Here is a 72,089-nt window from a genome sequence, read left to right as displayed (position 1 = left end):
CTTTTTTTAAATAGTAAGGTAAATTCTAAATATATTACGGATATTTTTATCAAGAAAATTTCTAATTTTTAAAAATTAAAATTTAAGAAATAATTATGACGGTTTGCCCTAGATATTAAGGTATAAATATAGAGCTTCGGCCACACCATTAAAACTCATATTCTTTAACCTAAACATATAGTTTTGATAATATATATATTTTGTATTGTTTTGGTTCTAATGAATCGAATTTACTATGGAATGATTATGATTGTTTTCTTCATGTTGAGATGACACTGATTTCATGATTTAATTTTTTATAGATTCTGATTTCTTCAAATTGAAATATTAATTATTTTTACGTTTGTTTGCAGGTTGGATGTGTGGAAAGAACACATCGATGTTGAAAACGTTGGAATGCAAGCTAACACAGCCAAGATATTGGTCATGCAAAGATCTCTTATGATTCTGTGACTAAGAATTTAATTGTGACTTGGGCTTATGAGCTAATTAACAACCTCTGATCCTAAGGAGAGTTCAAGCCTTTCTTACATCATCGACCTCGCAAACCATCAGAAGTAATGTTCGGGTTTATAGCTGCTGCTGGAAGAAACACAGAGGAACATAGACTTTTATCATGGGAGCTCAGTTCAACTTTGGATATCGAGAAAGCCGATAGCAAGATAGGATTGGTAGTTGGCATTTCGGTTTCCGGGTTTTTTTTACTGATAGTTTTGGTCCACACGATCGTGGTGGTTTGGTCACGGAAGCAAAGAAAAAAGAAAGACAGAGATATAGCAAACATGATATCGATAAACGAAGATCTTGAAAGGGAAGCAGGACCAAGAAAGTTTTCTTATAAAGATCTTGTGTGAGCAACCAACAGATTCTCAAGCCATAGAGAGCTAGGTGAAGGAGGATTTGGAGCGGTTTATGAAGGAAATTTGAAAGAAATCAATACAATGGTTGCGGTGAAGAAATTATCCGGTGATTCAAGGCAGCGAAAGAAAGAGTTTTAAATGAAGTTAAGATCATCAGCAAACTGAGACATCGAAACATGGTGCAACTCATTGGTTGGTGTAATGAAAAAAACGAGTTCTTGCTGATATATGAGTTAGTGCTAAATGGTAGCTTGAACTCCCACCTCTTTGGCAAAAGACCCCATTTACTTTCTTGGGACATAAGGTACAAGATAGCTCTTGGTTTAGCCTCTGCTCTGCTTTATCTTCATGAAGAATGGGATCAATGTGTACTGCACAGAGAAATCAAAGCAAGCAATATAATGCTTGACAGTGATTTCAATGTAAAGTTAGGTGATTTCGGTTTGGCTCGGGTTATGAACCATGAACATGGTTCCCATACAACAGGATTGGCTGGAACTTTTGGGTACATGGCACATGAATATGTAACGAAAGGAAGTGCGAGTAAAGAGTCTGATATATATAGCTTTGGAATTGTTTTACTAGAGATTGTCACAGGGAGAAAATCGCTGGAACGAACGCAAGAAGATAACAGTGATTCAGAGAGTAATGAGAAGAGTCTTGTGGAGAAAGTTTGGAAACTTTATGGAAAACAAGAAGTGATGACTTCGTCTGTTGATGAGAAATAGGGTAATGAATTCGATAATAAAGAAGCTGAGTGTCTTCTGGTTTTAGGGTTGTGGTGTGCTCATCCTGATAAAAAAGCTCGAGACCTTCGATAAAACAAGCGATACAAGTCTTGAATTTTGAGTTACCATTACCTGATCTTCCATTGAAGAGGGATGTTGCTATGTATTACATCTCAATAACTACGACTTCTTCTTCTTCTCCCTAGGTTAACTCAAATGGAGTTTCGGTATGTATTACATCTCAACTCTGCTCTGTTTTTTTCTTCATCTTAAAGTATTATTGGTCATGCTCTTGGAAAATGATTATTCTTTGCATAATCATACTTAATATCATTTGTACATTGTTATTAATACTACTTTGTATGTATTAGAGATGAGAATATTTTAAACATTCCAGTGTTTTCCTTCTTTTAAGTTTTATATATATATATATAGATAGGTAATACTCGATCTTTTATGAACCGGTGGATAGGTAATATTCGATCTTTTATATATAATTTGTTTTCATTATGGATTTATAATTTAGATTAAGGTTCCAATGTTTCCACGTTTTAGAGTTTGTAAACGTGGTATTTCTCTTTTTTTAGTCAAGCATAAATTCTCCAAAAATATTAGGGTTTGTTTGATCATTTTTCTCTATGAGCGGCTATCCAAGACGAGTTCAAAGTTGAGATTGTAGAGGTATCATTGTTTTTTATTAGTGGTTGTGTTTTCATATTGGTGTATTTCTACTTTTACATTGATTTCTCTGGTTGTGAATGATCAGTTGATTAAGTTGTTTGATATTTGAGATTTTGGTTCTTTTTTTTTTGTTTAAATAATTTGTGATTTCGTATATTTAAAATAATATTTTCATTTTGTCTTTCATATTTATGATTCTGTTACATCCAGGGATGGGTTCATACGAAAAATATAGATATTTTATTTAGGATATTTGCTTTCTTGAAACAAAAAGTTGAGTGAATTGTTTTTAGGTTACGCAATTTTTATTAGGTTTAAAATATTTTGAGATTGCTTTTGATCGTGCAATATACGGATTCGTTAGTGCCAGATTAATTTATTGAAAAGTTGTTCCTCCTTCTTTTTCTTTATTTTAAAAATACCCTAAGAGATCTAATATCGTATGCATCAATTAAGTATCTTCTTTTACATTATCGGTGGATCCATTATTTTTTTATATTTATGGATAGTAAGAGATCTCACCGAACTTGATGCAGCTGCAACTACGTTACAACGGTGTACAAGAGTTACATGACCAGAAGGAATTTTGCAGATTGTGCCATCGTTGTTGAGGAGCTCTGGTGAGTTACTTGATCCATCTTCTTCTTTTTAATTTCTTTTAAAGATGATTAGACTAACCCTAATTGGTATTGCTTGAAATGTTGTAGGTGGAAGACTCTAGAGGGTGATGCTCTGGATTTGAGCTATGTTCTTTTTTTATATAAGAAGAGAAACATGAGGCGATGTTTCGAAATGGGCGCGAGCTAGAAAACGAGGTGCTAACGTCTGACATCATTTTATCTCTGTTTACTTATAACTCAAGGTGTTGTTAGTATATCTATATCTCTCTTTATTATGAAAAACCAACGTGAATCTCACTCTTTAGGTTGGGAAAGGCTTATCTAAAGATGAAAAGACTCAAAAATTAGCTCTTTAGCATTGGCTTGAAGTTGTAAGTCCCCATATCTTTTTGTAACTTTTTATCAAAGACAAGCTAAGTACATGTGAAGAAACAAATCTATGTGTTTAGTAGCAAAACACAAGATCAAGAGTTATTAGTTCCTTTTGGTTTCGTTGATCTATTATAATCTAATGACCATCTAATATAATGACCCCTCTCTTGAAATTACAGATTGACCCACATCATCGTTATGGCCACAACTTGCACTTCTATTATGATGTCTGGTCAGCGAGCAAGAGCTCACATCCATTCTTTTACCGGTACGGACTTAGATCCAATATCCATCTTTAGATCATCCTATCTTGAATGTGTTCTAAACTCTGTTTTCAATGATTTGAAACTAAATGTTGGATATAGGAGACGGCAAAGATGTAAATCTTGAGAAACACCCGAGCAAGAGCTCACATCCATTCTTTTTATCTGATTTGACTCGACCATAATGATTAGCTATAACTCTTGAATACTCAATAACCTCTGTGTTTCTTTGAAACACGCAGATGGAGAGAGAAGCATATAAAATAATTGTGGAAGATGGGAGACTAATTTATAAATAGGGCGTGACTCTGATTAACTCAACAGAGGAAGCCAAGTCGATTTTTGTACTTAGTAAAATAAACAATTTGAATAAAAGACGACGGCAGAAGCTCGAGACGAGTCGTTTCAGCCGTCACCAGAGACTAATGAAAGTCATGCTGAAGTGAAAGAAACACACTACATAAGATATATATATATTTCAAATTATTTAATTTTTAAAAGAATAATTAAAGCTGCCATTTATCTCTATCGTGATTGAAAATATTTAAAACTTTAACAAATCTTTATGAAAAGAAAATAATATAAGTTGACTTTCCGAAACTTTGATATGTCAAAAAGGTAATCTTATTACTTTGTGTTCAAGGCAACAATATATATAAGTATTAATTTTTTGGATTTTCCGGTTTACTTGAGAGTCACGTTTCTGATATCACTTTTGCTTTGTCTTTGTGTTATCATCAACCGGAATCAGCCATGGTGAATTATATAGTGAAGCAATACAATGTTGCAATGGAAGGAGATACGACATTGGTCGCAGTGGAGAGCATTGGTATACGGAATAGAAAATGAGTCAAGATCATTAGTGATTCAAAATTGGTCAATTAAATTCCGATATATAATGGTTGGTCCATCATGTATATTTTATTTTAAAATTAATATTAAAATTATTTGATAACTGTTGACAAAAAAACTACAATATAGTTAAGTTACTTTAGAAAAAAACCTTCATCCTGCAGAAGATACAAAATTTTATTATTAATTTCTAACTGAAATTGAAAACCTGGTCCAACCGGTTTAACTTGATCAACATGATAACAAAACAAGAGGAGCAAAGTTGATGGTTTTCTGAAGTCTGATGAAAGAGATCTTGATAAACGTAGAAATCATTTGCTGATTGATGAGTTTGGCTATAACCATGATAACAAAAAAATGGAGCAAAAGTGACGGTTTTCTACAGTGTAATGAAAGAGCTCTTAAAAAACGTAAAAATTATTTTCTCATTTATGAGTTTAGCCATAACAATGATAACAGTATAACATAGACAAAATTGACGGCTTTCTGTAGTCCGATGAAAGAGATCTTGATTAACATATAAATTATTTGAGGATTGATGAGTTTGGCTATAACAATGTTAACGAAAAGAATGAGCAAGATTGATGGTTTTGATGCAGGCTCACAAAAAAGCTCTTGATAAACGTAGAAATCTTTTGTTGATGATGAGTTTGGCTATAACCATAATAACAAAAAAGAAAGAGCAACATTGACAGCTTTTGGTAGTCTTATGAAACAGATTTTTGATAAACGTAGAAATTATTTGCCGATGGAAGAGTTTTTCTATAAATATTATAACCGAAAAATGGGTAAAATTGTAGGTTTTCTTCAACTTCATGAAAAAACTATCGATAAACGTAGAAATCATTTGCTAATGATAAATTTGGCTATTACCATGATAACAAAAAAAGAGAGCAAAGTTGACTGTTTTCTGCAGTCTTATGAAAGAGCTCTCGATAAACGTAAAACTCATTCGCTAATTGAAGAGTTTTACAATAACCATTATAACGAAAAATGAACAAAATTGAAGGTTTTATGCAGCCTGATGAAAGACCTCTTGATTAACTTAGAAATTATTTGCTTATTGATGAGTTTGGCTATAGTCATGATAACAAAAAAATAGGAGCAAAATTGACATTTTTCTACTGTCTAATGAAAGAGCTCTTGATAAACGTAGAAATCAATTGTTGATTCATGAGTTTGGTTATAACAATGATAACAGTAAAAGAGAGCAAAATAGACAGTTTTCTACAGCCTGATGAAAGAGGTCATGATAAATGTAGAAATCATATACCAATTGATGAGTTGGCTATAACCTTAATTACAAAAAAAGAGAGCAAAATTGATGGTTTTCTGCAGGCTCGTGAAAAAGCTCTTGATAAACATATAATCATTTGCTGATGATGAGTTTGGCTATAACTAGGATAGAAACAAAAGAGCAAAAATTGATGGTTTTCTACTGTTTAGTGAAAAAGCTCTTGCTAAACATAAAAATTATTTGCTGATTGTTGAGTTATAACAATGATAACGAAAAAAAAGAAAAATAGACAGTTTTTCTACAGCCTAATGAAAGAGCTCTTGATAAATGTAGAAATCATTTGCTGATTAATTTGTTTGGATATAACAATAATAACAAAAAAATGAGCAAAATTGACGGTTTTGGTAGCCTGATGAAGATGTTTCCTGATAAACGTAGAAATCATTTGTTGATTGATGAGTTTGGCTATAACCATGATAATTATAAAAAGAGGAGCAAAATCGACGGTTTTCTGCAACCTAATAAATCGCTCTTGGTAAATGTAAAAATTATTTATTGATTTATTAGTTTGGATATAACAAAACTAAAGAGCAAAAATTGATGGTTTTCTGCATTCTGATGAAAGAGAACTTGATAAACATAGAAAGCATTTGATGATTGATGAGTTTGGGATATAACAATGATAACGAAAAAAAAAGAAGCAAAATTGACGATTTTCTACAGACTCATGAAAAAACTCTTGATAATCGTAAAAATCATTAGATGATGATGAGTTTGGCTATAACCATGATAACAAAAAAAGAAGAACAAAATTGACGTTTTTCTTCAGGCTCATGAAAAATCACATGATAAACCTAGAAATTATTTGCTGATGATGAGTTAGGCTATAACCATGATAACAAATAAAAAAAAAAAGAGGAAATTGACTGTTTTTTGCCGTATGAAGAACGAGCTCTCGATAAACGTAGAAATCATTTGCTTATTGATAATTTTGGGTATATAACCATTATAACAAAAAATGAGCAAAACTGAAAGTTTTCTACAGGCTGATAAAAGAGCTGTTAATTAACATAGAAATCATTTGCTGATTGATGAGTTTGGCTGTCGCCACGATAACAAAAAAAGTTGAGTAAAATTGACGGTTTTCTACTGTTTAGTGAAAAAGCTCTTGATAAACATAAAAATTATTTGCTGATTGTTGAGTTATAACAATGATAACGAAAAAAAAGAAAAATAGACAGTTTTTCTGCAGCCTAATGAAAGAGCTCTTGATAAATTTAGAAATCATTTGCTGATTAATTTGTTTGGATATAACAATAATAACAAAAAAATGAGCAAAATTGACGGTTTTGGTAGCCTGATGAAGGTGTTTCCTGATAAACGTAGAAATCGTTTGTTGATTGATGAGTTTGGCTATAAACATGATAATTAAAAAAAGAGGGACAAAATCGACGGTTTTCTGCAACTTAATAAAGAGCTCTTGGTAAATGTAAAAATTATTTATTAATTTATTAGTTTGGATATAACAAAACTAAAGAGCAAAAATTGACGGTTTTCTGCATTCTGGTGAAAGAGAACTTGATAAACTTAGAAATCATTTGCTTATTGATGAGTTTGGGATATAACAATGATAACGAAAAAAAAAGAAGCAAAATTGACGATTTTCTACAGTCTCATGAAAAAACTCTTGATAAACGTAAAAATCATTAGATGATGATGAGTTTGGCAATAACCATGATAACAAAAAAAAGAAGAACAAAATTGACGTTTTTCTCCAGGCTTATGAAAAATCACATGATAAACCTATAAATTATTTGCTGATGATGAGTTAGGCTATAACCATGATAACAAAAAAAAAAGAGGAAATTGACTGTTTTTTGCCGTATGAAGAACGACCTCTCGATAAACGTAGAAATCATTTGCTTATTGGTAATTTTGGGTATATAACCATTATAACGAAAAAATGAGCAAAGCTAAAAGTTTTCTACGGCTGATAAAAGAGCTGTTAATTAACATAGAAATCATTTGCTGATTGATGAGTTTGGCTATCGCCACGATAACAAAAAAAGTTGAGTAAAATTAACGGTTTTCTACTGTTTAGTGAAAAAGCTCTTGGTAAACATAAAAATTATTTGCTGATTGTTGAGTTATAACAATGATAACGAAAAAAAAGAAAAATAGACAGTTCTTCTGCAGTCTAATGAAAGAGCTCTTGATAAATGTAGAAATCATTTGCTGATTAATTTTTTTAGATATAATAATAATAATAACAAAAAAAAAATGAGCAAAATTGGCGGTTTTTGTAGCCTGATGAAGGTGTTTCCTGATATACGTAGAAATCGTTTTTTGATTGGTGAGTTTGGCTATAACCATGATAATAATAAAAAAGAGCAAAATCGACGGTTTTCTGCAACCTAATAAAGAGCTCTTGATAAATGTAAAAATTATTTACTGATTTATTAGTTTGGCTATAACAAAACAAGAGAGCAAAAATTGACGGTTTTCTACATTCTAATGAAAGAGATCTTGATAAACATAGAAATCATTTGCTGATTGATGAGTTTGGGATATAAAAATGATAACGGAAAAAAAGGAGCAAAATTGACGATTTTCTACAGACCCATGAAAAAACTCTTGATAAACGTAAAAATCATTAGATGATGATGAGTTTGGCTATAACCATGATAACAAATTTTTTTGCAGTCTTATGAAAGACCTCTTCATAAACGTATAAATTATTTACTAATTGATGAGTTTTGCTATAACCATTATAATAGAAAGAAAAAAAAAGCAAAATTGACGGTTTTCTGCAACATGACGAAAGAGTTCTTGATACACATAGAAATAATTTGTTTATTAATGAGTTTAACTCTAACCATGATAACAAAAAAAATGAGCAAAATTGACCGTTTTCTGCAGAGTGATGAAAGAGCTCTTGATAAACGTAGAAATCATTTGTTAATGGATGAGTTGGTTAAAACTATGATGACACAAAAAGAGACAAAACTGACAGTTTTCTATAGCCTAATGAAAGAGCTCTTGGTAAACGTCGAAATCATTTGCCGATTTATGAGTTTGGCTATAACCTTGATAACAAAAAAATGAGCAAAATTGACGGTTTTTTGCAGCCTCATGAAAAAATTGTTAATAAACATAATAATCACTTTCTGATTTACGATTTTGGCTATAACCATAATTAGAAAAAAAGCAAGAGCAAAGTTGATTTTTTTCTGAAGTTTGATGAAAGAGCTCTTGATAAGCGTATAAATCATTTACTGAAGATGAGTTTGGCTATAACAAAGATAACAAAAATGAGTAAAATAGCGATTTTCTGCAGCCTGATGAAAGAGTTTTTGATAAATGTATAAATAATTTGATGATTGATGAGTTTTTGATAATTATGTTGAATATGGATCTCAGTATTACCGACGAGATGCTTTGTTGGTAATTACTATTTTTTTTTTGTCGTCCATAATCGAAACTCTAAAATTTTTGACGGAACGTTAACTGATTCTGATGTTATAAGCCGGGTGTCACGAATCCTGAAAACGAAGAAGTACCTATCGTCACACGCAAAAAGAATGCCATGGAGGAATGATGTTATGATGACGTTCGTTGTTTTCTTATTGTCTTGGAATTTTTTTTGTTTTTTTTTAATGATTATCATCTTATTTTTACCATTTATAACATTCTCTTATCTCTCCAAATTGAAGATTTTCTGCAGCCTAATGAAAGAGCTCTTGATTAACATCTCTCCAAATTGAAGATTTCTGCAGCCTAATGAAAGAGCTCTTGATTAACATAGAAATCATTTGATGATTGATGAGTTTGGAATAGCCATGATAACAAAAAAAGAAGAGTAAAATTGACAGTTTTCTGCTGTCTAATGAAATAGCTCTTGATAAACGTATAAATCATTTGCTGATTGATGAGTTTGGCTATAACATTGATAAAAAAAAAAAAGAGCAAAATAGACAGTTTTCTGCAGCCTAAAGAAAGAGGTTTTGAGAAACGTAGAAATCATTTGTTGATTGATGAGTTTGGTTATAACAATGATAACAATAAAAGAGAGCAAAATCGACAGTTTTCTGCAGTCTGATGAAAGAGCTATTGATAAATGCAGAAAGTATTTGCCCATTGATGAGTTTTTCTATAATAATAATAAGAAAATAAAATAAACAAAATTGACGGTTTCTTTCAGTCTCATGAAGAAATATTGATAAACGTAAAAATTATTTTCTGATATATGTGTTTGGCTATAATCATGATTATAAAGAATAAGATGAGCAAAGTTGACGGTTTTCTTCAACTTCATGAAAAAGCTCTTGATAAACGTAGAAATCGTTTGTTGATTGATGAGTTTGACTATAACAATGTTAACGAAAAAACGGGAGAAAAATAACGAATTTCTACGTCATGATGAAAGAGCTTTCGATAAGTGTAGAAATATTTTGCTGATTGATGAGTTTGGTTATAACCATGGTAACAAAAAAAAAGAGCGAAATTGACATTTTTTGCAACGTAATGAAAGAGCTCTTGGTAAACGTAAAAATTATCTGTTCATTGATGAGTTTGGCTGTAACCATTAAAAATAAAACAAGAGAGACAACATTGACGATTTTCTTTAGTCGATGAAAGAGATCTTGATAAACGTAGATATCATTTGTTGATTGCTGAATTTGGCTACAACAATGATAAAGAAAAAAATGAGCAAAAGTGACAGTTTTCTGCAGGTTCATGAAAAAGCTTATGATAAATGTATAAATATTTTGCAGATGATGAGTTTGGCTATTAATATGATAACAAAAAAAAATTGATGGTTTTCTGCAGTCTAATGAAAGAGCTCTTGATAAACGTAGAAATCGTTTGCAGATTAAAGAGTTTTGCTATAACCATTATAACGGAAAAATGGGCATAATTGATGGTTTCTGCAATCCGATGAAAAAGATCTTAATACACGTAGAAATAATTTTTGATTGATGAGTTTGGCTATAACCGTGATAATAAAAAAGGAGCCAAAAGTGACTGTTTTTTGCAACGTAATGAAAGAGGTCTTGATAAACGTAAAAATTATTTGCTCATTAATGAATTTGGCTATAACAATGATTACAAACAAGAGAGATAAAATTGACGTCTTTATGCAGTCCGATTAATGATATCTTGATTAACGTAACGTAGAAATCATATGCTGATTGATGAGTTTGGATATAACAATGATAACAAAAAAATGAGCAAAATTGACAGTTTTTTGCAGGCTCATGAAAAAGCTCTTGCTAAACGTAGAAATCATTTGTTGATGATGAGTTTGGCTATATCCATGATAACAAAAAAAGAAAAAGCAAAACTGACGGCTTTCCGCAGTTTGATGAAAGAGATCTTTGATAAACGTAAAAATCATTTACTGATAGAAGAGTTTAGCTATAACCATTCTACCAGAAAAAGAGCAAAGTTGACGATTTTTAGCAGTCTGATGAAAGAGATCTCGATAAATGTAAAAATCATTGGCTGATTGAAGAGTTTTGCAATAACCATTATAACGGTAAATGAGCAAAATTGAAGGTTTTATGCAGCCTAACGAAAGAGCTCTTGATTAACTTAGAAATTTGCTGATTGATGAGTTTGGCTGTAGCCATACAAAAAAAAAAAAAGGAGCAAAGTTGACGATTTTCTACTGTCTAATATAAGAGGTTTTGGTAAACGTATAAATCATTTGCTGATTGATGAGTTTGGTTACAATGATAACAATAAAAGAGAGCAAAATAGACAGTTTTCTGCAGCCTGATGAAATAGATATTGATAAATGTAGAAATCATTTGTCGATTGATGAGTTTGACTATAACAATGATAACAAAATAAAAGAACATAATTGACGGTTTATTTCAGCCTCATGAAGAAATGTTGATAAAAGTAGAAATTATTTTCTAATTTATGTGTTTGGCTATAATCATGATTAAAAAGAATAAGATGAGCAAAGTTGACGGTTTTTTTTAACTTCATGAAAAACTCTTGATAAACGTAGAAATCGTGTGTTGATTGATGAGTTTGGCTATAACAATGAAGCAATTAAACAGGAGAAAATAACGAATTTCTGCGTCCTGATGAAAGAGCTTTCGATAAATGTAGAAATAATTTGCTAATTGATGAGTTCGACTATAACTATGATAACAAATAAAATAGCAAAATGACGTTTTTTGCAACGTAATGAAAGAGCTCTTGGTAAACGTAATAATTATTTGTTCATTGATGAGTTTGGCTATAACCATAATAAAAAAACAACAGAGACAAAATTGACGACTTTCTGTAGTCGATGAAAGAGATCTTGATAAACGTAGATATCATTTGTTGATTGATGAATTTGATTACAACAATGATAAAGAAAAAAATGAGCAAAAGTGACAGTTTTCTACAGGTTCATGAAAAAACTTTTGATAAATGTATAAATTTTTTGCAGATGATGAGTTTGACTATTACCATGATAACAAAAAAAAAATTGATAGTTTTCTGTAGTCTAATGAAAGAGTTCTTTATAAACGTAGAAATCGTTTGCAGATTAAAGAGCATTTTTATAACCATTATAACAGAAAAATTGGCATAATTGATGGTTTCTGCAATCCGATCAAAGAGATCTTAATAAATGTAGAAATTTTTTGCTGATTGATGAGTTTGGCTAACCATGATAATAAAAAAAAGGAACAAAGTGACGGTTTTTGTAACGTAATGAAAAAGGTCTTGATAAACGTAAAAATTATTTGCTCATTAATGAGTTTAGCTATAACCATGATTACAAACAAGAGAGATAAAATTAACCGGCCTTCTGAAGTCCGATTAATGATATCTTGATTAACGTACAAATCATATGTTGATTGATGAGTTTGGCTATAAAAATGATAACAAAAAAAAGAGCAAAATTGACAGTTTTATGCGAGCTCATGAAAAAACTCTTGATAAACGTAGAAATCATTTATTGATGATGATTTTGGCTATATCCATGATTAAAAAAAAAAAAGGCAAAATTAACGGCTTTTCGTAGTCTGATGAAAGAGATCTTTGATAATCGTAAAAATCATTTGATGATTGAAGAGTTTAGCTATAACCATTTTAACAAAAAAAAGAGCAAAGTTGACGATATTTGACAGTCTGATGAAAGAGCTCTCGATAAACGTAAAAATTATTGGCTGATTGAAGAGTTTTACAATAACCATTATAAATGTAAATTAGCAAACTCAAAAGTTTTCTGCAGCCTAACAAAAGAGCTATTGATTAACTTAGAAGTTTGCCGTTTGATGGTTTGGCTATAGCCATAAAAAAAAAATTGGAGCAAAATTGACGGTTTTCTACTGTCTAATGTAAGAGGTTTTGGTAAACGTATAAATTATTTGCTGATTGATGAGTTTGGTTATAACAATGATAACAATAAAAGAGAGCAAAATAGACAGTTTTCTACAGCCTTATGAAAGAGTTAATGATAAATTTAGAAATCATTTGCCGATTGATGAGTTTGACTATAACAATGATAACAAAATAAGAGAACAAAATTGACGGTTTCTTTCAGCCTCATGAAGAAATGTTGATAAGCATAAAAATTATTTTCCGATATATGTGTTTGGCTATAATCATGATTAAAAAGAACAAGATGAGCAAAATTGACGGTTTTCTTCAGCTTCATGAAAAAGCTCTTGATAAACGTAGAAATTGTTTGTTGATTGATGTGTTTAGCTATAACATTGATAACCAAAAAAACAAGAGAAAAATAACGATTTTTTATGTCCTGATGAAAGAGCTTTCAATAAATGTAGAAATAATTTGCTGATTGATGACTTTTGCTATAACCATGATAACAAAAAAAAGATAGCAAAATAGACATTTTTTTCAACGTAATGAAAGAGCTCTTGGTAAACATAATAATTATTTGTTCATTGATGAGTTTGGCTATAACCATAATAAAAAAAAACAAGAGAGACAAAATTGACGACTTTCTGTAGTCGATGAAAGAGATCTTGATAAACGTAGATATCATTTGTTGATTGATGAGTTTGGTTACAACAATGATAAAGGAAAAAATGAGCAAAAGTGACAGTTTTCTCCAGGTTCATGAAAAAGCTTTTGATAAATGTATAAATCTTTTGCAGATGATGAGTTTGGCTATTACCATGATAACAAAAAAAATAGACAGTTTTCTGTAGTCTAATGAAAGAGCTCTTGATAAACGTATAAATCGTTTGCAGATTAATGAGTTTTGTTATAACCATTATAACGGAAAAATGGGCACAATTGATGGTTTTTGCAATCCGATGAAAGAGATCTTAATAATCGTAGAAATATTTGCTGATTGATGAGTTTGGCTATAACCATGATAATAAAAAAGGAGCAAAAGTGACGGCTTTTTGCAACGTAATGAAAGAGGTCTTGATAAACGTTAAAATTATTTGCTCATTAATGAGTTTGGCTATAACCATGATTACAAACAAGAGAAATAAAATTGACATCTTTCTGCAGTCCGATTAATGATATCTTGATTAACGTATAAATCATATGTTGATTGATGAGTTTGGCTATAAAAATAATAACGAAAAAGAGCAAAATTGACAGTTTTCTGCAAGCTCATGAAAAGCTCTTGATAAACGTAGAAATTATTTATTGATGATGAGTTTGGCTATATCTATGATAACAAAAAATGAAAAACCAAAATTGACGGCTTTCCGCAGTGTGATGAAAGAGATCTTTGATAAACGTAGAAATCATTTGATGATTGAAGAGTTTAGCTATAACCAGTCTAACAAAAAAGAGCAAAGTTGACGATTTTTGGCAGTCTGATGAAAGGTATTTCGATAAACGTAAACATTATTGGCTGATTGAAGAGTTTTACAAAAACCATTATAACGGTAAATTAGCGAACTTGAAAGTTTTCTGTAGCCTAATGAAAGAGCTTTCAATAAATGTAAAAATAATTTGCTGATTGATGACTTTGGCTATAACCATGATAACAAAAAAAAAAGGGAGCGAAATTGACGTTTTTTGTAACGTAATGAAAGAGCTCTTGGTAAATATAAAAATGATTTGTTCATTGATGAGTTTGTCTATAACCATAATAAAAAAAACAAGAGAGACAAATCGACGACTTTCTGTAGTCCGATGAATGACATCTTGATAAACCTAGATATCATTTGTTGATTGATGGGTTTGGTTACAACAATGATAAAGAAAAAATGAGCAAAAGTGACAGTTTTCTGCAGATTCATGAAAAAGCTTTTGATAAACGTATAAATCTTTTGCAGATGATGAGTTTGGCTATTACCATGATAACAAAAAAAAAGAAAAAATTGATGGTTTTCTGCAGTCTAATGAAAGAGCTTTTGGTAAACGTAAAAATAATTTGCTGAGTAAAAAGTTTTAGTATGACTTTTATAACGAAAAATGATCAAAATTGAAGATTTTTTGCAGCCTGATGTTAAAGTTATTGATTCGCAGAGAAATCATTTGCTAATTGATGAGTTTGTGGCAATAGCCATTGTAACAAAAAAAAAATTGACGGTTTTCTGCTGGCTATAACAATTGTAACAATAAAAAGGAACAAAATAGATACTTTTCTATAACCTAATGAAAGAGTTCTTGATGAATGTAGAAATTATTTGTTGATTTATGTGTTTGGCTATAACCATGATAACAAAAAAATGAGCAAAATTTACGGTTTTTTGCAGCCAAAAAAATGAGCAAAAAAATGAGCATAATCACTTTCTGATTTATGATTTTGGCTATAACTATAATTAGAAAAAAAAAACAAAAGGAGCAAAGTTGATGGTTTTCTGAAGTCTGATGAAAGAGTTCTTGATAAGCGTATAAATCATCTACTGAAGATGAGTTTGGCTATAACAAAGATAACAAAAAACATGAGTAAAATAACGATTTTCTGGAGTCTAATGAAAGAGCTTTTGATAAATGTAGAAATCATTTGTTGATTGATGAGTTTTTGATAATTATGTTGAATCCGGATCTCAGTATTACCAATGAGATGCTTTGTTGGTAATTACTTTTTTATTTTTTTTGTCGTCCACAATCAAAACTCTAAAATTTTCGACGGAACGTTAACTAATTCTGATGTTATAAACCGGGTGTCAGGAATCCTGAAAGCGACGAAGTACCTATCGTCACATGCAAAGAGAATGCTATAAAATGATGACGTTCGTTGTTTTTTTATTGTCTTGAAATTATTATTTTTTGTTTTTTTTTTATGATTGGCATCTTATTTTCTTACCATTTATAATATTCTTTTATCTCTCATGATTTTACCGTTTATGCACGATAACTTACACTATTTGTATATATTATTATTATGGTGTTGATAATAGAGTGATATATTTTTACCTTTAAATTTCGTTAGTATATATTTCAGTTTAACTGTTGAGATTTAGTTTTTTTTTCTAAACTTAATTTATTAATCTTATGGATAAATTCTATATCGTTTAATCAATATTCGTTTTTGTTAATTTTATGATTTAGTTTTTAATATATATTTTCTATTTTTATATTCTTTCCAAATAATCGTTAGGTCTACATATACGTATCGCGCGTTTATACTTCATTGGATTGTTTAGCCGCGTAATCTTTTGATATGGGTTCTACAATGATACCTTTTACCTCTGATTCATGTGATGGTGGTTATTTTCATATTGCGTCTCTTAACCCTAACATGGGTGAGTGGTCTGTCTCGATGAAGATTTTGAATTGTTGGTCTGTTTCGCGTGGCTCGGGTAGAGAGCTCAATATGATTTTGGGTGACGAGCATGTTAGTTTTTTGATAACTTACCTTCTATACATGTTTTCGATATTAAATTGAATTGGTTTTGTCTTTAACGTTTTATTTGCAGTTCACCCAAATCCAAGCCGTTGTTCGTGATGAATTAATTGATAATTATCTTTCAAGATTGATAATCGATGAGTGGGTGAGCATTAAAAATTTTGATGTATCACGTGTTAACAACATATTGAGACCAATACCGCATAGATTCAAGATTGTGTTTCGTTCGGACACCTTAGTGCAAAGTATTAATATGTGCTCCAGTAGAACCTATTTCAATCTAACTGAGTTTGTGAGTATATTGAGTGGTATTGTTAATCCGAATATTTGCGTAGGTAAGCCTAATTTATGAATTTATTTGTGCTTTTGGAGTTTATTTGCGATTCATGTTCTGACTGTATTATTCATGTGTGTTTCATAGATGTTTTTGGCAAAATTGTCAACGTGAGAGAGTTGATTTTTGTTCCTTCCGTGGAACATTCTCAAGGAAGATATTTTGAGCTGTACTTTGGTTTACGTGATACTGAGTAAGTCACTATTTTTTTAAAGATTTAAACCAGAATATAAAGTCTTATGACTTCTTCAAATCTTAAAATTAGGTGTATCCATCTAGAGTGTCGTTTAACGGGTGACCTTGCAGTCGAGTTCTATGACTTATGGAAGCATTGTTCACGTAACACAGTGATATGTATTATCAAGTTTGTGAAATTAGAGCTATCACAGGAACATAGGTGGAGATGTACCAACGTTACCGGAAGTACGAGGATTATGTTGAATCCGGATCACAGTATTACCGACGAGATGCTTTGTTGGTAATTATTTTTTTTTTCCCGTTTACAATCAAAACTTTAAAGTTGGCGACTAGACATTCACTGTTTATGGTGTTCTAAATCGGATGTTAGGATTCCTGAAAACGACCAAGTACCTATCATCACACGCAAGGAGAATGCCATGGAGTGATGATGTTCGTTGATTTTTTATTTTCTTGGTGAATGGTTTTAAAAGATGATTTATTATTATTTTTTAGCATTTATAATATTATTGAATTTTTTAAATTTCATCATTTTCCATAATTTTATCATACTAAATCCTAAACAATTTACCATATTTTTCTTACACTACCAAGTAACACCTAAACAATCCCTTATTTCACATGATTTTACCATTTGTACAGCATTCTTCCCGCGCATGCGCGCGGGCAACCACCTAGTTCCAAATATTTGTGTTTTTTTTCACATAAGCTAGGCTCAAGGCAAAAAGAATTAAACATTTTTTAATTGAAAAAAAATCAATCACTTGCAATTGAAAACTGATAAATGTATTTTTTAACTATATTATAAAGTAAAAAAAATATAAAACAACAATCGGGTATATTAAAAATAGATGTTTTAAAACTATACTCAAACATTTATTTATCCATATTCAAGAGAAAATAAAAAATACAAGAAGAAAATATATCAATTAAGATTAACTAATTTACAAAATCTAAAATAAATATAATTATAAATTGATGTTTATTGCAAAATATTGAAAACCTAAAATGTTATTGAAGATAAAGATTAGTTATTTAATGGAGAACATTAATACGACATATCAAATTCTTTATAAACACGTGTTAGAAGATAAAAATCAGTATTATGTAAACAATATTAAAATATTCAAAATATTGACATAATAAATATTCAAAATATTCAGATACCCATCTCAAGTTGGACCTTCTATATACAAAAATAAATTAAAATGTATCAAATGGTTCATTTTCTAAACCAAAAAATGAATACAAGAAAATTTTCTAGAGGAGCACGCGTCGGGAGAGAAAACTTTTCTTGAAGTGCATCATATATGAACTAAATTATTAGCAAATATTAGTTTGTATATGAATTTAATATGTTAGTAAAAATCATATCAAATTTTCTACGAATATGGGTTATAAGACAAAAAAACATGTATCGCGCGGATTGAATATCTACTTTATTTATGTTTGAATGGTTTTATTTATAGACAAACACGTGTCAGAAGAGAAAACTCTTCTTGAAGTGCATCATATATGAACTAATTAGTTAGTAAATATTAGTTTGTATATAAATTTAATATGTTAGTAAAAATCATATCAAAGTTTCTAAACACACGGGTTAGAAGACAAAAAAACATGTATCACGCAGGTTTGAATATCTACTTTGTTTATGTTTAAATTGTTTTTTTTTCTTTAGTTTTTCTTCATCATACATATAAATTATGATATTATCATTCCCAAATTAAAGTCAAATATCACATTCTCACATTCAATTGTTATTACTAAAAATATATTTAAATAATAAAACACTAAAAAAATATATATAATTAAGAATCTATTTTTTTTGCGAAATACAATTTTTTATATTGATTTGAAATAACATTTTAAATCTTATATATACATTCAAATCTACTAATATGTACTTATTAGAATTAAAATTTATAATCATAATAAAATTATACCACTAATAAGTTTCTCAACTTTTGAAATATCAATATGCTTCTGTACATCAAATATTTAAACCACCCAAAATTTAGATTTTAAATTTTAAAATTATTTCAAAATTTAATATTTTTAAAAATACTTCAACTTTACCTTTTTTAAAAACCAAACATTTTAACAATAACAAAAAAATTATGTCTGTGCTATACCACAAGTTAGTATCTATATCCTATTATACACGTATTCCATTTTACATAATTTATCAACTGTAAATGTGCTATATCAAATTACACATTCAAACAATCATACTATAAAGTTATAAACAAAAAAAAAAATGTAAAAACACCCTAAATATTAGTCCAACTAACTTTTATAAGAACTTACCTAAATGTTAATCCAACTAACCTAATTACTTACATTATACAATAAAAATACAAAATTCTAACTCAAAAACAAAAACAATTGATACAGCTTGATAGAGTTTGATTATTACCGCAATTAGAAGTATTTCTAGAACTTCAAATTTATATGAAAAATGTTGAGCCGTGCTAAGCACGGGTTAGTACCTAGTTCTTATTAAAACGGAAGTACTTAAAGAAAGAATCATTCAAAAGGAAAGATTTACAATGATATCCCATTACAAAAACCATTGCACCGACTAAATCAAATTAATACATTAAAGTCATTTTCGTAAAATTAACGTTATCCTCAATTTCTTAATTAAACGTGTAGGACATGCCAATCTTAATTGGATCAAAGAAAAAAGCATTCACGAAATTAGGTCCTTTGGTACAATAAAACTGGGACCATCAATAGAACATATGATAAAGATACTCTTGAAATGAGGTCAAGAAAATTGTGATTATAGTCATATTAAATATTGTTTACATATTATCACGGGTCATATTAAATAATTTTCTTCATTTTTATCTCTTCGGATATATATCCGACCGAGACAAATTCCATATTGTTTATAACCATTAACTACTACTATAACATTAATTACTTTTCAAAAATAAATTAAAAATTGAGGTTTAAAAAAAAACATTAACCTGTGCTAGAGCACGGGTTCCGATCTAGTTTAGAAATTAAAGTTGTATCAAATTATTATGCTTTTATTACGCCTTTCCAAGTTCAAAATATTTTTGTTATCCAAGATTGTGTTAATGTGTCGTCACATTACCCATTTTGAACGCACATGCACATATTAGGGCAATATCACACAAACCCTAACGCTAAAACTAGAAATATGAGACCAGCAAAAAACTTCATTTCTCACCTTGCAAACATAAACTCACATAGCATTATAAACACATACCTCTCAATTAAAACAATAGGTTCAACGTTTGCCTTACTAAGAGACTTGTGTCTATACAAAACTCAGTGGAGAATCCAAGTGAAAGTCCTCCATAGCTGGCGTCAATACACTCCCAAATCTGGTGAAACCTTGAAAATGATCCTGAGCGATTCCACCATAAGTTATTATGTTAATTACTTAAAAAGTTACACGTTGTATGAATTGAACAAACTAATATGGTTTTGTTTGAATTTTTAGGGGAACCAAGATTCACGCATCTGTGAAAAAGATTTGGTTGTTAGGTATGCAAATCAAATCATTGAAGATGAATGGAGGCACATTGAGATTTTTAGTCTTACTCATTCAAGTGGGCAATTCTGTCCAACAAGTCATGTCTACAAAATCAATATCATAAATGGAACTGTTGATCAAACTCGATGAAACAAAAAGGCTTGAGGCCCAAGAAACTTATAAACAAGTCGGTTTATAAGTCGGTGTATTTGTGATCTTATCTTAAAAGTGTTTAGGGTTATGTTTTAGTATAAATAGAGGTGCCAAGTTTGTGGCTAACCCTATGAGTTGTTTTGAGATTAAGAAAGATTGTGTAACCTTTGTTTTGAGTTAGTTTCAAAGGTAATAAGAAGAGTTGTTCTTATAAACACAAAGTCTTGATCATTAGGGGTTTTTGATTCTTAGTTCTTAATTCAATAATTGGTATCAGAGCTTTACTATTGGATTAGGTAACCTAGGATCAAAGAAAAGCTTTATACGTTACGAAACAGAGTTCGTCACAGGGTAAAGCATGTCAGAGATAATTCCGGTTCCAGCTAGGAACAAGGAAAGCAGTTCTTCTATACAGTGTCTGATGCTTAATGCATCCAACTACACGGTATGGAACATGCGTATGAAAGGGGTACTTAGGGTTCATAAAGTTTGGGATACAATAGAACCAGGGAACGACGATGTTGATAAGAATGACTTAGCTAGGGTTCTTTTATTTCAATCCATATCAGAAGCAATGATTCTCCAAGTTGGAGATCATGAAACTGCAAAAGAAGTTTGGAGAGCAATCAAAACAAGAAATCTAGGTGCTGACAGAGTAAAAGAAGCAAGATTACAAACTTTAATGGCTGAATTCGACAGACTTAAGATGAAAGAAACTGAAACAATTGATGAGTTTGCAGGGAAACTCTCTGAAATAGCAACAAAGTCAGTTGCGTTAGGAGAAAGTATTGAGGAACCAAAACTTGTCAAGAAGTTTCTTAAAAGTGTACCTAGAAAGAAATATATACACATAGTTGCTTCTCTTGAACAAGTACTTGATCTAAAGAAAACAAGTTTTGAGGAAATAGTTGGTAGACTAAAAGTATATGAAGACAGAGTTTGTGATGAAGATGATCAGCATGAAGACCAAGGAAAACTCATGTATCTTAACTCAGACTCACAAACCTATCAAGAAAGCTATGGTTCAGGAAGAGGCCGAGGTTTAAATTTCAGAGGCAGAGGACGAGGTCGTTTTGGCACTCAACAGAATGGCTCTTTCAAACAAGGAAAAGATAAGTCAAAAGTAATATGTTATAGATGTGATAAGAATGGACATTATGCTTCAAATTGTCCTGACAGACTACTAAAACTTCAAGAAACACTTGAGAATGATGAAGAAGAAACTCAAGAAGCAGATAGGCTAATGATGCATGAAATAGTCTATCTAAACGAGAAGAACGTAAAACCAAGCCAATTCGAAAGACAAGTAGAAGGTGAAAACATCTGGTATTTGGACAATGGAGCAAGTAATCATATGACAGGAAACAGAGCCTACTTCTCTAAACTTGATGAAACCGTTACAGGAAAAGTGAGATTTGGAGATGATTCTCGCATTGACATTAAAGGAAAAGTCTCAATTCTGTTTGTAAGTAAAGATGGAGAGAAGAAAATACTTGCTGATGTCTATTACATACCAGATTTAAGAAGCAGTATCATAAGTCTTGGACAAGCCACAGAGGCTGGCTGTGATATTAGGATGAAAGGTGAGCAGTTGACAATGTATGATAAACAAGGCAGGCTACTGGTAAAAGCTAATAGGTCAAAAAACAGATTGTACAAAGTTCTGATGGAAGTAGAACCCTCAAGATGCTTACAACTAGAGGAAATAAGTGATTCTGCAAAGTGGCATGCAAGATTAGGGCATATAGGACTAGATACTATGAAGTCCATGATAAACAAGGAGCTGGTTATTGGATTACCAAGCATTCAAATTGAAAAGGAAACATGTTCCTCCTGTTTGCTTGGAAAACAGGTAAGACAAGCATTCCCTCAAGCCACATCATATCGAGCATCACACTTACTGGAGCTGATTCATGGAGACTTGTGTGGTCCAATTACACCCTCCACGGATGCACAAAACAAATACATTTTTGTATTAATCGATGACTATTCTCGATATATGTGGTCACTACTATTGAAAGAAAAAAGTGAAACATTTGAAAGATTTAAGAAGTTCAAAGCATTAGTAGAACAGGAAACTAGAACCAAAATAGGAACATTCAGGACTGACAGGGGTGGAGAATTTACTTCTCAAGAATTTCAGTCCTTTTGTGACAATTCAGGGATTCAGAGACACTTAACAGCTCCATATTCACCACAACAGAACGGGGTAGTGGAAAGAAGAAATAGAACTTTGCTTGAAATGACCAGGAGCATCCTAAAACATATGAGAGTACCAAACTACCTATGGGGAGAAGCTGTGAGGCATGCTACTTATCTCATTAATAGAGTTGGAACAAGAACTTTGGTAACACAGACTCCTTATGAAGTGTTTAAAGGAAAGAAACCAAACATATCACACCTACGAGTATTTGGGTGCATATGTTATGCAAAAATTGATTCTCAGCATCTTAAAAAGCTTGATGACAGGTCAAAAGCTCTAGTACACCTGGGAACAGAACCAGGATCCAAAGCTTATCGACTTTTAGATCCAACAAAAAGAAGAATTGTGGTAAGTAGGGATGTGGTTTTTGACGAGAAAAGTAATTGGAACTGGAGACATTTAGGAGAAGATGAGAGTAATAATGCTCCTGGGATGTTCAAATTCAGTCTTGGGGATTTTGGAAACCATGGTTTAGGAGAAGAGAATCAGGAAGCAGTAGAAAACAGAACAGAAGATGAGAATGATGATGGGAATTCTAGTAATGAGGATGAAGCTTCAGACAACAACAATATGGAAGATACTGAAAATCAAGACCAAGGTCAAACACAACCAACTCTAAGAAGATCTGGGAGACAGAGCAATAAACCAGGCTACTTAAATGATTATGTTCTAATGGCTGAAGTTGAGTATGAAGAAGTTCAGCGATTGTTGTTATCAATTAATGAAGAACCTTGGAGTTTTAAAGAAGCTAAGGAACTAAAAGTATGGAGAAATGCTTGTGATGAAGAAATTAGTTCAATAAACAAGAACAAAACGTGGAGTTTAGTAGATCTCCCTAATGGAGCAAAACCAATAGGACTAAAGTGGGTGTTTAAGATCAAAAGGAACTCTGATGGAAGTATAAATAAATACAAAGCACGTCTTGTAGCAAAAGGCTATGTTCAGAGATATGGAGTTGATTTTGAAGAAGTGTTTGCACCTGTAGCAAGAATTGAAACAATCAGATTCATAGTCGCTATAGCAGCCTCAAATGGATGGGAAGTGCATCACTTAGATGTTAAGACTGCATTTCTTCACGGAGAGTTAAAAGAAGTTGTGTTTGTTGAACAACCAGAAGGTTTTGAAATAAAAGGAAGTGAGAACAAGGTATACAGGCTGCATAAAGCCCTGTATGGCTTGAAACAAGCTCCGAGAGCTTGGAACAATAAACTCAATACAATTCTTAAGGAGTTGAATTTTGTAAAATGTTCAAAGGAACCTTCTCTGTATCGTAAGCAGACCAAGGAGCATCTTCTCGTTGTTGTGGTATATGTGGACGATCTTCTAGTCACTGGTTCAAGTCTGAGTTTGATACTTGATTTCAAAAGAGGCATGTCAACAAAATTTGAAATGAGTGATTTAGGAAAATTGACTTATTATCTTGGTATAGAAGTATGTCAACATGAGGGAGGCATTACTCTGAAACAAGAAAGATATGCATCTAAGATAATGAATGAGACCAGAATGGAAGGCTGTAATGCAGTTCACTCTCCAATGACTGCAAATCTAAAGCTAAGTAAGGCATCAGAAGAGAAAACTATTGATGAAACAGAGTACAGAAGAAGTATTGGATGCTTGCGTTATTTGTTGCATACAAGACCAGACCTCTCCTTTTGTGTTGGTATGTTAAGCAGGTATATGCATGCAAGAACCCAAAGAGTCTCATGGTGCAGCATTAAAGCAGGTACTCAGATATTTGGAAGGAACAAAAGGGTATGGCTTGGTCTTTGAAAGAAAAACAGAGTTAAGACTGGATACAAGGTTGATAGGTTATAGTGACAGTAGTCACAATGTCGATGAGGATGATGGCAAAAGCACTACAGGTCATATCTTTTATCTACACGACTGTCCTATTACATGGTGTACACAAAAACAGGACACAGTAGCTCTATCATCCTGCGAAGCCGAGTTCATGGCTGCAACAGAAGCTGTAAAACAGGCCATATGGTTGCAAGACCTTCTGAGTGAGGTTACAGGGGAGACATGTGAAAAGGTGGTGCTCCGGATAGACAATAAATCTGCTATAGCACTTGCCAAAAACCCTGTGTTTCATGGTAGGAGCAAGCACATTCATAAAAGGTATCATTTTATTAGGGAATGCGTTGAAAATGACCAAGTTGAGTTAGAACACGTTCCCGGGGATGAACAAAAAGCAGATATTCTGACTAAAGCATTGGGACGACTCAAGTTCAAAGAAATGAGGGAGCTTGTAGGTGTTCAAGATATGAAGGTTAGTGATATCAAGTTTGAAGGGGAGAATGTTGATCAAACTTGATGAAACAAAAAGGCTTGAGGCCCAAGAAACTTATAAACAAGTCGGTTTATAAGTCGGTGTATTTGTGATCTTATCTTAAAAGTGTTTAGGGTTATGTTTTAGTATAAATAGAGGTGCCAAGTTTGTGGCTAACCCTATGAGTTGTTTTGAGATTAAGAAAGATTGTGTAACCTTTGTTTTGAGTTAGTTTCAAAGGTAATAAGAAGAGTTGTTCTTATAAACACAAAGTCTTGATCATTAGGGGTTTTTGATTCTTAGTTCTTAATTCAATAGGAACCACTGTAAGACGTAGTGACAGTGTCTCTGATTCTCTAGGCAGTGATAGAAATAGAGAATCAGAGACACTGTCATAATCGAGTTAACCCTTGCATTCTCCAAGGTAAGAAGAAACAGTTTGTTAATAGTTTTTATTACCTAAATTTCGTAGCATATTTATGTAAATATATTTATTAGTAATATTCAGAGTTTTTCATTAATGTCGTCCAATGTTCAGATGTACTTGGTCAAATCGTTAACATTGGTGATTTAAAGAACATTGAAGTTCAAGGGAGGATGACAAAGGTGGATTTTGAACTGAGGGATGAGAGGTATTAATCGAACTAACGTTTTCTTAATATATCCTATTCATTAATAGCATGTTTATTAAATTTTTATAAACATTTTTCCATTGATGAGCGAATGTCATGTACCTTGTGGGGGAAGTTTGCAGATCAAGTCATCCAATCCTGTGTTGATGCTGGATCTGTACGTAAGGTGTGTCTGCTCCAATTTTGCAAAATTAGGCAGTACAAAGGTGAGAAAGTTTTCACACAAATTATTAAATAAATGGTAATTCTAATTGAAATAATAGTTATCAATAATTTGTTGTTTTACTTTTCAAGAGACACTATAAGTGTTTCTAACTCCTTCGATGCAACTTAATGCCTAATCAATCTACCCTTTTCAGAAGTTGATGCGTTTAACCAATCGTAAGACTTTATCAATATCTATCTTCAATATTTTCATATATATGATTATATCTGTTTGAGTTGATTATATCTGTTTGAGTTGATTTTAAGTTTGTATACATTTATTTTTAGGATTCCCGATGATGGTCTTAGTATTGTTTTTCGTGAAAGCAAACCACGACGGTCATTTCCTGTGATTAAAGAGGAAAATTATCTTGAATATGAGAAGAAGACCATTGCTGAACTCCTCACATCATTTGAGGTTAGTATGAATATTACAATTTATATGAAATTTACTATGAATAGATTATTTATTACTCATTTGCTTATTTGTATTTTGTTCATATATAGTGTGGTAAAGCAAAAATCATGTGCACTATCTATGCTATTGATACTGATTGGTCATGGTACTACTTTAGTTGCAGAAGATGCAACCGAAAGGTGATTCATTTACTCACACAAAGCAACACTAATGTTGTTGTACCTTAGTCAACGAATCCAAAATTTTGGTGTGAGATTTGCAAAACTACTGTCACCAATGTCATGGCAAGGTTTGTGATTTAACTTCTGTTATGCGTTTGTTTCGTTCTCAAAATATTATTAGTTTTTTTTGCTATTTTATTAAATCGATTTTTACTATCTAGGTACAAGTTACATGTTACATGTCAAAGTGATGGATAATACATCCGAGACGAGACGAAACAAGGATTCCATCACACCTTATTTCCCAGTTTGATGGTGAGCTGAGGGAAGGTAACTGGAAAAAAATTCACACTTTTAAGCTACAGATTTCGTCAGACTATAGAAGAACAACGGATATGAAGTTTGTGATAATCTTCTTGCCAACAACGGAGGTCAATTCCTTTGCTCCTCCGCCTGATAATCATTTTAGAATTTTTGATTCCTGTTTTGATGCAATTTTAAAAGAAGAATACAACCCAAAGTTTTTATTTACTTTATCTGCTTCTTTGTTTTTGTGAATTCGACTACTATAATTAATATTTTTCCTATAGAATTGATAGGAATCGTTGTCAGCGTTGGAGAATATGAGAGAATTGGGCCAACACAGATGGGGTAGATCATTCTATAATAAATTTCGAATTGCAGGATTCGAAGTATGTTTTTTGGTATTTATATATTGTCATTATCTTGTGTAAGAGCTCTATATATATAAGCTCAGTTCATTTTAATTCGTAAATCACCCATCTTCTAATGAAAATTTCAAGCGGATGTTTAAGTTTCTTTTCAAAGCATGTTGTCTTTGAGTTTGTGCATGCATTTGAGTCTAGTGTGGATTCACTATTTTATGTGTGTTGCGAATCAAATAGCTTGTGGATTCAAGTAATTTACTTCGTGTGGATTTTGGTTGTTTGTGACTTCCTTTGTTCATGTGTTGATTTTGTGATTCAATAAACGTCCATTTCACATCCATCTCTACCAGGGCCGGCCCAAACTATTTGAGTGTCTAAAGCAAAAAGAAATTTGGCCCATTAACAAAAGCTGTTGTAAAAAAAAAAAAACAAGTTTTAACATGTATGGGATTCAAAACCGTGACATGTACAACAAAAGACTTCAATCTAACCACTAGACCACAGTAACATTTTAAAAATTGATGCCTCTAAAACTACTTATAATTATTTGATGCCTAAAACCCTTGCTTCATGGGCTTTACCCATGGGCCGGCCCTGATCTCTACCTTCAATCCGCTTCTGCCAAGTCTAAGTTCTTGAGATCAAGATCGAAATCATTGGGTGGATTCCCGTGGTTACATCATTGGTAGCTGCAGAGCCGTACAGTCTTATCAATATGATTGTGTTAATCCAAACCAAAACCCACATACTGAGATTAGTAATGAATGGAAGAGATCAGAAACAGACCTGCTAGTATAGACTTCCGTCGGCGTAAGATGCGGTGGCGTACGGGTAAGGGATGGAGAAGCCGAGGAGCGGAGAATGAGATTGGAAAAATCGAAAACCCTAAATAAAGAAAATACTTTCTTTATTAGTAATGAATGGAAGAGATCGGAAACAGACCTGCTAGTATAGGCTTCCGTCGGCGTAAGCCTATACTAGCAGATTTTTTTTTTGTTATTTCTTGTTTCAGATTTTATTATTTCTTTGTTAAAAATCGAAAACATAAAAGTGAAGAAAAAGTTACTTGTTATTTTCCAGTTGTTTAATTTCTTGCTATATGGCGGGACGGGTTTGGGTCGATATAAATATGGGACGGTATACTGCGGGTGAAATCTTAGAAATAACAATCAAAATACAATTATACAATCTGAAGCACTAAACAAAACAAACAAACAAACAATTCTACAATTTTAAACACTAAATTTTATATTTACAAAAAACTCTATATTAAAAAAATTTAAAACACAAACATAGATCCGTGCTCTAGCACGGGTTAAGTCCTAGTACACTAGTATTATACTTTTGATTGCCACTATTATTAGACTTGGTCATCAACATGAATATGAGACATCTTTTTGGCAAAGACAAGTGCGTGACACTAGAACTTGAAAATTTTGAAACAAATGGACTTAGGTTAATATTGACCTAAAGTTTTTCCACATTTTGAAATATGTCTTGTTCTTTATTGACTTATGGCTCATGCCAATAGTTTGGAAATTCTTTGCTCAAAGTTGTTGCAGCCTCATGGTAGATTTCAATCTGGTTGAATTGATCTTGGCAGAGTGGTTGTACTAGAGGTTTGGATGGTTCGTCTTTCACAGTGTGTAACTCTGGTTCTGCTTTTGCACATGTACTTTTCTCATTCTTCATGAAAAAAATCAAGTGCATTGTCTGGTTAATCATTTGATTAACTTGATCATCAGTGGTACTTATCTTGGTGTGATCCATATAGTTGCCTAAAACTTCACAATTTAAGATCTGATCTTGTTTCTGGTTTGTTGAACCCTTAATTGTTGGGCAATCTTTTGCTAGGTGTCCCCTGTTCTTACACTTGTACGAGGTTAGTTATAAGGGATTCTTAAAATCAGAGGACTTATCTTGGGTTTCAATTCGATTGGAGTTACCTTGTAACTCACGTCTAGAGGTGGTGTCATGTCGTTTTACTTTCCTTGGAGGGGGGAACGTTTTGGTCTGGTTGCAACAGGTCATGTGATGAGTATCTCCCACACATATTCCCATTTGCATCCTCTCCAAATTTCCTTAAGTTTGGTTTTCAATTTTTTATGGACATAAATTTCAAAAATACAAAACAACTAGATTTTAACCCGCGGTACACCGCGGGACTATATTTTAAATAAAAGTTTGATTTTTTTTAAAGATTATCTATAGATATAACCTATTGTTTTGTTTGATTAAATATATTTATATTTTAATATTATTATATTATCCCGCAGTACATCTCGGATCGATTTTTTCTAACTAATTTTTTTAAATTTTAAATTGTATTTGTTTTGTTAATATTATTTGTTTTATTTAGTGTTTAAGATTATATAATTGTATTTGTTTGTTAATTCTAGGATTTCACCCGTCGTATACCGTTTTGTTTAGTGCTTAAGATTGTATAATTGTATTTTGATTGTTATTTCTAGGATTTCACCCGCAGTATACCGTCCCATATTTATATCGACCCAAACCCGTCCCGCCATATAGCATGGGTCTATGTTTGTGTTTTAAAATTTTTAATATAGAGTTTTTTGTAAATATAAAATTTAGTGTTTAAGATTGTAGAGTTGTTTGTTTGTTTGTTTTGTTTAGTGTTTAAGATTGTACTAGATCCTGACCCGCACGTACGTGCGGGATTTCATATTTTAAAAAATGTTTTCTAATAAAATTTAATTTAATATAGATAAGACAATGAGAGAAAATAGTGTCTTCCCGTCCCGTCTCGTTGCCTATCTTAAAATTTCTCGTCACTATAACTGTTTCTTTTAAAATAATTACCAATATGATAATGTTTAGTTTAGTTCAACAGAGAAGAGAATAGGTAAGAGATTTAGATGGAATATCCGTATTTTCTTTACTTTTCCTTTCGGGATTTAATTTTTACAAAATAAATAGAATCTATCTAATTTTTTTTTTTTGTCAAACATTCTATAATTGTTTAAAACGCTGGTACGGGTTATATTTGAACACTTATTTATTTGGTATAATACTCATAATTTGACAAACTCACGAAAGAAATTTTATAATTCATACTTGTAGAACACTACATAAAAACCTTATTCACCCGCAGTCTATAAAAAATATTTTGTTTTCTCTAGTTGAAAAAAACTTCATGGTTATAAAGCTTCATGGGCTGTCAAAAAAAAAAAAAAAAAACTCAATGGTTGTAAAGACTCAAACACAGAAAATAATAAAAACATCAAATAATAATCCAACTATTATTCTATTTGTTTTAATTATCTCTTTTCAAACTGTAGTAACATGATATTTTATGTTTGGTTTATCTATTAATAAGTTCAAACTTAGACATATGAACTATTTTATCAATTTTTTAGTATTTTGTTTGCGTATGTCAAACGTATAAAATATGAGCAGCCTGTAGGAAATAACAAAGTTCATTAGCATCAATTAGTATACTAACTCAATTAAAATATTTGATTTTTTTTCTATATAACTCACCCATTACAAAAGTGGAATCAAGAGCTTATAAAAAATCTATTTGCTTATATTCTCCTCTGATATTGTTGGATCATATTCATAAACTGAGTATGACTGTATTTTGACCCAACTCAGTAGAAGCTAAGCCATGGCTCGACAAACCTATGTAGTTGATTTATAAGTTGTAGAAACATAACGGAAATGAGAGTACAATTAAAAGAGATGAAGTTAATGAGAAAATTTAGGTTTGCCTATTTTGAATTTTAGAAAATGATTTAATATCTTAATTTCTTATTTCAAATTTTAAGTCAAATCTCTTGTTTAAATATTTTGAATCCTTGAAATTAATGACAACATATTTATATCTCTTTTTTTTTTTCTATCATCAATATATTGGTTTAAAGATATATTAAGAAATCAATTTTAGTATTAAAATCATATTAATAGAATATAGAATATGACTTTCGTTAAATTTATGGTATGATTTGCATAGTTTATTTTATAAGAATTCTAATAATATAGGATTTTATATATGAATTATTATTGGATTCATATAAAAACAATTTTTGATTTTTTTAACCATATTATGAAGATAATTAATTTCTATAAATGGTTGTTTCTTTAATGATAATAAATTAATGATTGGATATGAGTTTATTAATATATCCGAAATTTATGGTTGCAATATTTGCAAAATCTTGGAATTAATATCATTGTTATCAATATATGGTTGCTATTTTTTTCTCCTTTTTTAAATTTAAAAATCCCAATGGCATTATATGTAATATTTTACCTTTTATAAGGTTATTTAATTTGGAGTGATTCCCAATTAATAGTATAGATAATTGTATTTTGATTGTTATTTTTAGGATTTCACCCACAATATACCGTCTCATATTTATATCGACCCAAATCCATCCCGCCATATAAGATTGTCCCGTGATATTTTAATTTAAAAAAAAAAAATTATAGTATACTTTAAAAGTTTTATAAAGTTTAGATATTTATAATGTTTAAACTTCTTATAAAATATTTATCATATTTAAACTTCATATAAAGTATAAATAATTAAATATTCATAATATCTGAGTTTTCATAAGTTTAAATATTTATAATATATTAAAACTTTTTAAAAGTTTAAATTCTTTAAAATAAAGAACCGGAAAAACCCAATTAAACTTGTGAATTTAGACTTATGATAAATCAACCATCATGATCATTCTTATTTGGAGTCATGTTGGTCCTTTTTATATTATGACTCTAAACCATTGCCAAAATATTTTAGGCGATGTGGGACATTGTACACTTTTTTTTTCGATTGAGTAATATATGTCCGTTTTTTTAAATTTTGAATCACATCGTATGCATAAAAAAATCTATAATTTTATTAACGATATGTATTTTATAATAATTTAAATATAAGATCAAATAAAAGTGAAAGTATAATCATATATGTTTATGTTTAAATTAGGTAAAGAGATTTTAGGAAATTAGCTTAAATATGTTATATTAGAATTAAATTATCATATTTTAGGAAATACAAAAGATACAGTCAGCCATATTTGGAAAGCGGGTCTTCTTAACCATGGTCGGAATATGATTAAATTTATTGGTGTTTGTTTGGCTATATTGTCACATAATTGCCCTTAATGAATGTTTATTATGTGTCTTTGGCAAATGACATTTTGTGTAAATACCTAGTGATTTTTTGGACATGTCAAAAAGAGGGCAGCAAAAATAATAATATAGATTTTGATTTGTGAGTGTTAATTGGGTTTGACTAAACACACAATGGGCCTTAATGGGCCAGCGAATTTGACATGAAGAAAGGAGAAGATTAAAGTTTTTGGCCCATATACACATATATGTATTCATCATACAAGAAAGTGGTGGTAGGTGAGAAAAGACATAAGCTGAAGGAGAGTTCTAGAAAAGAGAGCTACGAAGGTTTCTTGGAGAAGCTTTGTTCTTTGTTGTTGTCTACCATGAACTTTGAGCAAACAATTTCCAAACTATTGGCATGAGCCAGAAGTCAATAAAGAACAAGACATATTTCAAAATGTGGTAAAACTTTAGGTAAATATAAACCTAAGTCCATCTGTTTCAAAATTTTCAAGTTCTAGTGTCACGCACTTGTATTTGCCAAAAAGATGTCTCATATTCATGTTGATGACCAAGTCTAATACTAGTGCCAATCAGTATAATACTAGTGTATTTTGATTTGTAGTGTTAATTGGGTTTGACTAAACACACAATGGGCCTTAATGGGCCAGCGAATTTGACATGAAGAAAGGAGAATATTAAAGTCTTTGGCCCATATACACATATATGTATTCATCGTACAAGAAAGTGGTGGTAGGTGAAAAAAGACATAAGCAAAAGGAGAGTTCTAGAAAAGAGAGGTACGAAGGTTTTTCGGAGAAGGTTTGTTCTTTGTTGTTGTCTTAAATCTTGTGCCTCTTTGATTTCACCTGTAATCACCAAAGAAAACATCACAAGTCAAGTGGTCTGTGTAACCTCTCTTTGATATAGTGAAGCTTGGGAGCACGAGTTCTCCCCGAGATATAGCGGTTAAGCCGTGAACTCGGTTATCAAACCGTTTTGTTTTTTTATCTCGCAAGCTATTGTTTCTCTCTTTATTCCTCTACAGTGAGTTTATTGGTTTCGTTGGTTCTTGAAAATAGTCCATATGAAGAAGAATAGGTTACATGGTTGCAAAATTGAATTTGAGTTTCATGAATTATTGTGGTTTTAAGGTTGTAAACTGTTCATTTTAGTGGTGAAAGTTTGATTATGATGCATCAGTAAATTCTAAGCCAAAGAGAATATAGAAACATGGGATCCAACTGTAACGCCCCGACCGTCCCTGCCAGTGAGCACCCACGTCCAATCTTAGGCCCGTGGACCCCACCCCTGTCTGACGGTCGATTCGCTACGTCCGGGATGCTTTAAAGACTTGTTTACCGACCCTACAAATCACCACATGATCTTTTCCCGTATTTTGTCCTCACTAACACGGTTCCGACAATCACTTCCCGGAAGGTCACCCATCCTGAAACTAGTCCAGCACAAGCACGCTTAACTGTGTAGTTCTCTCAGGACAGCTGACCGAAAAGATAGGTGCACTTTGGTGACATAGGTGGCCAAATCAATTCTTTTAAACCTCTCCGCATGCACCACCATATTCCTGAATTCGGGGTGTTACAATTCACCCCCCCACTAACTGATCGCAACGTCCTCGTTGCGCACCAAGACCGTCACCCCCACAGTGTGAGCCATCCTGACTCCACACTTGTTTGGGTTCGGCTCTGATACCACTTGTAACGCCCCGACCGTCCCTGCCAGTGAGCACCCACGTCCAATCTTAGGCCCGTGGACCCCACCCCTGTCCGACGGTTGGTTCGCTACGTCCGGGAGGCTTTAAAGACTTGTTTACCGACCTTACAAATCACCACATGATCTTTTCCCGTGTTTTGTCCTCACTCACACGGTTCCGACAATCACTTCCCGGAAGGTCACCCATCCTGAAACTACTCCAGCACAAGCACGCTTAACTGTGGAGTTCTCTCAGGACAGCTGACCGAAAAGATAAGTGCACTTTGGTGACATTGGTGGCCAAATCAATTCTTTTAAAGCTCTCCGCATGCACCACCATATTCCTGAATTCGGGGTGTTACACCAACATGGAAGTAACTATGGTTAAAAATTGATCAAGATGGGAACTCAACGTTGATTAGAGGAATTTTTACATATCGAGTAGTGTTAGTTTGTTTAAAACTTGGTTTCAAATACTAAGACTTGATATGTATGTTTTGAATATTTTATGCAATATAAACTTTTTATTGTAGTAATATATATATGCACACCAAATTTTCAAATATATGATAGGGCTGGGCAAAATACCCGGACCCGAAGATCCAAACCGAACCCGACTCGAAATACCAGATCCAAACCCAAACCCGAACTTTACAAATATGCCGGAACTTCGGGTACCCGAAAAAACCCGACCCGAACCCGAACCCGAACGGGTACCCAAAAAAACCCGAACATAACTTAACCATTAATTTTTTTTACCCAGTTTTGTGGTATTTCATTAAAGTTTGAGTATTTTAAATAGTTTGGGTTGTTCTATTACCAATATTTTTGGTTAATTCAGATATTTATAAATAGTTTGATTGTTTTTTACGGAGATTTTCGAATAATTCGGATAATTTTAAATAATTTTAGATATTTTGGGTAGTTTTAACCGAACCGAATTAACTAAAATATTCAAAATAACTGGAATTTCCAAAAAATTTTGCTATGTTTATCAAATTTAACAAAAATAATTTTAAATCTAACCAATTTTTTAGATTTTTCTGATTTTTTGGATATCCGAACCCGAACCAAAATAACCTGAACCGTACCCGAACCCGACCCGAACTTATAAAATATCTGAATGGGTCCTGGAGGTCTAAACCCGAAAACCCGAAAATCCAAAAAACCCAAACCGAACCCGAACGGGTACCCGAATGTCCAGGTCTATATATGAAATCAAATAGCACACTTATAATACAGCAAATACAAAGTCTTACAACATAATGTATTACAAACACTAAAAATGTGCTATAAAATATACTGTATATTATCAATAACTAACGCTATAATAGAAATAGCATAGTAAAAACAATATTTTATGAAGGGGGGCTATAGCTTTGGCAGTCATAGCATTTATGAAAACGCTATTAAACACGTGTAGATTAAAGTATGTAAATCTATATGTTTGACCATAAAAGAAAAACATAAAACATTTAGAAAATATAAAAATAAAACATATAGAAAAATATAACAAAGGTAAATGTTGGGCTTCTGGGCTCATCCGATTCTAGCAACCTGTTACATTATTTGGGCCAAATTTATTTAGGCCGAGCAAAAAACATGGGAGCCTCGAATTATATTATAAGTCGGCAAAGTAGTTAATAATCTTATTATATCTCTATACTATTAAAAGAGAAGTACAAATGAAAATGGGTCGGGTTAAAATCAGAAAATTGATCCAAAATTCTGAAATCGGATCTTTGAAATTTTTTTGGAATATAAATTCGAATTAATAATGAAAAATCGAAATAAAATCAAATATTTATGGAAATCAAATAAAATCTGATTGTACTTATGGTAACTAATATTAAAAGCATATTCCAAACAATATTATACATTAATTACTTATAATAAATTTGTTCATATATTTTTGGGATTAATTCCATAACAATCAACGTTTTTGTCATTAATTTCGCTCATTTTAGCCAATTATCATTAATTGAAAGATATTTTACTTGCTTCTAAAGATTTTTAGAAAATTTATCACAAATAACCCATCTGTTTTATAAATTAAAATAGATATGAAATCCATGTAACTAATTTTAATTTAATTAGATTAAATCGAAATTATGATATTTTCATACCTATAGCTTACCAAAGAAGTTTAATTTTCAATTTATAAAGATTTCTTGAATATGATTTTAGAATTATTCAACAAGATGATAAGTATTTATTAAATTTTGTGAATCATGAAAAATAATAATTAATTTTTAATCATTATACTTCATCTTTCAATCTCTCATCTAAAAAATAAGATACATATTCTATTATTACTATGTCCAAACTTCATTTTGTTGTATGACTAAATAATATTCCCATTAGAATTGTCAAAGCGAGTTGATTCGTCCCGTTAAGTCCGTTTTGCGATAGACAAAAAATATTTTGACTTGTAGTTAGTCGGTCCGCACGACCTGCGAGTAGCATATATGAAATACAAACCCGTCCCGCGAATGTATGCGGATTTGCGGGATTGTCCATGGATTTTGTTTAAATAATTTTAAAGTAACCAAAATAAATAAATAAATCAAAATACTATTAACAGTTTGTTTAAATTACCACATGTTGAATAAATTATAATTTTATCAATAAATACTAATATGCGGGCTGATCCGCCAACCCGCGGATGAAAACCGATTAAACCTATGACCCACTGCGAATTAATCCATGTGGCCCGCTTATTTGCGGGTTTAATATATTTTCTCAAATCTGCCCCATAGTGAGATGATGTGGGCTCGACCCGCGGTTTTTGACCTATTTTGACTGCTCTAATTCCCATGAATCGTCTAATTTTAGAATTTTAAAACACAAAATTCTATTTTGCAAATCATAATTAATATGATGGGTATATTTATAAACAATTTTACATTTTCTCTACAATTCGTTATTATGAATATTTATAAGTATACTACACGATTCGTTCTACTAAAAACATACACAATATTAAACGCAACGTATGTAAACCAATATTCTCCCGCGGTGGACCGCGGATCCGATCCTAGTAAAGCTTGAATTTTAAAGTACTAGCTCATAAGACTTCGACACGTGTAAATCTTATTTTATAAAATTTGATGTTTCAAAGTTAGTAATTAACATGATTGCAACATTTTTCAATCATTCGATCTGATTTTAATATATGTAAAAAACTTAGTCCTATTAGATTAAAGTACCGAAGTGTATCGCCTTAGATGTGTCTTTCTACTTTGGTAGAAGAATGTTAATAAACAATTACCTCAAAGTGTGTAATTAAAAAGAATATACTTCAATTAAAACAAGAAAAATAGAAAAGGACCAAAATTATATAAAAAGTTGAAATAAGTACGTAACATAATCGCAACATGTATCCGTTAATTGATCAGATTTTTTTTTTTTTTTGTCAACCACACATTAATTATTAAATAACACCTTGATTGGTTGCCCAATTAGGAGGAGAAGTGTTTACAAAAGTACCTTCGGAAAATAAAAGTCTAGAAGAACGGGCTAAGCAGTCCGTCTTAACATTACATAAACGAGGTATAAGAGAAAGCGAGAATAAGGGGAAAGAGTCACGGAGCAGTCTAAAAGCATCTAGCAGATTAGAGAAAGCGGGCCATTCTTCAGGTGATTGTACCATCGAGACTAACTCTGAACAATCTGTTTCAAACGCCTGACAATCAATCCTTCTTGAAAAGACATTCTTCATGGCCCAAATTAACGCTTCCATCTCCGAGTGAATGGGGGAGGGGGATCTCCGGAGGCACTTTGCACCAACTAGTATCGTTTGATCATTTCCTTGAAAACACCACCATCCTATACCCATAGTTGGATCCGAAGATTTCCAAGAGCCATCAATCCGACATCTTATAGATTGGATAGGGCTTTCCAAAATTTCCGTATCAATACTAGTTTCGATCGGTTCCAACTGAGCATCTTCCCACATTAATTTCTCGTTCAAAGCGTGATTTAAAATATCTGTGGGATCAGATTGAATTCCTTTGAAAACTTTTTTATTCCTGTCTTTCCAAATGAACCACAAAATCCAAGCAAAACAATTGGTTCTTTCTCCCCCATCTAGAGGAGGTGGTAACCTCCAGTAAAGATAATCTAGATTTGAAAATTCCGAGCTTAAAGGAAAAGAACCTGAAACCATAGGTATTGTGGATAATTCCCATATTTTTTTAGAATGAGAACATTCAAATAAAACATGATTTATTGTTTCTTCTGCCGTCTCACACCTTTTACAGATAATATCACAATGAATCCCTCGTTGTGCTAATTTTGAGGTAACTGCCAAGGATCCCGAAGCAATTTGCCATAAGAAATGTTTTATTTTTGGTGGAGCTTTGACTTTCCAAGCTTGTGCTTGTAATTTTCTATAATTTGGACCCCATTCGGTCGTTTCTGTCAAACTTCGAGCAAGCCGATATCCTGATTTTACTGTATATTTTCCTGATTTTGTATAATGCCAAATAAGCCTATCTGGTTTATAAACTTGACTAATAGCTAGTCCACTAATAATTTGAATATCCACCGGATCCAAGAATTCTTGTAAAATTGGGAGGTGCCATTCTTTAGTAACCGGATTAATTAAATGGTTAACAATTAGGCTTGGAAGCAACAAAATTCCCTCTGCCATTTGCGGGGCGTGGATTAACATCGGGAATCCAAAGATCTCTCCATACCGATATGTTAAAACCCGAACCAAGAGACCATCTTGCACCCATTTCAACGAGTCTTTTAGTAGAAAAAATACTCTTCCATCCAAACGATGGAGAGTTTGGCTTTTTAGCATTTAAAGGATGAACATTCCTGAAATATCTACCTTTTAACACTCGAGCTACTAATGAGTTTGGATACTGGATTAACCTCCAATACTGTTTAGCCAACATGGCATCATTAAATGTATCTAGAGAGTGAAAACTCAAACCTCCTTCTTCTTTATCCATACACATTTTTTCCCATGCTATCCAATGAATTCCACGGTCTTTCCCATTAGAACTCCACCAATAATTAGAAATAGCACTTGTTAACTTAGATGTTAACTCTTGAGGAAGTTTAAAACAAGACATAACATATGTTGGGAGAGCCAAAGCAACAGACTTGATCATCGTCTCTTTCCCACCTTTTGACAGATATTTAGCTGACCAACCATTAATCCGTTCATTAAGTCTTTCCCGAACGTAATTAAAGATTTTACTTTTTGAGCCCCCTAGGCTCTCTGGTATACCCAAATAAGTACCCATTCCACCTTCCTTAGTAATACCAAGGAAATGTTTTAGTTCATCTTTCTTTTGGTGTGCTATACGCTTACCAAATATGACCGAAGATTTATTGAAATTTATCTCTTGCCCTGAAGCTTTGCCATAATTTCCAATAATATCCATCACCGTTTTACACTGCTCCGTATCCGCTTTACAGAAAAAGAGACTATCATCCGCAAAAAGCAAATGTGAGATCGGAGGACTTCTTTTTGCTATTTTAATTCCGGTCAGCTTCTTCTCTCTTTCTGCTTTTTTAATATTAGCAATCAGGACCTCCGTACATAAAATAAATAAATAAGGCGATAGAGGATCACCCTGCCGTAAACCTCTTTTGGGAATTATATTTCCTCTAGGTTCTCCGTTCAATAAAACCTGATACGAAACGGAACTAACACTCCACATGATCCAAGAGATCCAACTAGAGTTGAATCCCATTCGTGACATAACAGCCTCCAAAAATTCCCATTCTATCCTATCATATGCTTTGCTCATATCTGTTTTAATGGCTAAAAAATCTGTCTTGCACATTCTATTCGTCCTGAGTCCATGAAACATTTCCTGAGCTAGCAATATGTTGTCTGTAATAAGTCTACATGAAACAAAAGCCGACTGTGTTTCAGATTTTGATGTATGAAATTTTTTTTAACTAGATTAAACACTTAAAAGGTAATAAATTTTTTTGTATTTCTTGATAAGAAAAATTAAACTCAAATATGATTAAAGTATCTTATTATATAAAGCTTGATTTCAAAGTTAGTAACTCACAAGATCGTGACACATGTCAAGTTTATCGATCAGATTTCGACAAGTGTAAAAATAAATCTTATATAAATAAAAACGAAATTATACAATAGATTAAAGTAGTAAAACTAAAAGGAAATTATAATAACTTTTTTCAAAAAGTATATAAAAATCTCTCAGTAAAAAAAAATTATACAATAAATTAAAAATCCGAAAAATAAAAAGATTACAATTAATTCAAAAAAAAAGATATATATATATATAGTAAATTACTAATTCTAAAAAGAAAAGATTCACAAATATTATTTGTTTGAAAAATATATTAAAAGAACAGTATACTTTAAAAGAAAAATAATAAAAGTAGAAAATCTTATTATATAAGTTAGATGTTTCAAAGTTCGTAATTAACATGATCGCAACATGTGTCAATCAACTGATGAGATTTCGACACGTGTAAAAAACTTTGTAATATGACCAAATATAATCTTAGTATTTCTTATAAATACATCATCAAATATTGTTATATGATATATTTTTTACTCGAAATACCTTTCGAGTAAATAATTTAAGTGGTTAAAGAAATTATGCAAAAGTGAAAGTAGACACATTTTGCAAGTGGTGGTAAAAAAAAATTTCACCGGTAAAAATGATTGTTGTAAAACACATATTTTTAGTGGTAAAGTATATAACACATTTGTAAAAGGATGTAAATACAATAATAGTTAAACCAGTGGTTTGCGTGTAAAAGCTTGTTTTAGAAGAAGTGTAATCATATTTTGGATGAGAAATGTGAAAACATTTTTTGAGATATGACGATAATTATAGTGATGAATAGTTGACAAAATTTTAGTGATGGACAATTTAACATTATGACTATAATAATTTATTAAATGGGCTTTTGCAAAAATGCCCCTTTCAATGCCACTTTTCAAAAATGCCTTTTTTAAAAAACCTTATAAAAAATGCTCCTAAAATATAAGATTTACCCAAATATGTATGTAACATTATTAAAACATACACAAATAAGTATCTAAAATCTTATAAATACTTTAAAATATTTTGTAAAACCTTTGAAAAACCTTTAAAATATCTTGTAAAACCTTTAAAAACACCTTATAAAATCTTATAAATACTTGGATCGAGTCTTCAAGTAATAGTTACCATCCATAAGTACCTTATAAACCTAATAAAATTTTATAAATTTTTCATATTTAAAAAGGGGCATTTTTGAAAATAGACATCTAAAAGGGGCATTTTTGAAAAGGGGCACACCAAAAGGGGCATTTTTAACAATTTCCCTAAATTAATAACATAGAAATGTAAATTCGTATATTAAGCAAAGAAACAAAAAATATATAAATAACTCGTTTCTCTAAGTAAAAACTGTTTCTACTTCTTAAATATAATTTTTACTTACAACAAAATTTTAATATATTTTTTATTAAATTTTATTTTACCATTAAAATGTTAAACCCGCACATCAGGAGGATCCTAATCTAGTGTAAATAAAAAGGATATACTTTAATTAAAACAAGAAAATTATAATAAAGAATTTTTTTATAAAAAAAAAATGTTAAAATAAGTGATTAACATAATCCTATACGTATTAGTTAGTTGATTACATTTCAATGAAAAAATTGTTTTTTCTTTCATTAGATTAAATGATATAAAGTTATCCAAAATTAATTTGTATTTTTTGATATCGATTTAGGAAAGAAAAAATAATGTCAAATATAATTATAAGTAAATCTAATTTAAAATAAATATATAAGTAGCTATATATATATATAAAGTAAATTTAATTAGGAATAGAAAAAATATATTATACGAGTTGCTACACAATAACATTAAACCTAATTCAACTTGAAACAAAAAAAAAATAGTTGGAAACATGTGATAATTTAAATAGAAGATAAAATAGTAAAAATTTAAATAAATATATTTTTATCTGTGTGTGATTTTATATTTATAATTTTTTGTTATTTTATATATTCCATAATTATAAACTATTAATTTACAAATTTTGCATATAAGCCGGGCATAATCTAGTTTGATATAAAGGAAAATAAATAGAGATATTTGACTAATTAATATCGATTTCCGTTTCTATTAATAAGAATAGCTCAACGATTCTTTTCCTTTAAAAAAAATCAAATAATTTTTCAAGGAAAATATGTAACAGTCAACAATTTTTTTGCTAGACACATTTACTAACAAAAAAAAAAAAAAATTTGTTTGTTTATATAGTTCGATTCAAACATTTAAAAAATGGAAATTAAAAAACTGACAAAAATAATGAATGTCTTTTTTTACCTTTAACGAAATTCTTTAAATTTTGTTTTTTAATAATGACATTTAAAATAAAATTTAAGACTTTCAAAGATTTTTTTCTTTAAACTGATTTTCATTTAATAGTATTAGATTCTCAAATCGGTAGCTCATTTGTAACCGTCGGTCTAAAGAAGACATAGGTATGTATGTCTTCTTTGATTTGTGTTCTTTGAAAATCTAATTTGTAACATTTTTTTTTTGCTTTGCTTTTATGGGTTTAGCTTAGATCTCTTTGTTTTGCTACCTAGCTACTCAAAGATCTGACCTTTGGTTCTCATGATTCTTGAAAAGCTAGTAAAGCTTTGTTAGGTTTTGCAAAGAAAGCTTAGTTTTTGTGTTCTTGACATCTTGAGTGAGGTAGACATATGTTTAAGTTACCATGGTTATCTAAAGATTTTGATTTCTTAAAAATAATTATTGGAAATATCAAGAATTTTTGTAAAGTAAAGGAAAATAATATTAATTTAATGTTTTATTTTCACCAAACTTTTCTAATTTTTATATTTTCATATTCTTTAATTTAGGTAGCTTTTTGGGTATAATCACAAAGTATATAATCTGTTAAATTTGAGAACTTTATGTTAAGAAAAAAAAAAGGTTTTGATTTCTTAGAAATAATTGTTGGAATATCAAGAAGAATCTGTGTAAAGTAAAGGAAAATAATAATAGTTTAATTTTTTATTTTTCACCAAACTTTTATAAATTTTTATATTTTCATCTTCTTTAATTTAGGTAGCTTTTTGGTATAATCACAAAGTATATAATCTGTTAAATTTGAGAATTTTATGTTAAGAAAAAAAAAGATTTTGATTTTTTTAAAAATAATTGTTGGAATATCAAGAAGAATCTGTGTAAAGTAAAGGAAAATAATAATAGTTTCATTTTTTATTTTTCACCAAACTTTTATAAATTTTTATAATTTCATATTCTTTAAATTAGGTAGCTTTTTGGTATAAATACAAAGTATATAATCTGTTAAATTTGAGAATTTTATGTTAAGAAAAGAAAAGAGTTTGATTTCTTAAAAATAATTGTTGGAATATCAAGAAGAATCTGTGTAAAGTAAAGGAAAATAATAATGTTTAATTTTTTATTTTTCACCAAACTTTTTAAATTTTTATAATTTCATATTGTTTAATTTAGGTAGCTTTTTGGTATAAAAACAAAATATATACTCTGTTAAATTTGAGAACTTTATGTTAAGATTTTACTCATAGTGTTTTTTTTTTTTTTTTTTTTTAAGTTTTTGCAGCGTACGTTTATCTGAAGTAGAAGCTTTGGTATTGGGATAAATGACGTTTCGTAGCATTGTTCGTGATGTTAGAGATAGTATAGGAAGCTTTTCTAGGCGTAGTGTCGAAGTGAGAGTGTCTAATGAGACTAGTAAATCTCACGGTGCATTGGTTGAGACACATGATCAAGAAGATCTTGTTGTAATCAAGAACACTCGTTGGGCTAATTTGCCAGTTGAGGTGCTACGTGATGTGATGAAAAAGTTGGATGAAAGCGAGAGCACGTGGCCTGATCGTAAACAAGTTGTTGCTTGTGCTGGTGTCTGCAAGACATGGAGTTCTCAGGCAAACTCACGTTTCCTGTTTCCTTAAAACAGGTTTGAGGTTTTGTTACTTGTTATTTGTTACTTACCTTAGACGTTTCTGATAACTCTTTGATTGTGCAGCCTGGGCCTAGGGACGGAACCATACAATGCTTCATCAAAAGGGACAAGTCTAATATGACTTACCACCTTTACCTTTCTCTTAGTCCTTGTAAGTTATTCGTCTTTGTCGATGTTACTAAACCTCTGCTTCAGTACATGCTGTTTGATCACTTGAACTCAAAATGTAGTGGAACACATATGTCTTAGTTATGTTTAAATTATATTGTTACCTAGATTTTGACCCTTGATATGCTTAGTGGCTCATTTTACTAACCTCTGTCTAATTTGTACAGCCTTACTTGTTGAAAGTGGAAAGTTTCTTCTCTCGGCAAAGCGCACCCGAAGAGCTACATACATAGAGTACGTGATATCGATGGATGCTGATAACATTTCGCAGTCAAGCAGCAGTTACATTGGCAAAATGAGGTAAGAAGATTGTGAAAAAAAGTTAATCCTTCCACACATGATTTAGTTCTTGATTAATTCTAACAAAAGTTGTTTTACTTTGTTAGGTCTAACTTTCTAGGGACAAAATTTGTAATATACGATACAGCGCCTGCGCACAACGGTTGCCAAATAATGTCCTCACCAAGCCGGAGTCGTAGGTTCAGCTCCAAGAAAGTCTCTCCCAAAGTCCCCTCTGGAAGTTACAACATTGCCCAAGTTACATATGAACTGAACTTGCTTGGAACCCGTGGACCTCGCAAGATGCACTGCATTATGCATTCTATTCGTGCTTTAGCTCTAGGCCAACCTGAGATTCTTCAACACTCCTTTGATGAATCTTTCGGCAGCATCGGTTCCTCAAAGATAATCGACCACTCGGGGGATTTTAGCAGCGCCCGGTTCTCTGACATTGTTGGATCGCAAGAGGAAGAAGGAAAGGAACGAACTTTGGTGCTTAAAAACAAACCGCCGAGGTGGCATGGAAAGCTGCGGTGCTGGTGCCTTCACTTCAGAGGGAGAGTGACAGTTGCTTCCGTCAAGAACTTCCAATTGATGTCCGCTGCAACGGTTCAACCTGGTCCAGATAGGCAGATAGTGGTGCTGGAGCATTGACCACGAAGCCATCGACATCGGCATTGGCACCGCAGCCCGGGCCATCAGACCATGATCAGATAATACTACAGTTTGGGAAAGTGGACAAGGATATGTTCACTATGGACTATCGTTATCCTTATTAGAATATGGGCTTCCAACTCAAAACCAATTGGCAATGAGTGGAGTGGCCCATATCCCTTATATATTACTTAGGATCCCTTCTAACTTCCGATGTGAGACATTATGTCATAATAATCCTCTCTCTGCCTTTCAAGCCTTTGCTATTTGCTTGAGCAGCTTTGACACTAAACTGGCATGTGAATGAAAGTAGAAAGACCAATGGTCCACAACATAATATGCACCTCCAATGGGAGGTTCTCTCAATAAATTTGTGGGTTTCTCTGAATTAAATACAACTAAAATAAATCAATAATGCTAAATAATCAGAGAACCGTCTCTTTCTAGAGAAATTTGAGAATTAGAGAGAGACGCATACGTGTCAACTAGGTAACGATTTTTAACAAAAAAAAGGAGAAAAAAACACTTGTTCTGTCTCTCTCTTCCCAAATTCTTTCTCGACTCTCTCTCTCTCTTTATCGGCTCCGCCGGTTAGATTTCCTTTGAATCTGTTGATTGCTCTTCGCGATGGCTCTTATCCTGATTCACCAACCGTCTCTTCACTCCCCGATATCCATGGATCTTCTCCTCACACGATTATTCCAACTCCGTCTAAGGGAGCTGAATTGATCAATTCTGTGCTTGGCGTTGTTTGAAAGGAAGCTGAGAATTGCAACTGCTTACAAGGTAAGACTCACTCACTCTCCATTTCCATATTTCTTCATCAATCGAGCTTAATTCAGCTTTGTCGCCTTTTAATTTTGTCAATATGAAGTGTTTAGAGTTGTGGATTTGATGTTCTTGTTATTGATTCAACGTTTGAACAAATTATGTTTGGTAGTGTATGATGAGAAAGATACAGATCTATTGATTATGGGACTGTGGCATTGAGATTACTAGATTTTCGATTGTCAATGGGAATACGAAATTGTCTCTTTCATAAACATCGTTGGCTCTTATGTTAGTTCCACTAATCTCTCACCTCATTGCCACCAATTATCATCATCTCATCATCCCTTTCGTTTCCATTAGAGGTCAATCTTTTAAACTCAAAGATTCCACTATTGTTTTACTCTCTGTTTTTGCTTACATGTGTCAATGACAAGTGAGAGTCAAAGTGATGATCTTTGTTGTGTCGAGTAATAATAGATAGATTGAAAGAGAAGATAGAGGAAACGTTTGGGTGAAAGTTTGTGCTTTTTATTGAATTCCCAGGTTTGTTTGTTTGTTTAACTGCTACAAATGGGGAAGTTTTCAGCAATCCATCGATAGAAAAGGTGGCGTTTGGTGCTTCTACATTTTATACATTCTCTTACTGATCAGTATATTGGTTCTATATAAGTTAACAGATTCATTCGATACTGATATGTCACCTTGTTATGCGCAGTTTGTCTCAATGAAGAGTCATATCATGTTCTTAGTTCCATACCCTTGTGAACAAGATTGCTGGATACATGCTATCCAAAACCGAGTCAAAGTCTAAGAGACACTGAACCAGATGATGGAATTGATACGGCTTATTATTCTGGGCTTAGATTTGTTTGGCACTTGAAGATGCAAGAAATACTTAGAAACCTTGAAACTGAATATCTGCAACCAGACACATCTCTATATTTTACCAATGTAAATGGACCCTGAGCCAAATGTTTAGGATCAGCTGTTGTGAGGCGTACAAATTGTGGTTCACGGTAAATCTAAGAAAGTCAATAACACAAAGGCTCATTGACCAATTCGTCAATTTCGTGGTTGTAACATCAATTTCTTTACTACTTACTGCAGATGTTCGATGAAAAAGTGTTTTGGTCAAAGAATTCTTTTAAAACTTTTGTAAGTGTCCAATAATGTTGATTTATACTCTTGTCTGTTTTCTTTGAAATTTTTTATTCATTGACAAATCAAAATTTGATACACAAAAATCCGAATCTCTCAGTTTTGACCCCATATGAAAACTTAAACCATGACTTAAACATGTTTCCATATGTAATTTAAGTTTACATCAACCATAAAACCATGACTTAAATCCATATATTCTTTTCTCCATCTCCCAAAATTTGATCAAGTGTTTTAAAAACCAAAACACATAAATTTGATCAAATGTTTAATATTTTTATAAATTGCAATAATTATTAAGTTTTATAAAATAAAATTTTTAGTAATTTTTTTTTTCTAAGACAACCCCACTAGAGAACCTACCATTGGACTATGAATTTTTTTTAAAAAAAACAAAAGTTCTCATCTCACAAATCTCTAAAATTTATATTAAACAATTTACGAGAACCCCATGGCGAGAACTCTCCATTGGAGATGCTTTAAGACATCGATTCTACTAGGGCTTCTTTGTGTTTTTTTTTTATCTGGTCTGGTGTGCTAGTGTGAACGTGAACATTTTGGTTGTTAATTGTTATCTTCGAAAAGAAAAGAAAAACAATGCTTAGCACCCCATTAGTTAATGAACTTCTAAAATTTTCTAAGGTTATTGTATAATATATTGTCATTACGAACTTTAAAACTTTTCATAAACAAATAGTAGAAATATAGCAAAACAATACTAACTTCTTCTAAAGAAGATCTTACAAGTAACAATTTTTTACCTATATGAAATTAGTGTATAAAAATAGTTCTCAAAAACATTCACCTCCCTCCATTCAAAATAAGAATATGTAGTTCTTTTATTTATAACCATGAACTACAAATTAAAGGGTTAAAAAACAAAAGGTGAAACTGAATTTACTAAAAATAGGAGAAAAAAACATTTAAACATGCATGCTACAAATCCCTTCTCCTTGATTCTCATCACCAACTTTATTCCTAAGGTAAACTTAATTATCTCTTGAAGCCAATTTTTTCAAAGATGCCAGAGACAGAGTATTCGTTTGGAAGGTCATTACTGAGTTTGCGTCGGGACCAAGCACACTTAATGGATCAATCTGCCTTCCCCGAGCCTATGAGCATGGAGGTAGAGTTAGATTCTTTTCAAAGACAAGTTGCGGAAAAATTCATCGATCTTAATGCTTCCGCGGCTGATGATGAGATCCTATCACTTGAATGGATAGGGAAACTTCTTGATTCTTTTCTTTGTTGCCAAGAAGATTTCCGAGTTATAATATTCAACCATAAGTCTCAGCTCCTTAAACAACCAATGGACCGATTGATAGAAGACTACTTCGAAAGGAGTGTTAAAGCTCTTGATGTATGTAATGCGATCCGTGATGGCATCGAGCAAATCCGACAATGGCAAAAACTGATTGAAATTGTTATATCCGCTTTGGACACGAGTCGAAAACAACAACTTGGAGAAGGAGAAATCCACCGTGCAAAGAAAGCTTTAATTGATTTGGCGATTGGAATGCTAGACGAGAAAGAGTCTTCAAACACATTGGCACACCGTAATCGCTCTTTCGCACGCAACAAAGACCATAATCAACACATTGGCTACATTAGGTCACTTTCTTGGAGCGTTTCCCGGTCATGGTCAGCCGCTAGGCAGTTACAAGGCATTGGAAATAACTTAGCAACGCCTCGAGCAAGCGATGTCATGGCTACTAATGGCCTAGCCCTCACTGTCTATACGATGACATCAATATTATTGTTTGTAACATGGGTTCTTGTCGCAGCAATACCTTGTCAAGACCGTGGTTTACATGTCCATTTCTATTTCCCTAGGCATTTCCAATGGGCAGTACCAGTCATGTCCTTGCACGATAAGATCATGGAGGAATCAAAGAAAAGAGACAAAAAGAAAAAGGGTTGTGGACTACTTAGAGAGATTAATCAAATCGAGAGAAGCTCGAGAATGTTAAGTGATTTGATCGATTCGGACAGCTTCTCATTAACAGATGAGAAGAGTTTAGAGGTGAAGGAGAGAGTTCAAGAATTGATGAATGTGTGTGAAGCTATGAAAGATGGTTTGGATCCATTTGATAGGAAAGTGAGGAATGTCTTTCACCAAATTGTTCGTACTCGCACTGAGGCTCTTGATTCACTTGGAAAGCTTCGAAATCAAGAATAGGACATTTTGCGATATGTTTTCATCTTTTGTGGAGTTTTGTTTTAAACACATGTAATGTAACTAACAGTCGGAGATGAAGGTGTCATATGATTAAATTATGGGGATAATATTGAGCTAAGAAAAGATTATTTTTTCTTTTCTTTTCTTTTCTTTATCTTTGTACTAGTTATGATCCTCGCTACGAATTTTACGATATATTTTCAAATTTTAATATGGAAATAATATTGGGTTGTCTATTTCTATAAATTTTAAAACATAAATTATTATTACCTAAGAACTATCTTTGTTTAATTTAGATACTTAATTAATCATCAAAAAGTTCAATATAATAATATATATTTAATATCTTCACTTAATTAAATTAAATAACCTAAAACTAGTTCTTGATTAATCTCTATTTAATCTCCGATTTTTCAGTTAGGTGCTAGACCCACTTAAAAAGATGGCCTTAAGACTAAATCACCACTAAAACATTAAAATGAAATAGTGTAATCTTAATCCAACGTTGTGGAATTCTTCTATCGTCGGTTTAATAAATTAAATTTATTTTTGTTTTGAACCTCTTTCGCTAGGGTTGTTAGGTACTAAAAGTCTAAAAAATACCAGGCCTTGCATGAAAATTAAAACATTGAGCCGATGTATACTACAGATATGACTCTAATAGAAAATAAAAACAAAATACAAAATCACCTCGACGGGGATGTATAATTGATGATCCTTCTTTGAAACCATTCGGTAAAATGACTTGGGTGAAATTTTCATAGCATCCTTTTGGAGATTGTAATATTCGTAGACGGTAGTTTCAACTACCTGAGATCTTTTTTACTTTCTCTTTCAATTTCCTTCCCTTAAAACCTAAATCAATAAAAACAAATAACCATTTAACGAACTCATAGAATGTATACACAAGAGCAATGAATGTTAAATTTTTGGCATACTTTTGATTTTTCAGGTATGTTCACTTAGTCCACAGATCATATATATATATACTCGATTATGATCAGAGGTTAATCGAGAAACCAATTTACTAATGTCTATATTTATTTTCTAAGAACCAAAAATGTGATTTTCTTGGTTTGTAACTCCATCTTATATGTCTAATATGGTTTTTTGGTTTGTAACTCCATCTTATATAGGATTTTTAGTATAGAAAATAGAATAATAGATTATTATACGGTTCATAAATTTTAAGATTATATGTTAGTAAAGGCTTATGAAATTGTTTTGCCAGATTATTGTTCCATGTTCAAGACCATCATCAACGAATTAGCACTTTGGATCGGTATCAACTAGATTGCTGCAATGTTGCTATTATATATTAAAGATAGACTATGAACGTGAACTTTTAGTTATAAAAAGAGAAAGAGTAACTTGATTATGTATAACTAAGTTTGTACCAGTATTGATAGTCGTTTTAATAATTTTTATATTCTTTCTGAAATCGACCAACTATAATTATGTATGAATATAATTTGATGAAAACATATTTCCTTGTGTGAAATTTTTTTGATGAAAATATATTTCCTGGAAACATATATTAAAAAAATCATTGGATGATAAGAGACTCACATAATCTCTGAAATATTATATTTTAATATAAGATATTTATTTATTGAAATTATATATCAAATAAAGAGTTGAACTAATCATAATAAAACACATGTAGAAAAAGTCTCTTAAATTTGTATACAAAAAAAAAAGAGTCTTTAAGTAGAGACTAGAGGTTCTCATTTGAGAACCCACGTTCATTGGACAAAAACGGTGGGTATCTTTGAATAATAAAACAATAAAAGAAAAAAAAAACTCAATTTATTATTTTTCTCACTTTTCAATTATAACTAATTATATTGAGACATGTGTTAAATGAGTCTCTCAACAGATTCTCAAAGTTTCTCAAATGAGAGATTCACTTTATTATTTTTCTTACTTTTCAATTATTTAATATATTTTTTTTGTAGGTGAGAGACTCAATGAGACACTCCTACTAAATATTCTCTAAGATCCTTAAAGACACCTTAGGTGGCACCATGTCATTTGCTCTTATTTTGTTTTCTTTTTCTTTATTTGCAATTTTTTTCTTTCTTTTATTGTTTCAAGATTAAATTACTATTATCTCTATCTTCCTTTCTCTCATACTTTTTCTCTCATTTAATATACTCAAAATGTTGTGTGAGTTTAGTACTATATTATATTTTAAAAGATTTAAGGAACATTTCTGTTGTATCTTATCTACAAATATACATTTTGATAGGGAAAATTCCCAAAAAAACCCCATATATTTTTAATTTGGAAGTTCAATATCCAATACTTTTTGGTTGAAATAAAAATATCTTATTTATAAATTATTGGTTTAAAACTACATCGTATATAAATTATTGGTAGATTCAAACCCGTGACTTGACGGTAGTTAATGGCCGTTACGAAATCGTTTAACGGAGTTAAATTTTAACCGACACGTTTAAATAGATATATTCAATCTATTTTTAATAGCAGGCGATTTTGTTGATGTGGACTAGTGAAACAAAGTTGATTGCTTTTAAAAATTACATAGTCGACTATTTTAAAAAGTCTAACTGTGATTAAAAAAGTTTTACATTAAAATATTGTTGTTTATGTTTTTCACAATCCTTACACATCAAACACTTAAACAACATGACTTTACTCCTTAGTGTACCACTTTTTATTATTGGAGATGCTTATTTTGTGATGTGATACAAACATCATCTTATCAAAAAACTTAGTTTACTTTATTTTTGTTATTTCTACAAATCTTGTGTTAAATAAAATTTCAAACTTAATTTTCTTTTTGATCATGTTACATAGTCGTAGTTCCACTTGAGAATAGAATTTTCTTCGAGATATGCTATACAAATTATAGATCATTCTTATATAACGGCTTACATATCATTTTTGTATATTTTGGTGTAAATCTCATGAATAATATGACCATTGATTGTTCTTTCTTTTCTTAGAAGATGAATTATAATATTTAGGACTTTTAAGATCTTTCTTTATAACTTCACAAAAAATGTGACCTTTACTGTTTCTTCGTCTTTGAATTTTAAATTGAGTTTAGTAATATTTTATTGTTCTTAAGTGAGATTGTAATAATAAATAAAAATATTTGTAGTATATTGCTTTTAGAAACTAATAATGAACTTTAAATTTTATTTTTCTGTTTAAAATTTTATAAATAGAGTTATAACTGTACCATACATTTAATCTTATTTCTTTTCTAAAACTCATTAACACATTGAAAATTTTGAAATGTGATCACTTTTAATTTTTGTTTCTGTTGAAATTTGAATTATACTATTATTACTAATGCAATTTTCATAGTATTTTTTTACTATTTTATAATTTCAATTATTTTTGCTTAATTCGTTTTTTATTTAATTACATTTTTATTAATTAAAAGCAACATAGGTATATACTAAATGAATGTTTTAAATATATTTTAATTTAAAAATAATAGTTATGCTTTGGTGGATATTTAGATAGATATCCTAGATGGAGAAAGCATTATCTGTTGTGAACTGTGTCTTTCATTAATAGAATAAGGGATATATATACAAGGATAATAGCAGGATACAGAGAATAAGGTAAAACCCTAATGGGCCATGGGCCGGTTATGGAGTCCATCCATATGGTTTATAACACTCCCCCTTGGAAGACATAACCGTGCCCGATACTAAACCGGGATCTCTATAATGCGCTGGGGAATGTTGCCTCATTAAAACCTTACCAGGAAAACCCAGTGGGACAAAACCATGGTGAAGGAAAAAGAGTACAACACGCATTACTCCCCCTGATTTGAGCATCACTGTAGATCCTTAAGTCCGCACATTCCGATCTGATGAATGAGCTTCCGGAACGTTGAAGTCGGCAATGATTTGGTGAATAGGTCGGCTGAATTCTCACTTGACTGGATCTGTTGAACTTTGACCTGACCGTCCTTCTGTAATTCATGAGTGAAGAAGAACTTGGGCAGAATATGCTTCGTTCGATCCCTATTAGTGTAGCCATCCTTGAGTTGAGCAATACAGGATGCGTTGTCTTCAAATATGATGGTCTTTGATGTAGTAGTAGATGCGCCTTAAGGAAGGCTGCCTACGTACCCTTGGAAAGGATCAAGCCACACATAGTTCCTATTCATTGACCATACCATAATCTGATCTTATGAATATCCTGCATTAGTAAATCAAACTAAACCAAAGCAAACTGGACCTTCTTTGGTTAGATCAGTATAGAATAAACACAAGTAAACAACGCAGAAAGAATAGACTTTAAAACTTAATCAAACCTTCCTTTAAACCTTTCCAGTGCCTTTGGGTTGATCATGAACTAAATTTAGACAGGAGACTCACGGCAAAACAAATGTTTGGTCTAGTGTGTCTAGCAAAATTCATTAGAACTTCTATGGCACTGAGGTATGGCATTTCCGGACTGAATGGATCACTATCCAATCTGAGGCTTCTCACCACCATTGGGCCTGGTCAATGGACGGGCCTGGTCCTTATTAAATTTCCTTGAGTACTCTTTCAGTGTATGCCATTTGATGCACAAGGATTCCATTATTCACGTACTCAGGTTGTAATCCCAAACAGAACTTAATTATTGCCTAGGTCTTTCATTTCAGATTCTTTCTTTAGATATACTCAACTGTTTGGTCGATTATCCAGAGGTTTAAATCATTCATATACACTGCTATGATTACAAATCCTTTGTTTGCAAACTTCTTGATAAAAATACATGGACTGATCAGATCGTTTTTATAGCCTTCTCTGATGAGATATTCGCTTAACCGGTTATACCACATACGTCCGCTTTGTTTCAGTCCATATAAGGATTTGTCCAGCCTTATGCAGTGCTGTTCTCGAAAATCTTTCTTATCTTTGAGCTCAATACCCTCTGGTAATCTCATATATTATCCAGTGGACTTATATAAATATGCAGGCATTACATCCATTAGCCGCAAATCTTTCTCTTTTATATAGCCAGACTTAGCAAAAATTTAAATGTCTTAGCATCCACCACAGGGGAGTATATCTCCTCTAATTCTGGTCTTTGTGTGAATCCTTGTGCGACAAGCCGTGTCTGATATATCACGCTTTCACTATGTTTATTTCACATAATTACAAAGACTCATTTGTCCCACTGGCTTTACATTGAATGGTGTTCTTCGTATTGGACCAAACACATTCTTCTTCTTAATGATTATTAGCTCCACGTTTTATGGTCTTGTACCATTTTAATCAATCAGGTCTTTGAGTGCACTCTAGTATAGACGTGGGCTCCTGATCCTCATTCATTTCAGTTGCTACCTTGTGCGCAAATATATTATCATTTATGTCGACATCTTTTCGGTTCCATTGTATTCTAGACATGATATAGTTTATAGAGATCTCTTTACACCTTCAGGACCTTGAGGTTTGGCGTCCCAAATCTCATTGATTGGTACCTTAGGGTTATGTCTATTAGCCGGCCATGTCTATGGTTTCTTGAACCTTCTCGGTTTCCCTTGCAACTTTCTTTGATTTCCGAGGGTTCTTGTCTTTAGAACCTTTTGGGTCTACCACGTTTCTTACGTGTTGTAGCCTCTGTAGCAACTTGATTGTGTTCCTTGTGAACATCAATACGTACTGGTGCATTACAAGCTGGTATGTACGATTTTGTTACTCTCTTTGGGTCATTATAGGAATCTTGGCAATTGTTTTAGCTAGCTTTTGCAGATATATAGTCTTTTGGATCTCTGATGGAGTCCGAGGATCTTGCCATGTGAAGGATGTTTGATTCCATGTAAGTTCTTTGACCAGCTTGTTAGTCTCTCCACCCAGTGTTGGGAAAACGGATTCATTGAGATGACAATCCTTGAATCTGGCCTTTGGCTCGAGATACTTAATGATGGTGGGAGAATCATTTTTAACGTATATTCCCATCCCCTTTTGAGGTCCCATCATTTGCTCTCTGTGGTGGTGCTATGGGTAAATAGGTGACACACCCAAATGTCTTTAGATGGGAAACGTCTGGCTCATGACCCGTTAGCAATTGGGATGGGGAATATCTATGTTCACTAAATGGCCGAATGCGTATTAATTCAACAGCGTGTAAAACTGCATGTCCCCAAGCTGAGACCGGAAGCTGCGACCTCATGAGTAATGGTCGAGCAATTAGTTGATTTCGTTTAATGAGGGATTCAGCTAATCCGTTCTGTGTATGGACATGTGCCACAGGATGTTCCACACTTACCCCCATGGCCATAAAATAGTCATTAAATGGTTGGGAAGTGAATTCACCAGCATTATCTAAACGTATGGTCTTAAGAGGAAAATCTGGAAAATGGGCTCGCAATCTGATCATTTGGGCCAATAACCTAACAAATGCTTGGTTCCTAGAAGACAATAGGCAAACATGCGACCAGCGGGTCGATGCATCGATTAAAACCATGAAGTACCGAAATGTTCCACAAGGTGGATGGATCGGACCACATATGTCTCCTTGAAGTCGTTCTAGAAAATGTAAGGTCTCTTTAGACACTTTGACTGGTGAAGGTCGAGTGATAAGCTTCCCTTGTGAACAGGCTATGCACGTGTGGTGCTTAGGGAAAACTCGGTTTTCTTTAAGGGTGTGCCCTTTAGAACTTTGAATTAATTTACGCATCATATTCGAACCGGGCTGGCCAAGCCGATCATGCCATTAGTGAATTTCTCAGTAAACCCTTATTTGTTTACTTTATTAGCCTTTATCATATTGACCTTAGCATAGTAAAGATCTATGACGCGGGTATAGTTTCTAAGACCTTCTCATGGTCTTGGGTGTTCTTAGTAATATATGGGAATCCTTTGTTCCCTTCACCCTTAGTTTCAATGTGGAAACCATTCAAACACATTTCTTTGAAACTCAACAAGCCCCTTTGAGCTGGGTGAATATGAAGCATCTGAGGATGCGTGCCCTTGGGAATATGGGCCTGCCATGGGCCTGCCCTTAGCCTTCACTAAATTTAGCTATACCCGCAATTTGGCTAATAAACCATGTTTTTAGATATTTCGTTTATTAAATTCTCATAATGATGAACTAAATGAGCTTCTAGATTCTTTTCAAACTCTCTTGATAGAGATCTACGAGATGCTTAGGTGTCTTGCACGTCTTAGTCCAATGGTTTCCCCATTCCTTATCAGTGGCAAACAAGTTTATTTGAGTGTTGTGGTTTGGGTATACCGCGGCCTCTACCTCGATTACGACCAAAGTCGGGTCGGCGGCCTTAACCATATGAATGGTTTCCTTGATCATATAAATTATAATTGCCACTTCTACCATGTCCATTCCATTTACCATGACTGTGGCCATGATACTTATCTCTTTGGACGTGGTTAGACTCTTTAGTCTCTTTAGGCTCTTTAGGCTCTTCAGCCCAACGGGCTTCTGATAATAGGGTAGGACCAGGAGGTCTCATTTCACTATTTATAACTCATTGTTTTGCTCACCAAGTAGCAAAACAGGAGTTTAGACTTGCATATGTGGTAAAAACCTTTTTCACGATATTGTTGCTGAGGCAATATATTGTTTGTGTGAAAGGTCGAGAATGCTTTCTCTAGCAAGTCATTCTCAGTAACTTCCTCACCACGGAATCTCAGTATTGACACTATTTTAAATAGTGCTGAATTATACTCATTCATGGATTTGAATTCCTGGAATCTGAGATTCTTCCGATCAAATCGGGCTTTTGGCTAATAGCACCGTTCTTTGGTGGTTATATTGATTTTTTTTTTTTTTTTCAACTCTGTCCTGAGGTCCAGAGGATTCTTAATAGTGAGGTACTGATTTTGAGACTCTCATTGAGGTGATGGCGTATGTTAGTAATCGCCTTATATCTTTCTCTTCTCGTGACATTGTTTCCTTCCACAATAGATTCACCAAGCCCTTTTTCCTTTAGGACAATCTCAGTGTCCAAAACCCATTGTAAATAATTGTCACCAGAGGCATTAAGTGCCGTGTATTCATAATAGTTGATTTCTGATATCTATAATATATAGTGTTAAATGAGAACTCATGTAATCGGTTAGACCAAGTCATGCGGTATTTAAGACCGAGCCATGCTTGTCTTCAGCAAGTGTTTTCTAAACAATCATGTTATATATATATGGATGAAATCAACCCTAGAAGATTGATCTAGTATGCAACAACCAAACAATCGGATCATACTAGATTAGGATATTAGGATTTCGCGGTTAAGTTTTAGGGTTTTAGCATCCGCGATTTATAGTACTAGGGTTTTGCTAGGGTTTCGGTTTTATGTGTGGAACTTTCTATTTATGGAAAGTTTCCTTATATGGAAACTTTCTATTTCTCATCTAGAAAGAAATCCTAAACAAACGTGTACTTTAGGGTTTTGGAATATTTCATTATGAAGGGGTTTCCTATTTTGGTAACTTTCCATTTTGGGAAACTTGCTATTTTAGGAAACCTTTTATTTTGGGAAACTTGCTATTTTACGAAACTTTATATTTCTGGAAACTTTCCTTATATGGAACTTTCTATTTATGGAGATTTTCTATTTATGGAAACTTTCCTTATATGGGAAACTTGATCTTAAACCGTAACTTAGGGTTTATTAAACCGGATTAACCTTGGATTTAGGGTTTCGGTTTACTTTCGGTTTAACCTAGGGTTTATATTAAAACATTCAATCTATCATGCCATGCATTAAACATCTTTCCATTCACTAACTTCTCAATTAATTCTCCAATCATAAATCAAATCACATGTGCCAATTTTCATGCAAATTTTATCTTATCAAACTTTAATTGGATCATGTATATAAAGCATAATAAATAAATAGCACTTATCTTAATTGGAGAACTGAAACAGAGACCCGAGATCTGATACGGAAATTGGAAACAGTTATGTCTCTTAGCTGGTTGGGACCTGCTACAAAATCTCAATATATATAATCCTGATTCCTGAGAAACTCAAAATTTTGCTCATGGAAACATGGCTAAAGCAATAATCAATGATAAAACATTAAAAGATCAGAGATCAAACAATTGTCGAAACAATAAACAAACAGGTTTCGGTAAGATCTTAAAGCAATAATCAATGATAAACCAATATATGAACATGAGTAAAATCTATGATTCAACCATGATGAAGCATCAAAGTAAATTTAAATTTCAGGACTCAAATCATCGATTAACTAAAGTAACGATTAAATATTTACTAATGTTGCTTGAAAGCCCAGATTCCAAAAAATAAACATAATAATTCAAATTGATCAAAAGAACAATGACCATATATACGCATGTATGATTTTATAATATAATAAACAATAAAATAATAATTATGTCTTTGAGAATTAACATTCTAATGTAACGAACTTGTGTTTAAGAACATGCCATTCTAATGCCTTATTATATCAAACCATAAAGCAATAGAATTTGAAGCAATAAGATTAAGAAAATAAAGCCCATGTAACGAACATGTGTTCTCTATCATATGTGTCGATCGCTAGTTACTATAGATGAAGCAAAAAGATTTCCATTTAAATAAGATTAAGTAATGCATGTGTAGATCTATATAAAGTTCCGTCAACAACAATTATGTACTATGTAATATATTAAACATGAATCAATCGAATCTAAGTAATATGGTGGACAATGACTTAGCTCGATGATTATGGTTTCTGAGAATAAAGAAGGAGACGACATCGGAAACGCAAACTGGACGGAGACGGTGTTGGAAAGATCGGAGAACTTTTAGTTCTAAGTGATTAGGATTTTCTTAGCTCAGACGGTTAAGGCTTTTTTTTTTTTTTTTTTTTTTTTTTTTTTTTTTTTTTTTTTTTTTCCGAGCTTATGTGCTGATAACGTGTTGTGAACTGTGTCTTTCATTAATAGAATAAGGGATATATATACAAGGATAATAGCAGGATACAGAGAATAAGGTAAAACCCTAATGGGCCATGGGCCGGTTATGGAGTCCATCCATATGGTTTATAACATTATCTAATTATATATAAATTTTAAATTGAGTTTACAAATCTTTTTTTTTCCTTAAGTGAAAATTTAATACTCCCTCTCTTTCACAATTAGTGTCATTCTAGCATTTTTCACACAAATTAAGAAAAGTAAACAAATTTCATTTATACCCTTTATTAATACACTAAATAATACACTCTCTCTAATTAATAAGCTAAAATAGTAGAGGATAAAAAAGAGAATTAGTCTTTAAAACTGCATTGAAAACACAAAACGACACTCTTTGTGAAACGAGATTAAAACCTTAAAACGACACTCTTTGTGAAACGGAGGGAGTAATAACTAAAACTCTTTGTAGTATATTTTTTTAGAAACTAATGTGTAACTTTAGCGTTAATTATAAAATTAGTATGATATGATAAAATCATAAATCCCACAATTACTTTTTTTTTTTTGTCATCCGAAATTAATTAGAGTTCAAAAGAGTCATTCCTGTGGAATGTTGTTTACAAATGTGATATGAAGCGGTTCTGTAATCCCACAATTACTTGATGACATAGTTTGTCTTAATTGGATGTTTATACTTTATAACATGCCAGACATTATAAGAAGAGAAAAAATCATCTCATTATATATATGATAATTACATGTTTTGGGGTTAGTTAATATCATTGTATCAATTTCTACTACAACAACCATATTTGTAATTTTGTAAACCGTTCTTACTATGTTATTCATACGAAAAAGGCAAAAATATCACACAACACATAGATGCCAGATCTTAACGAAAGATGAAGTGACTTAATTTGCCTCCAAAATCCTGCAAAAAAAATTGATGTTCTCTATAAAATTAATCAACTAGTTGCCCAAAAATTTGTTTAGAACAACAACATTAATTTTCTCTATTTTTCCTCTTAGCTTAAGGAGAAAGAATACATATCATTTTTTCAACGAAAAGTCGTAGTAACAGTGACTTAAAACAACTCCAAATTCCTAATCAATTAATTTTGTTTCGGTGGCATTAATAATAATGAATTCAATGATATTTATTTTCTGCAATTATTAATAAATATCTCATCGGCGGTCTCACCACATTTGGTTGATTCAAAAGTCTCCAAACCCTTTGGAATCTTCTCAAGTTTTTCTTCATCAATTCCACAAATCTTTGCTTCCACAGAGATACCCACAAATCAATTCTCTCTTTTTCCAATTCTTGAACTCTTCTCTCCAATTCACTCAGGTAAAGGAACAATCTTTCGATCATTTAGTCCATTGTTGATGAAACCCTCGATGTTGGTAGATTCAATTGTTGCATTCTACTAGGACATTGTGTTTCTTTCTTGATTTTGATTCAATTCTGTGTAATTGCTTTTGAATTGTGTTGTTGTTTGAGTTTTACAAGTAAAGCTTGATCCTTTCGTGATGGGTAATCTCATTCTCGCTCTAAACGTGAGACCTGATGTTCTCTTGCATTTTCTCGTTTTGTATGAAACGGTTTAGATAAGAAGAAACAAAAAACCCGATTTTTCGATTTCTTTATAATATTAATTTGATTCTTCTTTTTGGATTTTGGTATATAAAGTGCAGCTAACTTTCTGCACCTAAAGGATTGACTGGTCGTTGCTTCAAGCTTTGATTCGTCTGTGTTCAGCATTTGCCAGGAGAGCTATTAGCATCTCTATGATTGAATAGTGAAATTCTTGTGAGTGTGTATGGATGTTCCTTTGTGGAGTTTGATCCATATGTAGGTGGTTTGTTGCTGCAGCTGATTGTGTGGGTATTAGGCAGTGAGAGCTGTTTAGTTAACTACAAAAATAGTTAATGGCGAGTAATATATTTGATCATCCACTACAAAAATTAGAGGATGGGATCGGGTCTCGAAAGGATGATTCTGATGAAGATAATGGTGTAAATAGCGAGAAGGCGAGTTTATTGGAAACACCTGGTTCTGTAGATACTACTCCTGAAGATTCTGGTCGTCGTTCTTCTGATTGGCGTAGGGGTTAGTCCTCTATTTAACCTTGTTATTGCAGTTTCTAAACGATTCATCAAAGCTTTTCCACCAAAATTTCGACTTTGGAGCTCTAACTTACTTTGTCCATTTGTTAATTTCTCCGTCCTGTTCCCAGTATTTGAACGGAAAGCAATGATTGCTTTCATCTGATTCTGAAACAGAGGATAACCACTGATTCAAGATTGTATGTTCTTGAAGGACTAGACCACTGTGAAACTGCACCTGTTGGTTTCTGTGGAGATATGCTTATCGATGACAGTGAGATTCAGTACTCTCGGTCCTTGACAGAGAAAGGATCTCCTGCAAATCATAATCTAAAATTGGATAGATTATCGGAGCGGGAAAAGGTAGGAGACTAAACCCTATGTATCCAGTTGTTTCTATGGCAATGGAGCAAGAACTTAAGAAGAACATTTTATCCACATACATTTTGTTAGTGGTTATTTTTTCCAATTGCCTCATCATGGTATTTATCTTGGATATGAGCAAGTGAAGATTCTCTTTTTGTGCTGTTAGAGTCACTAGGATATGTTTCTTAAATGCGGTACACTGAAATCATTATTATATTCTCATGATTTCTTTTTGATCGTGTACTTCCAGCAAAAACTCATTGTCGAGCTAGTCAGAATACAAAATGACGGGACAGTGGAAGTTATAGATAACGGAACTCCGGTATCGGAGTTATGGGAGTTTGAGCCAATGAAAGGGCAGTCCACAATCACATATGAAATGTCCTTTACTGAGTCCTTTAGATCCATTCCAAGGTTAAAAATTGCTATACTTGTCGTTGGAACTAGAGGTGATGTGCAGCCTTTTTTGGCCATGGCAAAGCGCCTCCAGGTATATGTTTATAGTGTTTTTCATTCCTTGTATGATATTGCGAACTTGAGATTAATAGAGGGAAGCATTGTGCCATTAAATATGTAATTTTTTTTGTGGCTGCATATAGTATGCTGCAAATAAATAGGCTCTATCCAAGTATTGGCATGTGCCTATAGGCCCTATACGGCTATACCATGTGTTCCGTCTTTTTAATTTAGTTTGATTTCTTCATCTCTTTCTCATATATGTTCTTGACTCATTTCCCCTAGAGCTAGGGATCCCAATATTTTTTAAGCATTTATTGAGACATTTTGAACGGATTGGTCATTGTCATTGAGTAAGGTTAAAGTTATATGGTGTTTTTTTTTTTTTCTCGTTGCAGGAATTTGGTCATCGTGTTAGGTTGGCAACTCATGCAAATTTCCGCTCTTTTGTACGGGCTGCCGGAGTAGAGTTTTATCCCTTGGGTGGTGATCCCCGAGAGTTAGCTGCATGTAAGCCTAATATGGAAACATAGTTAAGCTGTCAGAAAATTTCTTCATTTGCGTATGATTAAAATGAAAGTAATGGGTATTTTTGAATGTAGATATGGCTAGAAATAAAGGTCTCATTCCTTCTGGGCCTTCAGAAATATCAAAACAGAGAAAACAGTTGAAGGCAATTATAGAGTCTCTTCTTCCGGCATGCATAGAGCCTGATATGGAAACTGCTACCTCTTTCAGAGCTCAAGCGATAATTGCAAATCCTCCTGCATATGGTAAGTCCCTCACCACTTCACAATTTTGTTGATTCCTCAACACTTCATTCACCAGGTTGTTTTCATTGCTCCTATGAAGATGATGATATGGTTTTGGTTCTAATTGCAGGACATGTACATGTTGCCGAAGCTCTTGGAGTACCAATTCACATTTTTTTCACAATGCCTTGGACGTGAGTTGACTTCTTTGCTTTTTAATCTCAGGCTCGGTGCACCTGACTTAACGTGTTTTATGTTGTCTTGTTTTCTTACGTCCTCTTCATGTAGACAGGCCAACCCATGAATTTCCACACCCTTTGGCACGTGTTCCTCAAAGTGCTGCGTATTGGGTAATATTTTACAATGCAATCATAACTGGTTCTTTCTTATGACTATCCACCATCTTGATATGATTAAAAGGAATATGAGGCTGATTCTTTTAAAACATTTTCTTGTCTCAGCTATCGTATATAGTTGTTGATCTGATGGTATGGTGGAGCATAAGGACATATATAAATGATTTTAGGAAGAGGAAGCTAAACCTTGCACCTATCGCATATTTTAGCACATACCATGGCTCAATTTCGCACTTGCCTACTGGTTACATGTGGAGTCCCCATGTTGTGCCAAAACCAAGTGGTAAGAGCACTTTGCATTGTTTATTCCTCGTACATCTATTCCGCTGAGGTTTATTATATGTTTCCTTGCTACCAATTTGCATTGTACCTTTATTCTGGTCTCTAAGCTTATGTTCTTCTTAAAGCTATGCAAGACCATACCGCGTTGCCAATTTTTGGACGCGTAATATTTTTTTTAGTCCGAGTTCTTTCTCTTTTTATTTAATAGATATCTGAAAGGTTTTGCTTTTGTTCGACTAATTTACAGATTGGGGTCCTTTAGTTGATGTTGTTGGCTATTGTTTCCTGAACCTTGGATCAAAGTACCAGCCTCGCGAAGAGTTTCTCCACTGGATAGAAAGAGGATCACCGCCCATATATATTGGTTTTGGAAGCATGGTAAGCGGAAGACCCTTAATAGTCAGAAAATTTGTTCCTTTCTTTGGTAATATTCAGTGATAAGGCATAGTATTGACAATGGATCTTGGTATTATTGGTTAAATTGAATTCTTAGACTTGCAGCATAAAACTTGTATCAACTTAAAGTGCATCATACAAGTTATACTGTATATGATCGATATATTTATCTCCACATATTATAGTCCTGGTCCTTCTTGTTTGTTTAACTGATCATGTGCTAGCTTCAGCTCACAGTATTGTTGCTTTGTTTTTTCTTTTCCTTTACACAACCAGCCTCTTGATGATCCAAAGAAAACAATGGACATTATATTGGAAACACTGAGAGATACAGAACAGAGAGGGATAGTTGATCGAGGTTGGGGTGGCCTTGGAAACCGTAAGCAGCCTCTGTACCTTCTGTTTTGAGGCTCTGTCTACTGAACTGGTTTTCTGCTTGCTTTTACGGATTCAGGATACATTTTTACCAACTAACATTTTGCAGTTGCTACTGAAGTTCCTGAAAATGTATTCTTAGTGGAGGACTGTCCTCACGATTGGTTGTTTCCTCAGTGTTCAGCTGTGGTAAGCCCTCTTTAGAATTTCTATATATTACTACATTCAGGGCTCCGAAGAACTATCTTCTAATTGAGGCTGCTTCTTGTGTTGTGGATATGAAGGTTCATCATGGCGGTGCTGGAACCACAGCGACTGGACTAAAAGCTGGGGTAAAGCATTTTAATTTTACATATAAGTACCTTACTTTCTTGCTTATCACCAAGGAATCTTTATCTGTTTTCTTGACCTCATGAAACCTAATGGTTCCTATTTTTGAATTCCATTTGTCTGCAGTGTCCAACAACGATCGTGCCATTCTTTGGGGATCAGTTCTTCTGGGGTGACAGGATCTATGAGAAAGGACTTGGTCCTGCGCCAATACCGATAGCTCAGCTCAGTGTTGAGAACCTCAGTAGTTCCATAAGATTCATGCTACAACCAGAGGTAAACAAACTTGATTCCCCTTTTTATATATCTTTGAAGCCCAGATAGGATGGTAGAGTAAAGAATCACAATAGAAGTTAAACCAAAACGCTCTCTTTATTATAAAAGAACCAAACAAACCCAAAACTGAAAGCTTTCTGCCGATAAACAAAGCTCAAAGCTTTTCCTTCCGTCGAAAACCCATAAAACCTTGAAAGCTTTCTCGAGCTTTGATGTGTCTCACATGTGAGATCTCATCCTTATTTATACTAAAACGTACAAGTAAAACACTATACTAAAATGTTAAAAAAAAATGATGAAGATTCTAAATAATTTCCCAAGTCTTGTAAAACGCATAGGCGCATCATGCTTTCAGGTAAAATCACAAGTGATGGAACTAGCGAAAGTACTGGAGAACGAGGATGGTGTAGCTGCAGCAGTTGATGCATTCCACAGGCATTTGCCACCAGAGCTGCCACTGCCCGAGTCCTCGTCTGAGAAAAAGGATGAAGATGATCGACCAGACCTGTTACAGTGGTTCTTTATTCAGATTGGCAAGAAGTGTTGCCTTCCATGTGGTGGCGTGTGATATCAAATTTCCTTGGTTGTGTTTTAAGTTGCATAATCTTTGTCTCTGCAACTCAATTCATTTCATTCAATGGTCAGGAATATGATGATTAGATTTCTTTTGCACAGTTGCATAAAGTGGATATAATAAAATTATTGTGTTGGGTTTGTTCATCTTTATAAGTTTGTGGTCCAATGAGAATGAGTTTGAGTTTTGGACTCTGGATTGTACGGGTAATATAGTAATATTGTTTTCAGGTTCATTTGATTTTGTTCAAACCTCTTTGGTAAAGCTTGTTGGATAAGTGGACTTTGATGGATCATTAATAGATATTCTTAGGCATGTTTATTAGGGTCAAATCCTGCGGACTGATCTGGTCCATCTCTGAAAAACAATAGATTCGGGTTTAAAATTATATTTTCCGATCCGAAAAATCCGGAACCGAACCCGAACCGAATAGTCACAAAATCCGAACGGATAATGAATTCTCCTATCCGAATTACCCGAACCGAACCCGATCCGAACCGAAAACCGAAAGGATATCCGAAAACCGGAAATAAAAATTATATATCCAAAAATATTAGTTATATTTAGTTGTAATTTTATAGCAAATAACAAAAATATCCTAAATATCCTAGATTTGGGAAAAAATTTAGTTATATTTGTTAAAATTATACATATTTTTGCAAAATTTAACCAAATTTTAGTAAGATTAAACCAATTTTTATTAAGATTGACCTATTTTTAAGTTTTTTTTTTCCGAAAACCGATCCGAATCCGACACCTATCCGAACCGAAACCGAACCGATGACTCATAAAATCCGAACGGATAATAAATTCTCCTACCCAAATTATCCGAATCCGAATATATCCGAACCGAAACCGAACCGAAAAATCATAAAATCCGAACGGATAATAAACTCTCATAGCCGAATTATCCGAATCCGAATATATCCGATCCGAATCCGATTTGAAATCCGAATGCCCAGGCCTAGGTGTGGGCATTCGGGTACCCATTCGGGTTCGGTTCTTTTTTTTTGGGTATCGGGTCTATTCGGGTAGGAGGTTGAGAACCATTCGGGTATTTTAAAAATTCGGTTCGGTTTCGGTTCGGGTTCGGGTCGGTTCGGTTATTTTAGTAAAAATGCAAAAATAACCAAAAATACCCAAAATATTTCGGGTTCGGGTTTTTTACTCATATAATACCCAAATCTAACCGAAATACCCGATTACCCGAAAATATATTGGTTACTTTTTATCCAAATATAACCAAATGTAACCAAAATACTTAAATTACCTAAAAGAAAACTATAACATTGGTTACTTTTATCCCAAATATATCCAAATGTATATGAATTACTAAAAAAATCTAGTTTATTTGGATTTATAATTTTAGTTTTGGGTATTTAAGGTATTACAAATATATATATATATAACTAATATTTTTAGGTTTACATTTGAATTCGGGTACCCACGGGTATTAGATTCGGTTCGGGTTTTTTCGGGTAGTGAGGTCTAGGACCCATTCGGGTAATTCTAAAAATCGGGTTCGGGTTCGGTTCGGTTATTTTTTGGGTTTTTCGGTTCGGGTATTCGGTTCCGGGTATTATGCCCAGGCCTACTATTCGGGTTAAAGAGTTTTTGGGCTTAGTCTCACCAGGCTGGAAGTAAGCTCCCGGGCTTTAATACATTAGCATTCATCATTAAAAAAATACGCATCAATGATATGTAGGCTCCAATACATTAGCATATCAGCCAGGAAAACAAAAAAAAACTGAATGACTAACTAACAATAAAAACTAGTCAACGTTCATATATCATAATCTTCTCCTTCAATATTTTAAAAAGACATTATATATCAAATCTTTTCGATATATAAGATTTGCATTGTGCCTTGGGTTGAGTGGTAGGCTTCAATGAATAAAACTCAGTACATATCACAAACTCTCTTGGTCCGAACAACGATCGATTGTAACTTAGTGAAGGGAAGTACTTTCGTACATCATTCGTATTTTAGGGCATACGAAGGTGGCGGTTTTATATCTCACTATGGGAAGCAGGTTTTTTGGGATGCTAGGGAAGATGGTGTTTACTTATCACATGGTAAAGATACGCCCAAGTATATGTATAAGTGGATATAATTAAAATCTCCTTAATGGCTGTTTGGTTGGGCAGTTGACCAAAGTAAAGGTCAAAGCGATGCTTGCAGTTTTCTCATCACAAATTAAGCTATTAACCACAATAGAAAGAAGGTAAAGTAGAGTAGCTGCTTAACCTTGATGTTGGAGATGAAAACAGGAAATTCCAAAAACGAAATTGGACTTTTCTAAATTTATTTTCTTCCTTATGTATGTTTTTATCAATTTGTAAAGAAACAAACGTAAAAAAACTTTACAACAACAAAAAGAAGAAGTAGTAAACATTGTTAAAAACTTTAAATCAAATTGACTTTTTGAAAGTAAAATTGGCCGTTGAATTATGCTTAACATATTCTCATTGAAGATTCGTCAAATATATGAAAAAAGCATACAATAATAATCTAATAAGTGTAAAAAGATTACATTAGAAGTCAATCTACTTACTGACGGTCAGAAGCAGCATTGTCTACAAGGATAAGGTATCAATAGCCTCAAATCTTTAGAATCTAAATCCTCTTCAAATCTTTTGTGAACATCTTCAAGGAACTTCAGAACATTCGCCAATGATCCACTCTTTCGACTCTCGTCTTTCTTCTCTTCTGCGTACGAATCCCACTTGGTACCATCGACTCTAAAATAGATGTATTTGGTGATCTGCAACAAGTTTCTCTTGTGATGAGGCCAAACAGAAATCGTATCATCCACAATTACCACTCTACGTGTATCAGCCACAAGAAGATCAAGTGTCTTATTACAAGGACTTGCTTCTCTGGTTATAACTCGATTTCCAAAGTATACTTTATCCGGATCAATCAACTTCAACACATCCTGAGCGTAACAGGAATTACCCATTGTGTAAACGTGCATTGTGAATAGCTTGTTAGCTTCTAAGAGAAATTCATGAACAAAAGGTCGTAGCTTTATGATAAATTCGTAGGGACTGTCTTTGTTGCATCTCCATAGATCTTGCCTTGAATCAGCTTCTTCCAGTAGATACTTCTCGCGTTCAGAAAGGTCCGAAACAAGAACCGTGTGGATTAGCGTGTGGTCCAAGTCAAGGACTAGGTGAAGCTTCTTCTTCATCTTCTTCTTCTCATCGTTGAGACATGCGAGTTTGTTTCTTGTTTTGTCTCGCAGCGTAGTAAGACGCTTTTTAAACCTCGTAACGTGGTTTTGTAATCTCTTGACGAAATCAACGAAGCGAGAAGACGACGACCTCTTCCGTCTTTTTGATTTGGGTTGCAGAGAATGTTTTCTCAATACAAACATTATCAACAGAAAATCTCTGAAGTCGAACGGCAAAAAAAAAACCCTAATTTGATCGGAATCGTAGAGAGGAAACAACGAGTGGCATAATCTGATATTGATGGTTTGAGTATATATAGAGGATATGGAAATAATCAAAAAAATGGAAATTGGAGTAAAGGAAAAATGGAAATCGAAATAGACACGTGTGTAGGTGTGTGAAGCTGGAGGCCTAGGCCTTTTGAGTGAAATTACATGGGCCATCTGGTTTTACGTTTGCAAGATTTGGGAAACAAACAAGTGATTTTTAGTAATTTACTAGTTTATTATTGACAAACTAGTCAGTCATTTAGTGATTCTCCACAATAGATCATTAGTAACATATTATTCAGAAATATAAAATTAAGTGTGTGGGATTATATGAACTTATTTGAATATAAGTCAAAATTTGTGGTAAGATTAATAGTAAAATAAAGAAGATTTCAATGTATGTTTAATCAAAAATAATTAATTAAATATAGTATAATTACTAAAAATATATGAAAAATCAGTTTTCTTACCGTTGGTAATCTTCCTATCTTACCAATGGTCTAATTTAGTTTAAACAGCTACATATATGATATATTTAAGATAAATTTAAACAAGTCATGTAACTAAACAAGTAAAGTAATACACTACCATTAATGGTGTGAATATAAAGAAAACGATATATTGATATAATCGTAAAGTTAAAAATGCTAACATTCATCATATTCAAGTTTAGAAACTTTTTAAAAATCATGTTAAATGCCAACCAAGAAGAAGAAAAATGTATTAAGGGGTATTCAAAAAAAAAATAATCACTACATGTAAAAATAGAGTAATATGAACAATAAAAGTATAAACCCTCTCTTAAATTACAAAAAGGAGGAAGTAGTTAATTAGTTCAACTGTAACAAAACACAAATAATTAGCTTTAACTCTAGTAGTTAATTAAATTTCCGCATTTGTTGCAAATTTCAGACAAAAAAAAAAGCTTTCCTTTTTATCAGTCTTTGTCCGTCTTCTACCTCCACCATCAAATCCGGTGACCATCAGCTTCACCGATGACTAGAGGTGGACTTGGCATCGCTGCGATGTCATACGTGGCAATCGATTACATGCGTTACGTGTCACCAGTGTGGCATTCTCGTCTTATGCCAGTTCTTTGGTCGGTTCTTGCTATCGCCGTCGTCACTCGTGTTCTGTTCTATAAACACTGGTCTAAAGAGCTACGAGCAGCTATTCCTTTTCTTGGTTCTGTCGTATTCTTGCTCTGTGCTCTTCTCTTTGAAGCTCTTTGTGTTCGCTCTGTTACTGCTGTTCTTGGCTTAGATTGGCACCGGTAAAGCTTTAGATCTGTTTCTAATTAGCTCAATAATTGATTCTTTTACTTCAAATTAGCTTAAAGATTGAGTCTTTGACTTTAAATTAGAACAAAGTTTACATCTTTATGCTCGTTGGTGCTACTTGATCTGATTCTTGAACTCTTTAGTCAGGACTTGATAAGATTTTGAGTAGTACATGGTTTGATTTGGAGTCTTGAAAATTGTTTCTAAGTTGATTAGAGTTTGCATATACTTAATATTCATTGAGAATCTTTGAACTAAATTACATTAATCTGTTTTTGAATGGTTATGCAATTCAATGATAAATGGTTTTATCTTTGATAGGGAAACGCCTCCACTTCCTGATACAGGCCAATGGTTCTTACTTGCACTAAACGAGAGCCTTCCCGGGACAATTGTGGAAATCTTGAGAGCTCATATCATTGGATTGCATCATTTTCTTATGCTGTTTATAATGTTGGGTTTCTCGGTAGCATTCGACTCAGTGAAAGCTCCAGGTTTAGGATTAGGCGCGAGATACATATTCACGATGGGAGTTGGACGTCTTTTAAGAGCTATTACCTTTGTATCTACTATATTACCTTCAGCTAGACCTTGGTGTGCTTCAGCCCGGTTCAACAGTGTACCTTCTCATCCTCATCGTTGGGCTCAGAAATATTATGTCCCCTATGCTAATGACCCTGCTGCTATAAGACAGCTCCTTCATTGGGATGCAGCTTACGGTAACATTGAGTCTCGCTTCAGTTACTACGGTATTATTGCTTACTAATTAGTTCTTTCTTATATTAACAGCTGATCCAGGAAGTTACATTGGTGACTACAGAGCTGATTGGGGTTCAATGAGCTTCCTTAGTGAGTTCTTGAGACCGAGTTACTCTGAAGGGTCTTCTTGGTTTGCTCTACTAAAGAAAGCCGGAGGTGGCTGTAATGATCTCATGTACAGTGGTCATATGCTTGTAGCTGTCCTGACAGCTATGGCTTGGACGGTAAAAGTCCATCACTTGTCAGCTAAATGCATTAGGACTGATTTCTTATGACGCCTTAACCATTCTGTGGTAAATTTATCAACAGGAAGCTTATGGAGGTTTCTCTTCTGCAATGATATGGTTGTTCGTGGCACACAGCGCACAGAGAGAAATACGAGAGCGCCACCATTACACAGTAGACTGCATCGTGGCGATTTATGTTGGTATCCTTCTCTGGAAAATGACGGGTTTCATTTGGTCAGCCGAGAGAAAAACAAAGCAGACGAAACTAGAGAAGATTCAGAACAGTCTGATTCACGCTGCAAAGGATGGGGACATGGAGACTGTAAGGAGACTTGTGGAGGAGATAGAGCTAAGCTCCAGGGTGGAGAAGCAGAGTAATGTCATCTCGAACCGGACAATGACTGTGTTTGCGTGTGCCACAGTGATCACAACACTTACTATAGTGATTCTGGCGTTGACTTTGACAAGCGACGGCTAAAAGAGACTTTGAATGTTAATGAGATTTGAACTAAGACGGATAGTTGTCTTTCCACGTTTTCTGGTTTTCTCTGTTTATTGTTTGTAATGTTTTGTGCTACTTCAATCTCAACCGATGCGAGAGCACCAAAACCTCCAAGCCACCGAAGGAAAGCCAGTGAACGATTTGATACTCGACCTAAGCACCTCCCAGTATGGTACATGTTGCTCATACGAAAGGTCGATAAAGAGAGTTTTTTTTTTTTTTGTGGTCATGATGAAGGATTTTAAGGTTTATTTGTTGAGGGTCAATCTTTATAACAACGTTGAATCATGTATAAACCGTGAAGGTCAAGTTGTTAGCCTATACGGTTTGGATAATCAAATCAATATACTTCAAATGTTTCACTGCGACGGTTTATTGTTATGGTTTATGAAAGACAAACCCGGTTGATTGAGCCCATATATAATTACCACAAAGAGAAGATCAGAAAATCGTTTCGCAACTACAAAATTTTTGGGATTTATTGGGTTGGGTTTAACCGCTCTTTTTGAGTAAAAAATCTACGACTTCAACTCTGATTCATGGAGTGTTCTTGATGTCATTCTAGACTGGTATTTAAGTATTTTGGGATGAATTTTTGTCGTAGTTTC

At 32.8% G+C, this 72,089-nt stretch overlaps 4 protein-coding genes, 3 long non-coding RNA genes and 3 pseudogenes across 10 annotated transcripts in view; 8 read left to right on the top strand and 2 right to left on the bottom strand.

Annotated features, from left to right (window-relative positions):
* LOC9330017 overlaps positions 1 to 458 on the top strand; it is a 1,425-nt gene extending 967 nt beyond the window's left edge. Inside the window, exon 5 of the long non-coding RNA XR_002329476.1 lies at positions 354 to 458. This is a non-coding gene — a long non-coding RNA (uncharacterized LOC9330017). The remainder of the gene's footprint in view (positions 1 to 353) is intronic.
* A 9-nt stretch (positions 459 to 467) lies between these two features.
* LOC9330016 lies at positions 468 to 3,024 on the top strand (annotated as a pseudogene).
* LOC110225068 lies at positions 3,022 to 4,479 on the top strand. 2 transcript variants are annotated; one of them, XR_002329478.1, is made up of 4 exons: positions 3,022 to 3,084; positions 3,195 to 3,260; positions 3,441 to 3,529; positions 4,276 to 4,479. It is a non-coding gene; the product is annotated as an uncharacterized LOC110225068 (long non-coding RNA). The 2 variants fall into 2 exon arrangements; XR_002329477.1 differs by lacking the exon at positions 4,276 to 4,479 and adding an exon at positions 3,627 to 3,761.
* Positions 4,480 to 43,542: 39,063 nt separating this feature from the next.
* LOC9330014 lies at positions 43,543 to 45,412 on the top strand (annotated as a pseudogene).
* On the top strand, positions 45,374 to 46,999 carry LOC110224429 (annotated as a pseudogene).
* A 785-nt stretch (positions 47,000 to 47,784) lies between these two features.
* Positions 47,785 to 49,368, top strand: LOC9330013. The gene has a single exon (XM_021013796.1). The coding sequence runs from the start codon at positions 47,975 to 47,977 to the stop codon at positions 49,130 to 49,132; it is 1,158 nt and encodes a 385-aa protein (XP_020869455.1). The 5' UTR covers positions 47,785 to 47,974; the 3' UTR covers positions 49,133 to 49,368.
* A 10,347-nt stretch (positions 49,369 to 59,715) lies between these two features.
* Positions 59,716 to 60,288, bottom strand: LOC110225011. The gene is made up of 2 exons (XR_002329441.1): positions 60,197 to 60,288; positions 59,716 to 59,926 (listed from the first exon to the last, which is right to left on the bottom strand). It is a non-coding gene; the product is annotated as an uncharacterized LOC110225011 (long non-coding RNA).
* On the top strand, positions 60,233 to 65,502 carry LOC9330012 (sterol 3-beta-glucosyltransferase UGT80B1). Of its 3 annotated transcripts, none has more exons than XM_021013466.1 (15): positions 60,233 to 60,346; positions 60,872 to 61,108; positions 61,319 to 61,467; positions 61,721 to 61,960; positions 62,325 to 62,436; positions 62,529 to 62,699; positions 62,809 to 62,872; positions 62,971 to 63,028; positions 63,140 to 63,317; positions 63,564 to 63,694; positions 63,989 to 64,091; positions 64,197 to 64,276; positions 64,372 to 64,419; positions 64,544 to 64,693; positions 65,049 to 65,502. In XM_021013466.1, the coding sequence occupies exons 2-15, from the start codon at positions 60,928 to 60,930 to the stop codon at positions 65,259 to 65,261; spliced, it is 1,878 nt and encodes a 625-aa protein (XP_020869125.1). In that variant the 5' UTR covers positions 60,233 to 60,346; positions 60,872 to 60,927; the 3' UTR covers positions 65,262 to 65,502. The 3 variants fall into 3 exon arrangements, with proteins under 3 accessions (XP_020869125.1, XP_020869124.1, XP_020869123.1); XM_021013465.1 differs by having other exon boundaries at positions 60,694 to 61,108; XM_021013464.1 differs by having other exon boundaries at positions 60,689 to 61,108.
* A 2,303-nt stretch (positions 65,503 to 67,805) lies between these two features.
* On the bottom strand, positions 67,806 to 68,936 carry LOC9330011 (RNA polymerase II C-terminal domain phosphatase-like 4). The gene has a single exon (XM_002891209.2). It carries the CDS (start codon positions 68,885 to 68,887, stop codon positions 67,829 to 67,831), a length of 1,059 nt encoding a protein of 352 aa, XP_002891255.2. The 5' UTR covers positions 68,888 to 68,936; the 3' UTR covers positions 67,806 to 67,828.
* Positions 68,937 to 69,596: 660 nt separating this feature from the next.
* Positions 69,597 to 71,628, top strand: LOC9330010. Its single transcript, XM_021013684.1, has 4 exons — positions 69,597 to 69,986; positions 70,315 to 70,712; positions 70,783 to 70,976; positions 71,062 to 71,628. Exons 1-4 carry the CDS (start codon positions 69,709 to 69,711, stop codon positions 71,455 to 71,457), a joined length of 1,266 nt encoding a protein of 421 aa, XP_020869343.1. The 5' UTR covers positions 69,597 to 69,708; the 3' UTR covers positions 71,458 to 71,628.
* Positions 71,629 to 72,089: the final 461 nt, after the last annotated feature.

This window comes from Arabidopsis lyrata, assembly GCF_000004255.2.
Source record: "Arabidopsis lyrata subsp. lyrata unplaced genomic scaffold ARALYscaffold_1, whole genome shotgun sequence".
NCBI lineage: Eukaryota > Viridiplantae > Streptophyta > Magnoliopsida > Brassicales > Brassicaceae > Arabidopsis > Arabidopsis lyrata.
The sequence above is the reverse complement of the archived record's forward strand: the minus strand, read 5'-3'. Positions and strand labels throughout refer to the sequence as shown.

What these genes read in the sequence shown, in the direction of transcription:
- LOC9330011 (XM_002891209.2), bottom strand. Translation starts at nt 68,887, where the DNA reads ATGGCCCATGTAATTTCACTCAAAAGGCCTAGGCCTCCAGCTTCACAC.
- LOC9330013 (XM_021013796.1), top strand. Translation starts at nt 47,975, where the DNA reads ATGCCAGAGACAGAGTATTCGTTTGGAAGGTCATTACTGAGTTTGCGT.
- LOC9330012 (XM_021013466.1), top strand. Translation starts at nt 60,928, where the DNA reads ATGGCGAGTAATATATTTGATCATCCACTACAAAAATTAGAGGATGGG. An exon ending in TTGGGGTGGCCTTGGAAACC is followed by an intron (nt 64,092 to 64,196) that starts GTAAGCAGCCTC and finishes AACATTTTGCAG; the next exon opens with TTGCTACTGAAGTTCCTGAA. An exon ending in TTCCTCAGTGTTCAGCTGTG is followed by an intron (nt 64,277 to 64,371) that starts GTAAGCCCTCTT and finishes GTGGATATGAAG; the next exon opens with GTTCATCATGGCGGTGCTGG.
- LOC9330010 (XM_021013684.1), top strand. Translation starts at nt 69,709, where the DNA reads ATGACTAGAGGTGGACTTGGCATCGCTGCGATGTCATACGTGGCAATC. An exon ending in TCATTGGGATGCAGCTTACG is followed by an intron (nt 70,713 to 70,782) that starts GTAACATTGAGT and finishes TTATATTAACAG; the next exon opens with CTGATCCAGGAAGTTACATT. An exon ending in TGACAGCTATGGCTTGGACG is followed by an intron (nt 70,977 to 71,061) that starts GTAAAAGTCCAT and finishes ATTTATCAACAG; the next exon opens with GAAGCTTATGGAGGTTTCTC.